Raw genomic sequence first — 72089 nt, 5'->3', positions numbered from 1 at the left:
GAAAGAGACGCCTACTTCTGCAGCCCCCTTAAGGGAGCACAGAGCAGAACGCGCGTTTGTTCTCCGCCGTGCGTTCACTCCCCGTGAAAGCGCGCGTCCCTCGCGCCCTTTCACTCGCACATATAGCGTTCGGCCCGCGGCGACGATTTCATCTCCATTGACGTTATACGGAACCTCACGGCGACGGCGACGGCGACGCCGACTGGCAGAAATCTGCTTTTGAGTGTCCATATAATTGCTATCGCAATAAAAAGTTCTTTTGTATCCATGGAAAGTCACTTAACTGGTTGTGCTATACTGATGAAGTCGACAACTTCTTCCGAGGTGCGGACTTGGAAGGGGTCATCCAAAGATAACACGGAAAGTTGCTGCTTCAGGAATGTTGCCAAAACACGTTGCCATGTGCTTCTATCTTGAACGATCGCAGTAAAAGGGTATCCTGCCTTGTGGATCTTCACGGAGAAGAATGGATTTAGTGTTAGCTTTGTAGTAGTGTTATTTTTCTTGGGCTAATTTTTCCAACCCTGCTTTCAGATTGCTTCACAGCTTTTTTCTTCGTTGCTACAAGTCTTTTTTGGTCAGGGTGGAATACACCTTGAAAATTTTTATTCATTGCTTCTTCACCTTTGCTTATGTATTCTGCATCATCAAATATGACAAATGTGCCAGTTTTGTCAGACATCATCAGTCTTGTTCGTTTAGAAATTGAACAGCTGGTGCGATGTGGTTTCTTGCCCATACCGTTCTACGTAATGCCTTCCGAGATGGAAGCTTCCTTCTCCTCATCTGGCACCCTGTTTGCAATATGAGTTTCACGGCGAGATACCGGTTCACGGCGGTAGTCGTAGACGTTAACTCTCGGCTTACTCACGCGTGCAGTGTAAGCACGGAATACCCAGATACAGCGGAAGAGGTTGCGATTGCGCTTACCGACCCCCTCTGCGAGGTAGTTCTTAGCGACTCACAATCTGCAGTTCGTAACTACGCGCGGGGGCGCATTTCCTCCGAAGCTCTTTAGATCCTAAGGAAAGCTCGTCGACAGCACTTCGATCATGTGGTTCCCAGCGCACGTCGCCACCCCCACCGACGAGCCCCCCCCCCCCCCCCCCTTTATTTGAATGAGGTGGCACACCGCTCTGCGCTGAGAATTGACCCGCCGCGCAGAGTTCGGACCTCCTGGTGCGAAACACGCGAGAACGCTTAGTCAAATCTAATGATATCACCAAGCACCACCCCACCTCACCCCAAACTGAAACGTTGCCAGGCAGTCGTCTGGCGACAACTGCAGACACACACCTTCCCCAGTCTGGTGCGATTGCAGCACATTTTCCCCACGCAATACCCGAGTGCTCTTTGCAAGTTATGTCAGGCAACTAGAGCGACACTCTCACACATGTTGCGGGAGTGTCCTGTTATAGCAGCGCAAATGGCAGTAGCTCCGGAGGCTCTTGCGTCGAAGTGGGCCGCTGCTCTGCGCATCTCCAACCTCAAGACACAAGAGAGGGCAGTCCAGCGGGCTCGGGAGGCGGCGAGGAGGCAAGGCCTCGAAGTCCCCTCATGGGAGACCTGAGCCCGGGTCGTTAAACTTCGCCGGATTTTATTAAAGTTGCTTCCGTCCATTCATACGTGTTTCACCAGTTCTGCTACATGAGTTGTGGCTGGACTGCAAACTTAGGTCCCTTGTCTAATACCGTGCGCCCAAATTCTAGAACATTCACATTGGCGAAGTTCGCCGATTTTATTGCGATAGAAATTATATGGACACTCCAAAGGAGATTTCTGCCGTCGGCGTCGCCGTCGTCGTTGCCGTCGTCCGTCGCCGTGAGGTTCCGTATGACGTGATAGAGATGAAATTGTCGCCGCGCGCCGCCGAACGCTGTATGTGCGAGTGAAAGGGCGCGAGGGACGCGCGCTTTCACGCCAACCTTTCCCTTTCCCTCAAGAATCACTTATCATCATCATCACGGGGAGTGAACCCACGGCGGAGAACAAACGCGCGTTCTGCGCCGTGCTCCCTTAAGGGCTGCAGAAGTAGGCGTCTCTTTCCTACCTATATGTAGAGCAAACGCGCCTTCTTCCGACGCGCGAAAGGCCGTGGAGGGGGGGGGGGGGGTGGAGGGGGAGCGAAGGGAGGCGACGTTTAGCTGCGGCACCAAGTATATTTTATATCAGAGGCACCGGCAACAGTCACCAACGCCACATGCATTTTGGGCGAACGCGGGCAAAACTGCGACGGCGTCGACAACAGTTCTGCGTGTTGCCGGTGCTGCTGCATGTCAAAGTTTATACAGCTGATAAAGCTACTATCATTACTCCGTATAGCTCTCTACAAATGTGCTATCGCAATTGATGCTTCGCCTTTCAGGTGAAACTGCGACAACTTTTTTGATTGGTCACTTCTTTCCTTTCTCTCCTTGGTAAAGTTTTAAATATCACGTTGCACGTGCCCTCGCTTCTGGCTTCCGCTAAAGTCGCGAAGTGCCTGCACATGCACTGTGCGGCCTTTTCTGGCAGCGTCGATGCACATACTGTCCAGATATAAAGCCGGAAGATTCGTACTTGCCTCCAAGCTTCCGCACGCAGGGGCGTACAACACGAGGAGTGAAAAATGTCTGCTCCCTTACGATTCAGGGCATTCTAAGCTAATAAAAAGAGCAATTGCCATCTCGAGCATGAACCAAGCCATCATATAACCATGTGATCATAGGATCAATGATAGTATCAGTGGCAGGTTACGAAGCTTAGGGATAGTGGTTATCATATTACACTTATAACGTCAATCGCCGAAAAAGTTTTGAGAGGCTTCAGTAACAAAAAAATGTCACAGTTTCGCCCTAAGGGCGAAGCAATGAATGCGATAGCAACACAGCAATGTCATACGAAGTAAGGTGAGCGGCTTTGGTAGCAATATTAATTGTAGTAAACATGAGCTGATTGAGTAAGCAGGTGTGCTGCGGCGTAAGTAGACCGACATGAAGAGAGACTCGATGACCACGAGAAGGCGCGTGTGAAACGGTGGTGTTGATGAGAAGCGCTTCCCGTGGGCAGCGCGTGCGAAGGGACACACCTGTAGCGCTGCACTGCCGATCCGGGCAGCATTGCGTGTGTAGCGTGCGTTGGAAAATGTGGCCCGACTATTACGAACTGAATGAACAAGCGTGGTGTGAGCGCGCACAAACACGAAGAGATCACACTGAATGACAGCAGACAACGACTGTCAAAACGCTGGCAGCAAGCATACGCCGCAGCGGGCGAAGGTACGTGCGGTCTATCGCTTCAACGGAAACTGAGCGGCGAATGCACTTAAAGGTCAGAGCCGTGTGGAGATAAGAGACGGTGCGAGCGAGCGACGAGCACGGTTGTTGGCAGAGAAGTGCGCCCCCCCCCCCCCCCCCCCCCTTGCTCCCTCCGGCGCTGGCTTCCTGCTTCCTTGCTTGCGCGTGGGAGATTGAGTGCGTTCGCTCTCCGTGATAGCGCGCGTCTCCGCACGCTTTCTCTCGGGCATACGGCGCGCGGCGAAGATTTTATCTATAGGGAACCTCACGTCGACGGCGACGGCGACGGCGACGACGACGGCGACGACGACGCCGACGGCAGAAATCCGGTTCAAGTGTCCATATAATTGCTATCGCAATAAAAGAAAGCCGCTACAAAGGACGGTGAGCATAAGAAGGTAACTGTGATACTTTATATGCACAACATGCCCCAAAAAGACTGGCGAAAGGCACGGTGCGAGAATGCTTTTTTTTTTTCGGATCCTTTAAAAATGAGAGGCCTGTGTAAAAAAGTAAATAACGACACAAACAAATCAGGCAAAAACAAATGCGAAATAAACCACGTAGACAAATGTTTGTATTGGGTAGACAACCCGGTCTACAAGAAACCTTTATCGTGCGGGAAAACATACATAGGGCAAACAGGCCGCTGTATTAATATTAGGTTAGGAGAGCACAGGTATGCGACAGAAATGCTCCAGTCACCAGGACATTTATAGCGGCACACTGCGCACGACATGGCTGTAAGCCTGTCTTCAGGAAAACCAAGGCTTTGGCTTGCTACAGCTCTAAAAAAACACGTGAAATCTTAGAGGCGTATTTTATGCACAAAAAAAAGTGTTCCAGGAAACCCCGCGCGCACGCCTTCTGTCGCGCTGGAAGAAAAAGCTTTTAAATTCATAGATTAATGATAGATTAAGCCATGCTAGTCATTGTGAAATCAATTGGGCGTAAATTAGCTTCATTTTTCGTGTTTCATTTCATTTTTTTTTCTCTTCACTTGCAGACACCCTTCGTGTATATGTATTTGGCGTGCGCTAGCAAATAATAAACAGTTGAAAGTTTGCGCGCATGTGTGGCAGTCCTTCTTTTCGTCCTTTGTAAAACAGTATAGCGCAGCCAACATAAGGATGCCATACCAACTAGCCCCAGTAGAACCCTCATTTAAGAGTGACCTCTAGGGAACGCTATGGGTCACTAAATAAGTACAACTGATGGCACAAATTTTTATGGGACAATGAATGGATTCACGTTAATATTTCATATGTCTAGTGTCACCGACTGGTTTGTATGCGACTAATACACAAGTTAATAAACAATACATAACATAAAAAACATTGTCTCGGACGTAAGAGGCTGTTAGTGAGCTGTTAATTTCACTTCATTCGGGCAATTGCGTTGACTAACGTAGGGATTGCGTCGACTAACGTAGCGAGTTGGGCAGTATGTTGCAGCCGTGAACGTACACGATGACGTAGACAAGGTTCGAAAAAATTAACAATCTAACATTGTCACATTGTCCGAACAGTGTTATCAAGCGCTGGCTAAAGTCAATCTCCTTTGGTTCGGCTGACGGAGATAACAACGGCGTTCCTTTTTCTTTTCTTTTTGTCGGAAGCCTGCACCACTTTAAAGACTGACCGACCATATCAGAATCAGTCGTTCTTTCATGCTTGCTAGCGGTGACGGTCAGCAAAACTACTCGAGTGGCGTCCATATTACATGAAGTGTTCTGTATCCCGTACATCGTTGCGCTCAGTGCCGTATGAAGAAACACTATACGGCGTATCTTAAGCACACATCTTACTAGTAGGCCGATCTTATTCTTACTCTGTATAGAAGTGCAGACGCAATGCAAAAATACTAGTGGTCATCAAAAACGATCACTGTAGGTGCACGTTAAAGAACCCCATCAAATTTGATCCTAAGCTCTCCGCTACTGCGCATTTCATTGCCTCATCGTTGTTTCAGCATGTTAGACGCAGGCTGTCAATCAATCAATCGATCAATCATGCGATCAATCAGTCAATCAATCTGCATTGTAGCGCACTGAGCAACATCGTGTTGCACGACGTCGCACACTGATTAGCGCTTGTTTTGATTTGATCGGATTAATGATCGGATTCGTAGCTCTCTCTGCAACTGTCGAGGCTCCCTACTATGATTACCCTATGCAAGTCCACGTGCTAAAGCACATAATCGAGGCAGCCCCCCAAATGTCCGTACAATTTTAACACACATGGCGACACACTTGGTTGCAGTTGTCATGCGTGAAAGTCATGCACTATACTTCTCACTGACAACACTGCGAACAGCCGCCCGCGCATTGCCCGCAGCTCGTTGCGTAACGCATGCGATAGCGTGTGACAACCGTCCAACCGCAGCTAACGAAGCAAGGTCGGAAGTTTCTAGCAAGACGAACGAGAGGTATCCCACTGAGCTCGCGCCCTGAGATTGCTGCAAGCTTTCGTTTCAAAACTAACCTACCTTCTTACGAGGCAGGCGTTTTCCTCATGGTCGTCTAGCCCAGAGGTCTACACCGTCTACCGTGTCTGCCCTTCCGGCTACTGCTCCAGCACTCCTTTTGACACTACGTAACAAGAAGACGGCGGATCCAGTGGCTCTAACTGGAACCCAGAACGACCAGGTAAAGCTCCTCTCTTAAAGAGCTATATCTATGTACACTTCTCCGAGACTTTGTCCTCTCTGTTTCTCTCTGTCTATCTCTATATCCATCAAACGCTGACTATATCACTACACCATGTGATCGCCTAGACACCTTAGAGATCCTCGTCAAAGGTTGAGCCCCTAACTTTCAACGTTATAGCTGAAGCAAGGGCACCATATATCCAGACTGTTCGCATGCAAGAGACGTGTCACCTTTTTTTTTTTTTTTTTCGTTTGTCATCGCGACACGAAGATTATCAGCAGAGAAAGCTTGTGCAGCGTAGAGATGTGGCAGTATCTGTGATGTAGTGCGAGCACTACATAGCTCATTTCTCGAAAAATACCACATATGGCCGAACATAAATCACCCTCCTATGTGGCCAATGACGCCTTTAGGGATCCAGGCAAAGTTCCAGGCAAAGAAGTCTTCAACTCATCTATTGGAGACAAAATTTATGATATTATCATATGAGCCGACTACAGGAGAACAATTGGTTTGTCGTCTCAGATTCATCAATGATGGATGTAAATTGTGCTATTTGGTTGATGCAATTTTTGCCTTACAATAACGTCATGAAGACTTTGTTGTCTCGTCGACATTTTGTGTGATTTGTCGTGTTGTTTCTTTTTCTTTTCAATTTACTATCCTGGAATATTTTCCGCCCTAGTGACTGCTATGCGCTTTGCTTCAAGCGGGCCTAATTCAACATGAGCAGAGCTTACAGGTCATACGCTAACTCACGTGTATTACTCACGGTTTCGTAGATTTTCAACTTTAAATGTTATGTCTAGTCTTTATATATATATATATATATATATATATATATATATATATATATTATAGAGAGAGAGAGAGAGAGAGAGAGAGAGAGAGAGAGAAAGAGTATGCAAGTCTATGTTGTAGAATGTACGGATCTAGAATGTACGTAGTGTAAGCTTTTTTTTTTTTTTCGCTCTAGCTAAGCTATTGTAAAAGCTCTTCCCTATTTTTTTTTCTTTCTTATATATTTCTTTGTATATTTTTCATCTCGTACAGCGTTTTTTATGTCTGTGTGTGTTTAGCTACAATTTTGGGGTAGCGGGTTCTTCAGTAGACAAACTTCCCATGCTCTTGCAGTTAATAAACAAGAACAACGACAACGTGATCACCCTCCCAATCAGCTTTTTTTCTGTCGCTTTGATGGCACACCGCCTAATGACACATCCGCTGTTTGGGCTAATGCATCGTCTTTTCCAGCGGTAAGAAAATTATTTTTATATGTATATTGGCCATCTCAACACATCTTTTTTTTTTTTTTCAGGTAATTTTCATTCCTCATTGGGCCTTAGCTCACACAGAAGATTAAAAAAAAAAAGAAAATGGAGCAGCAGGAAGTATATGCTTCCGATCTTTTCCCCTGATCTCCCAGCTAAATCTAATTTAATCTAAAAAAAAAAGTTCGGGAAAAACAAAAGTTGGCAGGAACGACGCTAGTTACACGCTTTCTTGCGCTAACTTTCTAATCGCTAAAAAACACGGTTCATTGCACTGCGAAAACATTAGTACCTTTCTTCTTAAGTACTGCTTAGTCACTCCGCCGAGTAGTGGTTTCTTGGCATGAAACAAACAGGAAAAAAATACACGCGTGGTGATTTAAGAATCTGGGCTTGGAGGGTGGAAGGATACTCTAACGCAATTAATTTTTTTTTTTTTACCCTAGCATCATTCGTACATTTGAATGTGAGCACGTTCATATAAGCGCGGATGTGCCAGCTGCCTCGTGATATCCTGCGAGCGTTCGCTACTTGCTCTTCAAAATTGAGTCGCAGACATTTCGTAACGACAAAGACGCTGGTGGATTCCGCGTCACAACTGACGCTTAAAAACGTACACATCCAGTACAGCTGCAATGATGACTGCACAGTCGCCGTACGCCCGTGCCAACACCGCAGGTGTTACCTCACTCATACGTGCCACCCACCGGAACTTAAACCGACCGTTTCACAGGCATTACAAAGTCGAAAAGGAAGTAAACAGTCTTAAACAATTGCTACACAGAATTTGAATAACATCAGCTCTGGATGGCTGCTTCTGGACCACCCTATTTCTACCGAGCTTATGACAGTATCTGGACCAGAACCTTGCGTTGTACTACTTTCAGTACATGTTCACGTGACCCAAATACTGGGTGTTATTTCTTTGTTGGCCTCATTTCTTTACATTTTAGTTCAACTCTCATTAAACACGTCCTCTGAGCTAATTTCTACGAATGCTTTATTAGGCTCGACTCTCGGTGACCCGCCACTGTAGATTGGCGACTATGCGTTCTCAGTGCAGGACACGAAGTCATGGGTTCGATTTCTGGCCACCGATACCGAATTCCAATAGGCATTGATTTAACGGTCAGCACTAGAAACGTAATGGTACTTGTAGGCTCGTACATGATGTACTAGAGTTAGGATTGGGCTATTGCACCTTGAAAGTTCGCATGCTCGAAGTCTGCCTTATAGTGAGCCAACTTTATGTGTACTTATGTGACCTGAATTTGCGTTTGACTGTCTTATGTGGCCTCTTTTTTTCCTAATTATTATTATTTTGGTGTGGCATTTAATTTGTTATGTGCCACCTTGTGCCCGCATTTGTTTACTGTGAAATAATTCCACGTGGATAGTAGCAACCACCATTTATAGGAGCCAACATCTCAACCTTATGTATTAAAATATACATGGCCATATGACAGTACAAAACTGTCATAACTTTAGCGCTGTCACTTTGTTTCTTTTTTTTTTCGACAGAGTTTGTGGTGTGTCTTTTTTTGTGTTCACGTTTCCTTTATATTGTCCTTCTTTCCCGCGTGGACCGCCATATGTAACCAAGTAATTATCCCATCACTCAGCACAATTGAGGCTTAAGGCCCAATAAAAAAAAAGAAAAATTGGTAGATTTTAGAGTGAAAAACTGTATTAAAAAATCACTCGCCATCCCGGCCCTGCGAAAATGGATGGCGCGCGAAGCTGTTGAAAACCACCACTACAACTGCTGAGGGGGGTGTGCAATGCTTTATTGCTTTACAGTAATGGTAGTAATGGTAATTTAGAGTAATGGTAGTAATGGTACTTGTGGCAGCATGCCGCCGCTGCTCGTATTGCCCTTTACCGCTCCCTTTGCGGCTCCTCGTATTCACGCGCTGCTCCTCGGGAGTCCTAACTATGCGTTGCGTACCCATTGCGGTGCTACAACAACAATGAAATCAGTTGCTAGGCTGGTGCTTTTATACATCTACGAAAGGCTAGAGACGTTACTCAACACGTCGCCAGCTGCCTTAATTCGCCGCGGCAGCTTCCGCCTTTACAGGGAAACGTATGTGCGGAGGGCTACGTGCTTTGCGTTGTTATCAGGAGCGCCTTATTCATCAATTATGCGGTTCGGATGCTTGTTTCGTTCTTGTTCGTTATTGAAACGAATGTTGTTCTGCATGTTGTATGCGTGATTCCAAAGAATGTATACACTTTTCGCTTCACTTTGCTGAGTGCTTGAAGCATCTGCCTTATGGGGATACGAGCCACTGCTCCTGCCATGCCGCCGGGTTCGGCCTACATTTTGTTAGCGGACACGGACACGAAAAATGCCGACCATTGAGAGGCTAGCAGCTTCGCTGTAAAACCGCGACTTCATGCTAAGATAGAGGACACCAATTGCTATACCAAAGTTCCACATTATAAAGTGCATCCCACCGATGCATGTGCACCTATAAGGCATTCCCAAAACGTCCATTCTCATGCTTGGCTCGACCGCAGATGTAAGAACTATTGGAAAATGGCGAGTTTTTTTACTAAATCAGCCTGACTACGCACATGTTAGACATAGCGCCGACAAGCTGTGAAAACCGGATGCTCTCGGATGATGAATTGACAAAACGGGTAAATGACAGGTATGCTGCGCAACTCAGTTTAAGCAGTAAACAAACCAAGGTCTGGCTTTATCTACGTGTATTTCTTGCCTATATACCGAGGCGCCACCTACAATTCTGGTTTTCGCCATTGTAGTCACCCTGCTTGTATCCGATTTCTTCGCCAGCCTGCAGGAAGACGTCGCTGGCTACCGTGTGATAGGTGGGAAAGGACACGGGAACCTCGCCGCTGAAACCGTGGTACCCTGAAAGGAAAGGAACCAGATTTAGCAAATTGGAACACGCAATGCAGAATACATCTGCAGAATACAGGAGTGCTATAACGTAAAGCTATTTCAAACTTTTTAATTGTACTTCTGCAATCAGCCCTCCACGATTGGTCAAAAAATTTTCGGGCCACCCCCACTTCGTCTGTCTGTCACGCGACGTCACGAAAACCGCGATAGCTCTAAATTTGATATGACGTGTACCCACTAGCTATGCACGACTAAACCGAACAAAAGAAAAATATTTATTCCTGACGACGCCTTTTCGTCATTAGCCTTCTGCTATTGGTCAAAAGATTTCGGGCTACGCCCACTTTGCCTGTCTGTCACGCAACGTCACAAAACCGTGAAAACTCCCTCGAAGTGAAGCTTCTGTAGTTATCTCTTTGCTTCGCTTTTGTGTATGTGTTCCTATATTTATGCTTCCGTGGTATGTGCGGCATGTTTGCCTTCCAAGAACTTTTAGGGGCGAAGCTCCTTAGGGTAGAGCCTTGTGCCTCATCATGCCGTCGTAGCCACGCTAGTACTCGCTGCTCCCGCTAGAGGCGCAGCTGTGCTCTCTTTCTCTCTCGTTCCCGACGCGCGCTCTCTCTCTCTCGTCCGTAGCTAGGGGCGCTGCGGTGCACAAGGCTGTATATACGGTACACATGTACAGTATATATATATATATATATATATATATATATATATATATATATATATGTGTGTGTGTGTGTGTGTGTGTGTGTGTGTGTGTGTGTACGCCACGCCCCGGCTTCCGGTTTTACTTCCGGTTCCGGAAGCCGGAACCGGAAGCCAGCTTCTGGCTCCCGGAGAACGCTTACGGCGTTTTGCCCGAATGATCCTCCGGCCGGTGCTTCGCCCACTCATCATCATTCACTTCGTTGATATGCGGTGTTTTTTCCTTTCAGTTTCCCCTCGATTAGCGCTCCTTTACGAACGGTGTCTTGGGGTAGACCCTTTAGATGTAGCCTATTCGGACGTATCTTCGCTGGTAAACAGCCAGGGAACAGATATGAGAATAGATGCTACTGCACAATAGCTTTTGTCAATGCTGTTGACGCAGACATGTATTCTTTTCTCCTGGAACAAAAAAATCACCTCCGCAAAAATGCGTGATATTTTCTTTCCACCACAAATATGTTTTAAACACGTATAACATACCATCGTCGTAGCCTAAATCTGAAGACTCAATATTTTTGAAAAATGGCAGAACGTCATCGTAGGACCACCCCACAGCACCATATTCTGACTTCCAGGCGTCATAATCTCGCTTGTTTCCTCGGGCGCTAATCAGATGGTTGATAGAGCTTGAGCCTCCCAGAACTTTTCCTCGCGGATATCGGTTTACCTGCATGGAAGTGCTTCACTCATAAGTTGGCACACATGTGTATTTAAAACAACGACAATATAGAACGCTTTCAAAATTAAACCTTTAAGACTAGCTGAAATGCGATAGCGGTCACAGTCGTGGGTGGCACTTTTGTGTGAATGCTGCCGTCCAGGTCAATACTGTTTGGCGCTTACGCTAACTGGTGCGATACCAACTCAGTCTAGAACCTGCGCTGTGAAAGTCACAGTATTTAGTTCTAACTGCTGCGGACGCATTCTGCTAAGTGGCGAACACAAAAATATCTGCGTGCTGTTAGGTTTCTCGACATCAAAAAATTTTAAATTACAAACAATAATTTGAAGCCTAACGCTCTGGCTTCCTCCATAGCATTCATGCAATGGAACAGGATATTCTCTGATTATATCCCCTGCAAGTTAGCGCAGCTAAACCACCTGTAACGAGACCCTCACAACGCCCGATGTAACAAAAATTTTGGAGGAATCAGAACCAGCGTATGAAAAAGAACAAAATGCCATAATTAAATACACCAACTCGCTCGACTCGCAATTTTACTGAAGCGTTCGCGACCTGGTACTTGTTGCTCAACCTGTTAAGAGGCCAGCAGCAACCAAAATCAACAAACACAAAAGTAGAAAAGAAAATTGCGGCAGCATCCATCTCACGATGACAGCGACGGTAATGCGCCAGCAGTGAATCAATGTAGCGATACAACGTACGGCCACCGTCGAAACGAGGTATGTATGAGGCGCGTATACTGCCGCGGGACTCCCCCTTCGCGCTTCAACACTAGGCGCCATCTAGCGCCGCCGCCGGGAATCCTGCGCGTGTTCTCCGAAATGCATGGCGCGCTGGTGCGTGGGAACGCTGAGATACGCGCCATGCGGAAACCGGGCTCCTCTCTCGTGCTTCATGATGCTGATGATTTAATGACACCCCCTTTTAAACGGGGGGGGGGGGGGGGGGGTGACTGATAGCCACCTAGCCTGGTTGATTTGATCAGGTATGCTATACATGTTTTATTTGTACTAGCCTTTTTGTTTACATCTTTTTTTTTCTTCAAAAACTACCTTGTATCGGTATACCTATGACTGTAAGAGATCCGGTCGTATCAATTTCTTCTCTGCTTTTTCCCGCCAATACTTTAAACGCCTCTTGCTTATCTCGACAGCTGATCGGTTGACGCTTCCGTCCACTATAAACCCAAGCGCTTCTGGAAGGTGTACGTTACCAACGGTTCTCACATGGTGAATCCCTTCACATTCCATCAGGATGTGCTGAGTGGTCTCCGGATTTTTGTTGCAGCACACACGTGCCTCATCTAGTTCCGAATATTTGCTCCGATATGTTTTTGTCCTTAGGCAACCGGCTCGAGCCTCAAATAGCAAGGCACTGCCCTTTGTGTAGCACTTTCCATAATATGCAATTTCCTTGCTTTAGCCAGAGGAATCCAACACCAAATAAAATGCCTAATAATTATAATAATATAATGACACCAAGGATGATGACGATGTCTATTTCTTCAGCGTTTTACTCAAAGTAATTTAAGAGTGAATAAATACAAGACAGTGATAGAGTGTTTTTGTTAATGGGTCTCCAAGTTGGATTCCAATTTGGAATTCATCTTGGAGATATGGCCGGTTCGCCGATATCTCCACGTGGATTCGACTCTCACCAAAGGCTGAGGGTGGTTCAACTACCACCAAAGATTGTGAGTACGAGTGCCTAAATAACTCTATCTTAATTACCTGTGCCTACATTACCACCACAGGTAGTGCCGACGCTTCTTCGCCTTGGCTTCACGCTTTCTTTTAAAGAAATTGATGGCCTAATTCGCCATAATTAACACTACAGGTGGTGGGTTCGACTCCCACCAAAGGTCGGTGGTTCGACTCCCTATGAATGCTGGAGCCATGACGCCGAACGGCGTAACGCTGGACGTCGGACATGTCGCCGCATGAGCCGTTAAGGCTTTCGCCTTAATAAACTATGTGTGAAGGGCTGCATAGGATGCAATGGGATTGCCAGACCAGTTCCTTTTGTTTACTGTACCTGTGCAATGTTAATAAATGTACGGAGCAAGTAACGTAGAACTAATTGATTACCTCTAAGTAATTCCTCGTTACTTTCGTGGGGCAGTAATCCGGCAACTGTAATCAATTGCACTTTTGAATGGAGTGATTGCAATTGTAATCGGCTACTTTCCTTCTGTAACATGTGCATACAAGTCTGCCACTGATCCACTACGATAACTCGGTATGGTGACCCGAGAGCACTTCTGCGCGCTGAACCGCACCGACTCACGTTGTCGTCGTAGCCATAACTGGCGTCGATCTGTGGTTCGCTCGGGTAGTCCCAGTCGACGACGGTGCGCTGCAGCAGGGGCGAGAAGAAGGGCACCTGGCTAGCCTCCTCCTCGAGACCACCGGCCTCGAGCAGGAGCACGCGCGACGAGCCGTCCGCCGTGAGCCGGTTGGCGAGCACGCAGCCAGCCGAGCCGGCGCCTACTATATGGGACAACAGTGGTAGGAGGGAATAGATCCGGCTGCCACCTTAATATCGCTCGGATATCTATAGTACGCGTGTTTCTGGCTTCAGACGTTGTTGTGGTTTTACTTAATACCGCTTTACTTTTTACAATTTTCAAGCAATTCTACTTTTTAAAACGCAACAAGGCAACGAGTTTCTTTCTTTTTTATGAACTTCCTTTTTTTATGACAAGGGAAGTAAGATTGAATTTTGCAATATCGCTGTAAATAATGAACACTTAAATTGCGGACAGAAACAAACGTTGTCGTGCCCGCATCACGTGAAAAAAAAAAAAAAAAAAAAAAAAAAAACGCCAGAAGGAAGCACGCTTTTGTACTAAGTGTGTGCAAGGTGAGCTTAAACGACAATATTGTTACGGGGAAAAATAAGTAAGAAATATGTTTACAGTGTATCTACAAGAAAGCATGTACTTGTAGAATTTCTAAGGAACAGGGAATTTTATTGCTTCCAAAGCGGCATTTCTTCGGCTAGGTACGCGCAGTCAAAAGGCGTTCCACAAGGGGCAATACTTTCTCCAGTCTTATTTAATATTCTAATGAGTTCCATTCCATGTCATGATGATGTACATACTTATGTGTACGCTGATGACATAGCGTTTTTCTCATCGGCAAACGACATCCAAAAACTTTATCAAATATTACAGACATACCTGTCTGCAATAGAAAGATGCCTTGATGCGATACATCTCTGTCTCAATGTTAACAAATGCTCAGTGCTAGAGTTTCCATTAAAAGACCCCATATATATTTCTCTCGCCTATCATCTAAATATTATCCCACAAGTAGAGACAGTCAAGTATCTTGGCGTGATATACGACGGTTCACTGTCTTGGAAGGCGCACATTGACTATATTGCAACAAAAGGTGTTCGTGCGGTTGGCTTGCTGCGTAGGCTGAGCAATAGTCGATCAGGAATGCGAAGAGCAACGCTTTTAACAATATACCGCATGTATGTTCGACCGGTATTGGAATTTGGATGCGTACTATACTCTGGAGCTCCTGCATATAAACTTGTCCCCCTTGTTCTTCTGGAGAGGCAGGCCTTGCGACAATGTTTAGGGCTACCTAAATTTAGTAGCAAATGAAATTTTACATCAGGAAGCTAGGATGCCATCTCTTGTTACGAGGTTTCGATTATTAGCTGTACAGTCATAATTAAGACTATATGAATCCCCTATAAGGCGTTCACAAACAGTTTTTATCTCCCAGCCGGACTCGTTTTTCGGCTTGTACTGGCCGCGACTCCACTAACCACAAGTTATTTTTATTCAAACTCTCCTAGGTCAATTAAACATCCAAATTCGTGAGGTGAGTCCTGTTGTTTACAACAATAATTCCATTAAAATTCAGTATGATGATATTTTTCTTAAAATGCAACGGCCATTATCTTACCGCATGCTAAGCTCAATCTTAAATGATTACTTTTTTTGCATGTTCCAATTTACCGAGACGGTTATTGCCACTGACGCTTCCCAAAATGAAGAAAAGTGTGGAATTGAAATATTTTCTCCTATTCTTGATTGGTCGTTCTCTCTTGGCCTCCCAGACTTCGTACCTATTTTTCTAGCGGAATTTTTAGTTGTTGTTCTAGCCCTCCGTAAACTCAATACATCAACACGTTCCACAGTGGTCGTGACGGATTCTTTATCTATGTGCTCCTCCCTCACAGCTTCCGATAATTCCCCGGTTTTGCGAGCTTTCAGATCGTTAGTGCCCCTCACTTAGCTTTGATTAGATTGGTGTGGGTACCAGGGCATAAGGGCCTATTTCTAAACGAAATGGCAGATGATCGTTGGCGAAAGCGTCCCTGAATGGCCCGGTAATTCAAATCCTACCGGTTTCAGCAATGACGCTGCGTGAATTTCACGTCCCTTCTTTAACAAACTCCTCAGATTTTCAGCACTTGTCGCATTATTGGAATAGCAAACGCTGTCAAACGCGATCACTTGAAGTCGCAATCACTAGACAACGCTGAAGAATTCCATTTCTAAATTTTTACCTACACAGAGCTGGTCTGGTTCCTTCACCAAACTGTCCCTATTGTGGACAACATGAAACATTAGATAATTTTCTCGTTGTCTGTCAAAGATATTCTGAATTGCGAAAAAGAACCTTAGAAACTACCGTTCCGCCTTCTTAGATTACAATTAAATGCTCAAAATTTACTATCATTCGGGGGCCTCTACCCTTGGGCACAGCGACAGGAAGGTTGTCGATGCCATCCAGGATTACATTACACGGTCAGAAAGATTTAGATGATAAAATCAGGGCTTAGGGTTCCGAAATACTTTTACAAATTTGATGACTAGCTGTTTATTTCTTTTTTTTTAGTCTTCCTTTCTTTATTCCATTCAAGTCATGTGATATATTCTACCTATTCATTCTCATATGCGTACGTATTCCCAAATTTATGTTTGCAGTATTTTATAAATCTCCTTTCTCATTGTTATATCGAACTACCCGGTTCTTGGCCAATCCCCTAGAGTGGGTATGTGCCACTACCACCAAGGCTCTACATCTACATCTACTGCAGCAGCTGACAAGATCATAGTTAGCTCGCGTAGTTCAGAGCGTCTTCTTCAAAGTCACCTGAAAACATCTTCTTCATCGGTCTGTCACATGAACCTCTGCGGCTGAAGCACCGACCCGGTGCTGTTTAGGAGGCGGTCGAATGATACGGCTTAAGACGCGCAACGTGGGCTACGTCGGAGTGAGGCTGAGCCACGGTGGGGTCAAGAGGGGCGATTTCGTAGGGGACGTCGGTTACTTGACGCAAGACGCGGTAACGGCCAGAGTAGCGTGAAAGCAACTTCTCCGAGAGGCCAACGCGTCGCGATGGGGACCAATGGAGAACCAGGGCACCCGGTGCGTAGTGGGCTACACGATGGCGGGTGTCATATAAGCGCCGCTGATTTTCCTGCGAGTTTACAATATTTCAAACTCTCGCGCCCTCATTTCTGTGTATGGGGAACTGAAATGTACACCGTAGATAACCACGACCTTGAGAAGATCGTCAGAAAAATTTGTATTGCGTGTTGCTAAATCTTTTGTATGTTCATTTTTTTCTTACTTTTTTTTTCCTTTTTTTTTTTCTTTTTAGTCGGCGTGCTGTGAACAGCTACAATGTATTTTGTACACAGAAAATACATGACTTAAGGGAACTTCAGCTTTCGATACTGGTTGTGGTTAGCAATTCGTCATTTATAATAATCATCATCGTTATCGGGGGTATTAAAGTTCATAGCTGAACAAGGACCTGTTCAAATGCCCTCCAGTAACATTTGTCCATTACCTAAGGCAGGGGTCCTATGTTTCCCCAAAATTCAGTCCAACCAATTCTCAGCCAACCGAGAACCTTCTTCGTATGCATCTGCAAGTATTTAAGGTCTCTAGTAGCTATAGACGTCTTGCGAATAAAACTGCAAAAAGCAACGGCGAGGTTATTAAATACAATTGGGCTACTCTGTGCATTCTCGAAGGCTGAGACTGATACTAAGTCACATAGAGATTAGCTATCTGGGAAAAGATTTGGAAGAACCATGGTTCCTTTATTGACAGCATGTCCGTTTAAAGAATCTCTGTTTGCTACGAAGGTACCGCATTGGTGACGTCTGCAGTGTATAGAGTTTGAGCCGTAAGCGCCAACTGAAGTTTGCCCTTTGTTCCTTGTGTTTCTTTTTCCAGCGCTGTATTTTTAAGCGAAGCTTTATAGGCTCACAAGTGTCGGCCGTGATGGGGGTGGTGTCACGCTGAAAAGTGGGCCGATCCTGGTGGTAGTGCAGAAAGGTTAATTCATTATGGGGTTTTACGTGCCAAAACAACGATCTGATTATGAGGCACGCCGTAGTGGGGGACTCCGGAAGAGTCGGCGGTAGAGAGAGTCGGCGGTAGAGGCCGGCAGGGCTGCGCGCATGCGCCGCAGTGGGAGAGCGGGCACGAGAGAAATATTGGGGTTGTGAAGAGGAAGAGGACACGCACACGCACAGTCTAGGGTGCCTCAATGCCCCTTCTCGCCCAACACTCCCCTTCCACTGGGAAGTCGCGTTTGCTTTCCGCCGTGCGGTCGCTCCCCGTGAAGGCGCGCGTCCCTCGCCCTCGCCCGTTTTCACTCGCACATACAGCATACGGCCAATGAGAGTTTTTTTTTTATTGCGATAGCAATTATATGGCCACTTCAACCAGATTTCTGCCGTCGGCGTCGCCGTCGCCGTGAGGTTCCGTATAGATAAAATCTTCACCGTGCGCCGTATGCCCGAGCGGAAGCGTGCGGGGACGCACGCTATCACGGAGAGCGAACGCACTCAATCTCCCACGCGCAAGCAAGGAAGCGGGAAGCCAGCGCCGGAAGGAGCGGGGGGGGGGGGGGGGGGGGGCGCACTTCTACTCTGCCAACAACTGCGCTCGTCGCTCGCCCGCACCGTCTCTTATCTCCACACGGCTCTGACCATTGTATGCGCTGTGCATTCGCCGCGCAGTTTCCGTTGAAGCGATAGACCGCACGTACCTTCGCCCGCTGCGGCGTATGCGCTTGCTGCCAGCGTTTTGGCAGTCGTCTGTAGTCATTCAGTGTGATCTATTCATGTTTGTTTGTGCGCGCTCACACCACGCTTGTTAATTCAGTTAGTAATAGTCGGGCCACATTTTCCAACGCACGCTACACATGCAATGCTGCCCGGATCGGCAGTGCAGCGCTACAGGTGTGTCCCTTCGCACGCGCTGCCCACGGGAAGCGCTTCTCATCAACACCACCGTTTCACACGCGCCTTCTCGTGGTCATCGAGTCTCTCTTCATGTCGGTCTACTTCCGCCGCAGCACACCTGCTTACTTAATCAGCTCATGTTTACTACTGTAGCGCCCACCGACGCTGCTATGCGGGGACGCTAAGGTCGGCGTTCTCGGCCGGCGCTTTGGGGCCGGCCGCGGATGGCGAGGAGAATAAAGTTGGGCAGCGCGTGCTAGAGGCGCCAGCACGGCACGCGCCATTCCGTTCTAAAAAGTCAGCTGAGCTGGTCCTCTTGGTCGTGCGCTCCGCGGCGACCCCTCGGTTTCCTACATTGGTGACTTCGGACGTGATCCTCAGAGTATCAACAAGGACCGATTCAGCATCGCCTGCTACCGAGCCCTGCCCGCGGCCATGGACCAGCTGGAAGAAGAGTGGCGCCCACCAACGCTCGACGACCCTTGGCGTTTGCAACTGTGGCCCTACCGTCCGCACAGCCCTATCGTGTGGTTCGCGCAGGTAGACGCACAGCTATACGTAAATGGCGTATCGTCGCATTTCTGGCGGTACCTACTCCTCAAGCGAGAAATTCCGACCGACGTCTTCTCTTGTCTTGACCTTCCGTCATCAGACCAGAACATGTACGAGGGCCTCAAGACCGCCTTCTTTCAACACTTTGGCTTACCAGTTCCCGATCACTTACGCAGCACGACACAGTTTCCTTCAACGGCTGACGCTTCTGAAGGAATGGCTCAAACTACGTCGTCCTCTTCACCATCGGCGCTGGGTGAACGCTGCGCCATTGCTCGCGAATCTTGCGCCGCACCTACACCACAGGAGCCACTGTGCGGAGACAAGAAGACAACTGCGCCTCCCGCGTCTCGTTCGTTCCCCGACGACGAACAACCTCCCACCACACTGCCCGCACCATCAACTACAGAACTGGTGAGCCCGCTAGTCCTCAGCAACGACCACCTTGCATCCACGCCCGAGCATACTAAAGAGTCGGCATGCACTCCACCCCCACCCGAGTTACATGACGTCCCCAGTCCAAGCCGTGGAGATGACTCAGCAGCGAGCCATGCCTTGACGGTTGTCGAGACGCATATCAGTCCACCTGTTACGAGTGAAATCCTGCGGCAACACTGCGGTGAGACTGGTCCGCCAGTTATCACGTGCACTGCACTTCCCAACTACGCCAGCGTCTTTCCCGTGGAGCCCTTGTCGCCTGCCCCCTCTCGCAGCACACGTTCAATATCTCGGCTTCAACGCCCGAACGACACCGCTTTGACGTTAGGCCACAAGGACGCCTCCCCGGCTTGCGGTGCTCGGCGTCGGAAAACTCGTGCCCAGCGCGGCCGGCAGCCCCTCTGCTTCGCTGGTTTTCGTCGCTGCGTCCACCCGATTTTACACAGGTGCCAGGCCGGACGCTGCTACCGCGCACTTCGAAAGCGCCCGCCCTCAACACCGAACCTATGTTCACGGGTCCGACTGACATTCACACGTTGGCACCACGCTAACTTCGATAGAGAGAACCGGGTCCCGTCGTCGCGGGCTTGTCACCACGGTCGCAGCATCAGCGGGGGTCGGATTCGATGTTGCTGTCGGCGCCGACGCACCCCACCACCGGCTTCACCACTTGACCAGCCCAAACTTGGACGATGTCATCGTGGCTGCCGCGTTCCCCGCACCGTTCTGCGATCGACCGTCCATGCTCACCGACCATACAACATCTGCATCTGCAGCTTAGAGCGCCAATGGCGTCGCCCCTGCGCCCTCCTAGATGCAGGGATCATCGGGGCCACGTTCCTCAAGCTGCCGCCACCAAATCCTCGTCCGCTGCTGCACTCGCAGGCCAGACCACCCCAGTGAATCGCGCACATTTCGCCGTTCCGTCTGGGCGGGGGGCCCTGTAGCGCCCACCGACGCTGCTATGCGGAGACGCTAAGGTCGGCGTTCTCGGCCGGCGCTTTGGGGCCGGCCGCGGATGGCGAGGAGAATAAAGTTGGGCAGCGCGTGCTAGAGGCGCCAGCACGGCACGCGCCATTCCGTTCTAAAAAGTCTGCTGAGCTGGTCCTCTTGGTCGCGCGCTCCGCGGCGACCCCTCGGTTTCTTACACTACAATTCATATTGCTACTAAAGCCGCTCACCTTACTTCGTATGACATTGCTGTGTTGCTATCGCATTCATTGCTTCGCCCTTAGGGCGAAACTGACATTTTTTTTTTTCTATTGCTGGACGCGACGATCGAAAGGTGAGAGAGAGAAAGAGAGAGAAAGAAAGTCACCACGAAGGTCAGAGAAAGAAAGAAAGAGAGAGAGAATGTAAGAAAATTAGAAATAAAAAGAGAAAGAGAAATAAAGAGAAAATCATCACGAAGGTCAGATACACACGCAAGCTTCGCTTATCCCCATTTTCTCGACAGGGGAAGGGCTGGTGATTTTTCGCTTTCTTATTTTTATTTTTCTATGGTGTCTCAGCCTTTGTATCCTCTTCAGTTGGATTGTATTTGGTTGTCATCGAACTGTATATCAGCGCTGTATTGACTGTTGATGACTGATTATTATTTCCAAGTTTTGTGTGTTAAGTTTGTGCAAACATTGAAATATATATATTGTGCGTCGTCGGTTTTTGTTTTTCTTCCTCTCTACTCTTCATTGGTTACTGCCAGGTAATTTTCCGACATAAAACAAATACTGCCTGTACTCTCCTAATATCATGCTAGAAGGTGAACTAGCAGGAAAGCTTGCCGCGCTTCCTCGCCTTAGAGAAAATAAGTTTCTACGTCCGCACCTTTTCGTACATGTGTGGACAAATATATGGTAAATTCGCTTGATACTTACCGATGACGTAGTCGTATTCATCGTCGATGATTAGCGTATTGTAAACTGTTAGTGTAGGCAAGTCGAAGAACACTACAACAGTAACTATGTTCAGCAACAGTAACAGAAAGTTAGAAATTACGGGCATACTCAGGCTTATCGTAGATTATTTTCATTCGACGCAGAACAGCCGTTTATCGCTCACCTACTGAGCGCACTTTGCTTGCTATGCGGCGGAAAAGGGAAAAGGATGTCGAACCAGAAAGAGACCGATGTTGTTAGCGAAGCGTGTGAAGTGAGGGAAGGCCCCACAGCTGCTGCTCAGTAATGATGATGGTCATTCTATGCCGACAGTTGAGGCCACAGGCACTTCCCGGTTATCGCTTATTATGCAAAGTATCGCCCAACGACAAGTGGAAAGAAAAGCCATTTGTTTGGCGTGAATTTTGCAGGAGAGCAGTATATGTTAAGGTATAACGGCGAGCACAGCATCTTATAATGGAGAAGAACTGGGGTCGGGAACTTTACGTAACGTTTACAATAGATAGCCAACACAATGGGTGCAGAAAGAAAGGAAACGCATTCGAAAGAGACAGAATTCCAACAAGACAAGTTATTATGAGGTCTTCTCGACTAAGCCTTGTCCTAATTGCCATCCATCCGAGTGTAGCACGAAGCAACAAAGGAAACCCGTACGAGTTTCTCAGACAGAAAACTTCGCAGTTGATGAAATATTCGTGCTGGTCTGACCTTCAAACCCGGGACCGACGCCTTCCCGGGGTGGTCGCTGTACCATCTGCGCTAACCAGGCGGCTAGCAGATCTCAGCGCGAGGCCGAATTAATCGACAATTCGAAGCACAGGGTCACTGAATATTTAAAATCAGTTCTGCGGAATCCCGCAAGGTGGATGAAGTGTAATGAGAGAGAAAATCGTGAGAAAGCAATCTTCGCAATATCTAATAAATAGAGGGTATTGTTTTCACTTTGGAAGTGCAGAATCCACGACAGTCAGCTTTGAACGCATAAAAAATAAAATAGATTACTGCCCCGTTCCGAAAATAGTTCATCCCGCCGTGGTGGCTTAGCGGCTAAAGTGCTGCGCTGCTGAGCATGAGGTCGCGGGATCCAATACCGGCCACGACGGCCGCATTTGGATTGGGTCGAAATGCAAAAAAAGACCATGAACCCCAGGTGGTCAACATTAATCTAGAACTGCCCACTACAGCGTGCTTCATTATGAGATCGGGTTTTGGGAACGTATAAGTCCCTAGAATTTATTTTTGTACAACAGTTCAGTGTCTCAGCGTACTCATTGGTTTTGTTTCTAGTTTTTGTTTTCTCGTTGCTAAATATTTCCGTATTAGAATGACCGATAGACTCGCGTACTACTCTTTTAAATGCCAGTAAATCATCACATGTTCTTCGCGCCTGCCCTTGATATGACGTCCAGCCCATCTGCTCCCAAACCTCGTTAAGGTTTAGGAACTGTACTCTGGAAAATTTTCAGCGACGAATATTCTGGAACCGTAGCCACGTCCGTCACTGGCGCAAGAAGCAATCCGCGTGCTACTGTAGTTTTGAAATTGTACTGGTTAGTCTGGCTGGGACGCCCCTCTCGCTTCCTCTCTATTCTTCGCCGCGTCTTCTCGCGGGTAGGAAAGCTGGGCCCGAATTCACAAAAATTTCCTACACTATAATTTTTTGTAAGAAATAATTTTAGCCAATCCGGATGCCAGACATATCATTAGCGAAGGCGACCAGCCAATGGCAAAGCGAACTGACCAATGAAAAGCTTTGTGAATCTGGCCCCCCGGACACTAAGCTGGACACGAACAACCAGCGCCTCTAATGGCCGCGATCTAGGAGCAGGCTCGTAAACGCTGTCTCTTACGAATATTGCCACGTGCCATTCGTGCTCTGCAGCTGTAACTGTCGAGTTATCGCGCTACGTTTGTGCGAGAGGTTAAACGCGATAACAATCGTTACGCGAGGGTAATAGGTGCAAATCTCGAAGGGCACCTGTAGCAATATATGTAATGAAACCGGCGGCAAATTGATAGTCAGGCACAGAAGGAGAATCGATAACACTCGCCTAACCTCATATCATGTTTGTAAAGATACTGCCTTCTGTGACAGGATTGTTGCGCACATTTTTTAGAAGTTCGAGCTACGCTGCTCCATAGAAATTGTAAATTTTGCACAAATCCAATTATTTTGACAAAATAATGTATTATGCAATATCTGCAAGTGACTAGCATATAGTCTACATGATTCGGTTTCATTTATTCAAGACAGCGCTTCGATAATCAAAACAGCGCTTTCCAGAATCAAAGTTTTCAGAATCACAAAATCTAATGAAATTGCAGACCTAAATCTATTCTATCCAAAAAAAGACGAAGCAAGGGGTGGCCGAGAGGTTTGCAAGTCCAGCTTCGCTATAAGACGAACGCAGGCATTGCGTGAGGCTGCTGACTCGGTGTCACAACCACAGGGGCAGTTTTTGTCGAGGTGTCCCGCAGACTTTCTTGTCGCGGAAACTGCGTCATCGCTCAGCGTAGCTCCACACATTGCAGCACACATACAATCAGTATAGGCACATACATACAGCCACTTGTATATTACCGCTAGAGATGGTTCTGTTCTCGACGGGAATTAGGCAACGAATCATCATCATGTTATTTTAATGTCAGGATGCCTTATAGAACACGCACTTATAAAGCGAGATACAACACGGAAGAATGAGCACGTGCTTGCTGCGGTAAAGCTAGGGAAACGATGGAGCATGTCTTATTGGAATGCGAAGAAATCTATCCAGCTGCCAGTTTAGGATCCTCTGGCCTCCTTGAAGCCCTTGGGTTCAGGGATAGCAGGGGGAAAGTAAACGTGTCCGCAATAGAGCTAAGTAAGAGGCGACTGGAGGTTCGATGGAACAAAAGTAGGGAAATGACAAACAACGGAGGCGTACAAAAACAAAGGTCCCAAAAGGGGTTCAAAAAGTTCGGTGATGGAAATTGTTCATGTTGTTCTCAGTATTTTTTTTTTCTTTTTTTTTAGGATAGGTAGGACATTAGGCAATATAATAACAACAGCTTGGTGGCGCAACCCACCGCCCCGTTCCAAAGGGGACGCTCATAGCATCCATCCACCCAACCATGGTTTCACGACCCCCATTTTAATGTGTTAGCATTAGGAGTGTCAAAGTAGAAAAAAAGGGAATGAACTGTGGAAAGCCTGTCACCTGGTCGAGGTATATTGTGTATATATATACAGGGTGTTTCACGTAACTTGAACAAAGGGTTTATAAAAAAAAACGGTTAACCGCAACTCAATGAAACCAACGACGTATGATTTGCCATCATGTGGCGCTCCTGAGGGTACTTTCAATTACTCAGAACTTTTAATATTCACTTTAGGGCCAAGTGCGTTTCGTTACGTTGTAGAGGGCATTCCAAAATGGCCGGTTCAATTTTGTGGCAAAGTACATGCTGCGTGGTGATTTTTTCCGGCGTTTAAAGAGAACCCGCAAAATATGAAATAAAACCACGCGGTTGCGCTCATGCGCTATCGTATTGCAGCGCTCTCTGCCATGCTTCGAGGGAAAGCAAATCAACTTCTCAAATATTATATTCGGAGCAAAAGCATCAATAATAAAATTCTAGACCATCCTGAAAAATTCCAGATTCAGCTTTCTGTTGCTCAATACGTGCCGCATAAGTTCTTTCCCAGCCTTAAAGAGAGCCCGCGAAATACGAAAACGTGACGTGTGACTAGCCGCGCGACACTTTTTTGTTGCAATATAACGTTTCCGAGCCCTTTCGGCACGTATGCGATAACACTCTGCCAAATCTTCATTACCGAGAATCAGTTGCACACCACCGCAGTCGTCGACTAGCCACCGCAAGGTAAGCAAGGGGAAACGGGCCAATCGGAGACGCCGGCACCACTCTCCTCGCCGGGTTATCCATATTTGCACTGTGCTAGCTCGGCCCCACCAAAGCACTCCCCTCTTCTGCGCGCTCCTCGTCTTTCGCCAACCAATTAGATAAGGAAAAACTTTGTCGGGATTGGCGGTGACATGCGCTTTGAATCAAAGCAAGAGTCAACTCCTATAAACGAGGAGAACGTTTGAATGGGCTGTTGAAACAACCTTGCAGGTCAGCGCACCTGCTAGCGTCGGCGGTTACATAAATTTGACATCAGGAAATTGGAATAAAGTCAGAATGAAACTTTACGTTATAGCGCCCCAGGAAACATTGAACAGCATTCACGAAGAAATTTTCGAATGTGTGGGCCAAATAAAAGAGACACAAGATATTGGCAAGGTATTGCGCAGCCCTTCAAGGCAGCCTATACAGAATTGAAATTGGTTAAAACACTGCCAGTATTAGTGGGAAATTATTGATTTCCAGTTAAAACATAGCACATACGTAGCCGAATGCCTATAGGATCCGATTTCTGCGGTAATTTAATTTTTTATGTGTGTTAAGCAAAGCAGCAAGATCTTGGCTGCAACGGCAGCGAAATGTTTCCTTCCAAATATACTGGTAAAGCAACACAATTTACTAGAATTTGCAAAATATTTTAGAAATTTTACTCAAGGTGCGCCAACAAGAATTCCAGTGCGAACTAAAATCATCTGTAGCAAATGACGTTTTTAGTAGCATAAGTATAAATTAAATTGTGATATTAAGAACGTATCAGCTGTCATACGGGGGCTTCTACATACAATTACACCACTTCTAAATACAATTAGCCACAGGCGCCGTCAGCCGGCGCTCACCGAAATACAGGTGCGTTTCTTGCCGGGCGGCCACTGTGCCCACAAGTATCAACAGATGGCGCCTGCTCTACCGCCAGTTCGAGCTCTTGCGTTCGGATCCGGAGTTAGAGCGCCGACCAGATCGATGGGCTGTGCCCCGCTTACAGTCAGACGCGCTGGGCTGTCCCATAGGAGAATCCGTTGACAGACTCGCGCTTGACAAGAGCAGCACGTCCATCGTCAGCGAGCCGTACGGGCCCCTCATCGGCTGTTCTCACTCCACCCTCAAGTAGCCGGTCTCCTCTTCCCTCAACCGTCTCAGAAAGGAACGCGAACTCCGCGAGAAAAAAAGGACTGCATAGGACGGGAACGAGCGGGCGGTGTCAACGAGAAATCGCGTCAAGGTAAGCAGACGTATCCAGGTGTTTTCCTCGAACAACTGAAAACAAATTATAGTAATTGCGCTATTTGTGAGCGAATCAGCACGCTCCATGGAATTATTGAATAACTATAAGATAAAACCAGGCCAGAGAAAGTTTTTAACTTCATTTAAGCGTGAATTTGACAAATGCAGTACAGATATAAATTTCCCCGAAGACACTTTTGTTTAAACTGCCAAGAAAACCTTAACCGGACAACAACAAAAAAGAAAAAAAGACAAGAAGCTTTTTTTATTTTCTAATTCCTTTCTTGAGTTTCGTTTCATCTGTAATATGACCCAGTTTAATGGGTTGTGAAACGAGTATGGCGGGACGGGGCAGAATCATGGCGAACGAATTCGCTGAGGATTCCTGCGACTCTTGGGCTCTATATTTATAGGAGCATCGTACGACGATCGCGGTGTCTGCGTTTGCTGTCTGTGCGGCCGTGTCAGTTTACAAGAGTAAATACGTCCGCAACTTTTCTCACGCACCTTTCGCTCTCTTTGCTTCTTTGGGCAGACCACTCACGTGCAACCTGCTGAAATGCTATACATTGCATATCAGTGCTTCATCCTCGTTGTTACTGCACTATACTGGTTGCGTCTCGTTGAATTGTCGCTTCTACAGGTTACGTATGTTCACAGATTAATTATGCCAAAGGTACCCGGACTCCACCCGGACATGCCAGCTCCTCCATACGTCAATGTTAGACCACCTCTGAACCAGACATCAGACAGCAACGTCAAAGCCAGCCGTAGCTCCCCTGTTTACACTCGAGTCGTTTCAGGTGGTTCTGGCACACGTGGTACGCGGACAGCCCGTCTTTGTGCAGCACCACAGGAGAAAGTCTGCTGCAACGTTAATAATGCGAAAGCAAACGCCGTTTTGGCCTAGCTTTGTTCGATAATGCTGTAACGGAAACGCACGTTGACGCCCTTTACCCTTTCCGGCATATTCGTCTCTTGTTTGCTTGCTTTTTTTGGTGGTGGTGGCGGCAAAAAACACGCATCAAATTGCAGAGTTAAGCCAGTATTATTCGTCCTAAAAAGAATGTTACTTTATTGCTTTCGCTATTAGAAACTGTCATATGTTTTCAAAGCCGATGTTACATCAGACTGGTGTAGCTTGAAATGGTCTTATCTTGTGCAGTTCCTCTCTGGAGCAGACTCTGTTTTGCAAGTGTTCTGTTCCGAATGGAATAATTCCTGTTTAAAAGCAAAAAAAAAAAAAGATAGGGTTATTGCTGTCTGTTTAGTCATTCATTAAAATGCACTAGACGCCAAAGAAAACCTTTCATCTCAGTTTGTTGTTTATGGCAGGTAATTGTCTCCAATGGCATCATTTGCCCTAAAAGAGCAGCGCACTGACAACGCTGCAAAGTGTTACAAAGGGCTGCATTTGTCTTCTTTTGAGTGTCCCTGGTTGAGTGAGTGCGTGTGTGTGACAGAGAGAGGGAAGAGGTACAAGAAGGCGAAAAGGCCCGCCTGACTTGGATCGCTCAGGCCGGTAATTCGGGTATACAGTGAGTTACCGGAATACGACTTTTAGGCTCCATGTGTAAGTTGGCATTGCGTCGCTGGTCAATGATAACGCCATTTACACGTTGAATGGTGTAAAGCACGAACTCTGCAAATGATTGGACCCATTAAATTTTACTCTAATTGATTATCACGTTGGCTATTCCTTTTCTGAAACGACCTTGAATGCTCTGCTCTTTTGCTTAAGATGCTATTTCAAACTGAGGCCTTGGTACTAAAGCAAAAATTAAGAAAAAATAATAATTAACATTTGCTTTCCGAACACCTCGACTGAAATAGAGGTTACAAGGTAACTAGCCGTGCTCTATGGGACTTGTTTAGACTGCGCCTAAATCAAAGTGCATGGAATTAATTGTCCGGAGGACGTACGCAAGCTTCCAATGTGAAACAGTTTGTCTATTACTTGTACCGGTTTAGTCCCTCATAACAATGCAAAATATGCAACTTTACCCTATTTAACCCCTGCTTAATTTGGCGAAGGTGCGAATCACGCCCTATGCGAATCGTACAAGATGAGAACGATATAAATAAAGTACGCGGCAGCGTGGTGAGATGGGTCTCGGTACAGATATGCATCGAACAATGCAAGGCAGGAACGCAACCATGTAGTGAGCGTGCCCGGGCCATATCCGCCGGCGCGGACCGCGTAGCGGGGAAAGTTTGTTCGCGTCGTCGGTGCATTTACGACCCGTGTTGCAACGAGGAACAGCGCGGCAGCCAGGCGAGCTACTTATCTTTCGTCGCTGCGCGAGCTCGCTCTTTCTTTTTCTGCCTTAGCGACTCCCCTCTGCCCCACCCACGCTACTGTGTGTGGGACGTACGATCACGTGTGTTTTACAGTAGCGCGGGTGGGCCTACGTGATGCTATTCACGTTCGCCGACGCTCGACCCGAGTCCGAAGCGTCGACCAGCGTCAAGGGCGCGCGCACAGGGTTGGCTTCGCTATTGCGGCGCCCGAGCAGCAACCGGTGTCATTGCGCCATCCCGCTTCGCGTGGAATCGCCGTTGCCATGGCGACGGCCGAGGCGAGACGTCGTCGCCGCGCCGCCGGTCCCGTTTTTCCTTTCATCGGCGCCTTATATTCCAGCGGGAGACACTGAGGGTTCAGAAACTGCGCTGCCCAGCGTAGGGTTCCTAGTGAGAGCAACAATTGAGGACCGATTCGTAGAAGCCACAGGGGTCGGCAGTTTCTTTCGAAATGAGCAAAACGTGGTAGTACCTCGCGTGTAAAGAGACGCCTATCAGTGCCTTAAAGATACTGCCAGCGTAAATTGAAGCGTGACCAGGAAAACATAATACGTCTTTATTTATATCGTTCTCATCTTGTACGATTCGCATAGGGCGTGATTCGCGCCCTCGCCAAATTAAGCAGGGGTTAAATAGGGTAAAGTTGCATATTTTGCATTGTTATGAGGGACTAAACCAGTACAAGTAATAGACAAACTGTTTCACATTGGAAGCTTGCGTACGTCCTCCGGACAATTAATTCCGTGCACTTTGATTTAGGCGCAGTCTAAACAAGTCCCATAGAGCACGGCTAGTTACCTTGTAACCTCCATTTCAGTCGAGGTATTCGGAAAGCAAATGTGGTGTTGCGGCAGTTCGGTCCATGCGATCGCTAAACATGCGGCAGGCCAGAAGTTCTGCCTCAGAGAATGAATCACGATAATATTATGCTTAGCGACGATGATATCAAGCTCAGCGATTCATTTGAGGCGGTTGGGCTGAGGGGGTCGGGTATACGGATCGTATATATTATGTTTCTCTGTGCGCCGTCGTCTTGTTCACCTGCTGCGCACTATGCCTCTAAATGGTGGATTGTTAAGCTATGCTGAATGGCGCTGCTAGATCTGCCTGCAGCCAAAAACGTCCTCATCCTCCTTAAAAACGAACACAGAAACAATAAGCAGTGCCCCATTCTATTTTAACTAAATGTCAAGACTTAACTATGTTATAATTTAGTGAGCTGTTTTACACCACCACAGATATGGCTAGTGCCTGCGTGCACACCTATACATTGTATAGAAGTCTACATGCGCGAATGTCAATTCAGGAAAGCATGCCGAAGAAGACAGTTATTAAAAACAACAATAGTATACACAGGGAAAAAATGCTATGCGGTGAGTTGGCGACTTGTAGGGTTTCCAACCGTCTTTGGCTGACCTCTGTTTCATTGCAGCGCGAAGAAGTTCCTAAACGCTTGAATTTACTTAAATTTTCGTATGACGCGTTTCTAATTTAATGTGAGTGAGGGCGGAGAAATCCTTAACAGACTATGCAGCAGCGAGCGTGTTTAACGCACGCCGCCTATACGAAGTAGAATTATTATTTGACGACGTGCTCGTGATCGAACATCTCCAAGTACCGAACAATTGTTTGATTTACTGAGTTTTACGTCTAGAACCGCACAGTCGTGACAGCGTAGTTGAGGATTCCATATTAGTATCGCTTCATGTACCTTTTTAACCTGCATCTAATGTAAGTTAATTCGGTATTTTCCATTCTGCCTCCGCGGAACGTGGCCGCTGCAGCCTGGTATCGAAAGCGCGACCTTGGTGCGTGACAGCAGAATTGGCATAACCACAGAGGCCTTCACTGCGGGGGAGTTAAACCCCTTCGCCTTGTTTACATGTTACGATACCGCTTTGAGCATCTGGAGTCACGTGCGTCGGTTATTTTGTTACTCGGCTATGTTTGACAGCCCACTATTTGAGTATTTCCGCTTATCAAATATTGATCAACATGCATGCGTTGATATATCGTTGGCTGCGCCTGGTCGGCAAGATATTGAATGCTTCATTGATTTCGGGCGTCGCGGCAACCCACGGCATCGTCATTTCTGTTGCGTCGCCTTTGCCGTGCTCGCGCCTATACCGGTCGTAAAGAGGCCGCCAGGGGCGGAGCCACACTTCGACCAGCCAGCCCTCCCCACCTCCCTTGTCGGGAGGAGGTCGGGACTAACGAGGATTTGCGCGCTTCCCCTTACGTCGTCCCTGCCCGAGACACCGGATGCGGACGCTTTTATTAAAGTGAAAGAGGTCAGCCTTCTGCGCCACTGACAAATGTCGATGCTGGGCATAGTTGTTTTACTTCTTTCTAATTTCGAAATTTTATTCTTGCAGCTGTTGTCAGCGCTGGCTAAATTAACGTTCCCACACAGCAGCAAATCCCTCCGTATGACCATCTTTCTGCTTTTCCCTTCGCAAATCGGCAAAAAAATGCACCTCGCGGTGGATGATAGTGATGTAGATGTTTATTACCAATGTACGAGTTGACGATAGTGGGCTCCAATTAAAACTATCAGCATTCATTCTTGCCATAATTTATATCAACGAACCTGTTCGTTGATATAAATTGTAATATGTGCCAGCTTTCTTACAAGTGTAATTATTAGTTTTTAAAACTATTCAATTGTTTAGTAGACTCGACCAGATTTCGCCAGAATGTAACAAAGATACGAGGTTTGAATATGTAACATTTTGATCGATCGCGTGCATGCATATTTTCCTTAGCGCGGGCACAGGACACCTTGTAAGCGGACCGATTTGAAGAAACTCGCAGCTAGACACTCAGACATAACGGACAAATAAGTCATCTGGAGGCCAAACATGGAGAATTCTGACGCCCGTCTGAAAAGATGACACATAGAAAGGTGGAATATATGTCCTAGCGGCAGTTGCGAGCATCTCGCTATATTGTTTGCAACATGAGTGAGACAGTACTTGCAGCCATCGCTTTTGTTTGCCGAATGAGATTTTTGGCATATTTACTACACTTCGAAGTTCCGTAGCGTCACGTTTCACTCTCTTCAAATATCACAGTAAGTTATGTCCTGTAGCAATAGCGTAGTCAGCAGCAGACAAAGAATGTCCCACACTGAGGAAAAAAACTACATGTTCTGAAAGAGAAAGCTAAGAAGAAGACATCAGGAGAGAAGCCGCGTAGCCCCAGTGCCCGTCCAGCGGCTGCAAATGGCAAAACTGAAGATATACCCGCACGTTCGAAGAATGGCAAACACACCTCGCATCGGCAACAAGGGGGGAGGCGGAATTTCTGTCTCTCTGCGACATCGTGGCTGGCGCTTCCATCGAAAGCGTCCGAACCAGTATCTGCCAGGATCACGCCTCCGAAAGCGTCGGAACCAGCTTCATCCAAGGCGTCGTCTACAGTAGAAAACTCTGTAAATAGGGTGCGTCTTGGTCAACGATGACGAACGCTTATCAACCTGCTTAAGATGCTTGTCAACGCCGTTAGATCTCTGATTGCCGGTCGTCAGACACCAGCAGCATTAGCCGCAGAGCAACTTCTGGAGGCTCTTGTTCAGTTCTCAACGGCCTTCAGTAGAAACAACATGAACGCTTGTGGAAAGCCCCGTCCCTCTGTGCTGCAATGGAATGTCAGGTCCTTACGACTGCGGCATGCCGATCTAATCCTTCGGCTCCTAGCAATTAACACCCCGCCAGATGTTATAGCGCTTCAAGAAACCAATGTAAGAACAGAAGAATTCAGACTTCCAGGTTTCGTAGGCATCCACAGTAACGCTTGATGCACAGCGCCGGCATGCGGGTCCTTGAAGTGCACAGACGCCACGCATCCGCGAAATACTTCAAAAGCATAGCTATACGTCCGAGCTGCCCTACATTTCGCTGTTATTGACACAAGCGATATCTGTGACGTCGATTTTGAATGTACAGCCGTTACTGTGAGTCGCAGAGATACGATGGCGACTGTGGCAAGCATATATTATCGACCGACATGATCTTCAGACACCGCCTTATTGGAGGGCTTAGTCTCTCGGTGTGGCCCATCATTTGTGCTGTGCGGAGACTTTAATGCTCACCATCCTCGCTGGTGTTCTCGTTCACAAGAGCAGCGTGGGGTGGAGATCAACGAGCTTATTGTTAGACATTACATACAAACACTCAATGACGGCTCACCTACATTGATCGGCAGAGGAAAAGAACAATCCACCATCGACCTTGCGATATCTACAAGAGAAGCGTGTCTGGCCTGGTCATGTGAATCTGACCAATGGGGCTTAGATCACCTACCAATTTGGTTGATTCCAGAACATACTCCTAGCCGCCAGACTGCCGCCTACACAGTGACAAACGGTAACAAGTTACGTCAGCTGATTTCAGAGGCCCCATCACACGACAAGCTGCTCAAACTGGTGAGCGAGTGTCTTCAACGAACTACCATAAGACGACGGCGGGGCATAGATTAACCGAACCCTGATCTTTAGCTCTTGAGGCTACGCGCCTGTCGACGCCACGCTTACAGGAGAGCGCAGCGCTCTAAAAGAAGCTCCGATTGGACGGTGTATAACCGCCTAGACGCAGCCATACGGCGGCACACAAAACAACTTCGTCGAAAGAGCTGGGCAGCATGCACTGTGTAGTTCTCTGCATACGGCGAATGGTTTTAGAAGTGTTTGGCGCATACTGTAGGCTCTCCGAACTCCTGAGATCTGCAAGAATCCAACTGCTGCTTTGTGCATAACGACTGGCCGGACTCCGAAAATTCTTGCGGAAGCATTTGCCGACCTTTCCGTACCTCCTATGTCAAGCGAAAACGCAGACAATAACCTTAACCCCCTGACAAGTCAGAACACCACAACGTTTTGATATATGGTCCTGCCTGCCAGATGGATGAAGCAGACTTTACTCTCGAGGAGCTGCGCCACGCGCTCAGCCTCTCTATACATACACCCTGTTGAAGACGGTGTTATGTACCAGGCGTTACGAAACATCAATGAGGCCTTTCATCAAAATGTCTTGGACGCATATAACGGAGTGTGTCGAATCTCGCTGATCCCCAATAATTGGAAATCATCTGTGGTGATAACAGTCTTAATGCCCGGCCGCCCTGCAAAACACCCAAAGTCATACCAGCGAATATCGCAAACTTCTAATGTTATGAAGCTGATGGAATGAATGGTACTGTTTCGTCTAGATGGCAGGCTACAAGACTTGAATTTCTGTCCTGATGTCATGAGCGGCTTTCGTTGTCACCCGTTCAGCCCTCGATATATCATACCAGATCTCGTATCATATCTAGAGTCTACTCGAGAAAACAAGCACTCTGCATACATGTTCTTCCTGGAAATACACCAAGCTTTTAATTCGGTTCCCCATAAGGCGATTATTTTTGCCCTTATGAATGCGGCAATTTCGGGTGGCTGCTTCATTTCGTGCATAACTTTCTATCGGAACGCAACATGAAAGTGCGTGTTGGAGGAGCAACAAATGAATCTCGCCCTGTTAAGTGCGGTGTACTTAACATTACCTCTGTGCGGTGCAAATCCCGGTCGCTGCTCAAGTATGTGGCCGCCTTGACTGCTAGGGGCACTGGCTGCGACCAGACGACAGCACTTCAGGTATATCAATCATCTGTCAGCTCTGGCGGGATGTATGCCTTGCCAGTCTTTAACGTGCCGCCAAATGTGATGTCTCAATTGGAACGGGACCAGCGTGTTGCCCTCCGAGTCATGCTTGGCTTACCTCGTGAGGCGAAATCTGTTCCACTACTCACAGAAGCGCACCAGTTGTTCCTCAGCTTGGAAGCAAACCAGAGAGCGCCACACCATATCGAGCGTTTGCACCGAGCATCAGACGGCCAAGCACTCATCAATCGGCTGATTCAACGCCCGTTCTCTCGCATGGGGAAAATGGCGGCATTGTTTGTTGACATTACTCGCAATTCAGAAGACACTACTTCATTCACAACTCCGAAAAAGCGCAACAAATAATCCTTCTCCATTTATCGGTCAGTTCCCGAAATACACAAAAAGTCTAGCCAGCCTGTTTCCGCACTATTCCAATTGGCTCAGTCTCACCTATTTGAAAAACTTGGAGGTTATATTAAAGTATTCACGGACGCATCTGTACGCAACGACGCCCAAGGCGCTTCTGCAGCTTTCTTCTGCCCTTCGACTGACATCAGACGGGTGTTTAGAATACTTCATCCAACCTCATCAACAACTGCAGAACTGGCAGCGATTGATGTTGCTCTGAAGTACGTGCACGAAGAATTAAACGCATTGAAGGTCCTCATTCTTACAGACCCCCGTGCTGCGCTCAGCAGACTGAGACAAAATTCCGATAGCCCAATTTTATGCAGTATCCTAGAATCTGCCGGCAAAATTACTTCGCGTGGAGTGTCCCTCATGGATCAGTGGATACCCTCGCACGTGGGCATCGCTGGAAATGAAGAGGCTAATCGCCTCGCTTCAAGTTGTGCCCACCACGAATGTGACTGCCCTGACATTTCCTGTATGTTTGAAAACGCTTGTCTTCTGATACGCCGGCCGATACCTCATAAAGAGCGGCCAGACCAGCTTGTTGCAAACGGATCGTTCCCTCCCCGTGTTTGTGATCGAGGTTTGCCCCGTCATTCTAGAGCACTGTTATACAAGTTAAGGGTTGGATCTGTGTTGGTGCGCGAACGCCGATACCGACAAGGACGTGTGGACAGCCCGTCGTGTACGTTTTGTGGCTCCTGTGCGACACTTGAACTTCTCAGTTAAGAGTGTCCCGCATTAGTTGCGCAGCGCGCGTTGCTAATCAAAAAATATAGACTTATTGGACTGTAATGTGCGACCCTTGACGACTTCCTGTTTCCAAGGGGGTGCGCTGCTCAACGTGACCAGGCCCATTGAGCCCTGCAGATATTGCTGAAGGATACTGACTTGGCCTCCCATCTATAGACAATATTTGTGTTTTTGTTTTGCACTGCCTGTGTCTCCGTCATTTCTTTATTTCCTCTTTTCTTTTCTCCTATTTTCATTTACTCTATTCCCTCCTCCTGAAAGAGTAGGCAGGCGTTGTGCCCCTTTCGGTGGCAGTTGTCAACGTGCTCCCTGCCTATTTCCTTCGTGTCCTTGTGTGTATATGTGTGCATATTAAATAATAATATTAATAAGAACAAGAATATAAAGAATAATCAGGCGGGGGGGGGGGGGGGGGGGATGCGAGGAAGCATGAACTAGGACGTGATACTGACGTCTATGTACCTAATGAGTCAAGTTCTGTAAAGCAGACGTTGCCTGGAGATGCTGACTGGCTCAGCCCACAACAATCAAGCTTTTTTCAAGCACGCATACTGCATCTAATCAAACTTACACATTTCTCTTGAATATTTCGATATCTACGCCTTCAGCCAACAACTGCGCTGATGGCGCAAGCACATGATTGTTTCTTTACCAGCACAGTAACATTTTTGCGCCACTATCTCGATTGACGCTTTTTTTTGATTATTTACAAAAAATGTAATGCCTTCTAAGCTGGCCTACTTATCAGCAATTTCAAACCCTTACTTATAGTTTTATCACTTGTTCCTTCACTTAACCAAGTGCAAACAGGTCAGTACACGTTAAAGAACCCCATGCGGTCAAAATTAATCCGGAGCCCTCCACTACGGCGTGCCTCATAATAAGAACTGGTTTTGGCATGTAAAATCCCAGAAATAATAACAAGAAAGTGCTCTTTATTAGGCAATTCTAACTCATCGAAGTCTTTTTTCTTGTCTTGCCCTAACAACCCTTATCCCTTCATTTAAGCCGAAGCAAAATCCTCTTGAAAATAAAATTATTCATTCATTGTTTTAGGCTAAACCATGAGCGTGATTTACGTAAGACAAAATGTCCCCATTACTTCTTTTTACAAAAACGTAGTTTGTGCCTATTTCAACATCAATTCCAGCACTCTATATACTTCGCGATATCTTCATCACATGTCGCTCCATATATCAGCATAATGTTGCGATGGAGTGATGGAACAACTAACTCATAGACACTAGCCATTAGCGATAGCAATTTCTTATGCAGAATATACCAGAATATATTTGACATCATTATCGAAACTCGCTGTAGTTTGTGTTGCGCTAGTATTTCTGGTTGAACCTTGAAACTAAGCAAAAATCAACAAAACTAGTCAATGCGCCCCAGCCAGCGATGGCGACCCCTTAGTTTGTGTGGGAGGTTTTCTGGCAAAATTGTCCTTTGAACAAAATTAATTTTGACCACTTGGGCTTCCCTAACGTCTACCTAAATGTAAGTGCATGTACTCTTTTGCATTAGAACCCATCGAAATACTGGCTGTCAAGGCAGGAAATCAAACCCGCTACCACGTGATCAGCTGCGGAACTCCGTAGCCATGTATTGGCATTAATCACGCCATCTGCTCAAATGGACAAATCGAGGCTTTTATTAGTTGTTCGCGTTTTATTTTGCTTAGATGGGAAATAATTATTTACCGTAGAAATCACGACACTTCATTTCACAAGTATAGCAGGACGCATTTCTTCATTCTCATTTTAATTACAGTGTTTCAGACCTTGGGATTTTAACCGACGTTGCGGCTGTCATTATATTCCAGCATATACGGTATGCTAGCCCATGCCGTAGAGCATTCACGACACCAAGACGTAGAACTTTACCCTCACTGCTTGCCGATCAACAAATGGGAAAGCGGCGCTCAGCGCATGAGCGCGTTTCTGCCGAAATCAATTCAAATCCCGGGCATTACGCGAATCGGGGAGCGCTACGGCAAAGCTAGGTGGCGTCGTTTCCACACCCCGGCGTTTTTCGAGCTGCGCCCTAGTGTTCACTGAAGCCGGTTAAGAAAAATAATGTTATATAAGTCGGCCTTCATTGTCTTGCATGAAAATCAACTTATTATTTCTAAAGACGTCATGGGCACATGGCAAGATTCCTTCTGATCAACTGCTGCACTTTTCCTAACGTTCCTATAAGCAATATGGAAAGATCGTGAAACACACGTGTAACTTGATACTGTCTTATTTGTGCTTTCTTGTGTCTTCAAATACCATGCTGATTCCGATAGAAGATACGCCCAAGTAAGCGCCTTTCTGCGATTACTTTTGTTTCGTTCTTTAGCACCATTTTTTGTCAATCAATATCAACTCGCATACATCCTGCTGTGTTTTAAACTCAGTCTCAGAATGTAGAGACAGGCCTTTTTTCAACATTAATGCGCAACATAGGCCTCTCGCATTACTTCAACCCTCAAAGTCCGAGCCAGCCATATGCAGGGTAACGTGACTTCGTAAGCTCTTCTCCTATCACCCGTCTAAGCGTAAATATTGTCGCCAAAATACTATCGGGTCTGAGATATACATTGTTTTAATTCATTCGTGACTCAATACAAATGAAGATTTGAGTCAGCCATACATTGAAAGAGGCAATTTACGAAGATGTATTTTGACTCACAGCTGCAGAAAAGAGCACTTGCGTCACGCGTCATCTTTTTTTTTTTTTTTTTTTTTTTTTTTTGCGAAAGCAATAGGTTCTTGCTAAACGTATTGGGGTTGACCCCGCTGTTATTTCTTTAGTACCAAAGGTTGTTTAGTATGTTTCATGTATGTAGCTCACGCCTTGCGCTGTTATATGTTATACGTCTTGTTCTGCAGATATGAACTGAGCTTATGTGCCTGTTTTCAGACTCTGTCGAACACTTTCACTCGTTTACGGAACTGTGTATGTCTCTTAGTGTCCTTTACTCTCTCTCTCTCTCTCTCTCTCTCTCTCTCTCGTTTCTTTTTTTCTCGTTTTTTTTTTTTTTTTTTTTGCGTAGAACTTTGCATGGTGTCCTACTTTCGTCATTGTACATCACTTTTTTGTGCTTTTGTTTTGCTTGCCCGGTGAAAAGGAGTTCCCAGCGCCAATAATCGTGCCAACCTCTATTGTTTTTCCATAATAATAAAAGAAAAAAACAAGTCACAGATTTAAAAAGTCAAAGTTTATACTATAGCACATCCACTTTGTACAAAGGAAACAGCAAGATGTAGGCGACAAAAAAAGTAACTACTTGTACATTTTAACGTCTAAGAGTAAAAAAAAAAATGACAGTTATAACTGAGACCTTGCACTAATATTGTGTTCGCATTGAGCATTGTTGGCAGCCCAAATCTAACGATGTGTTTTCGGTCACGTTTGTGAAAAGCATGTTCTTTGCATCACTCAGGTTTTAGCTTTCCTCCAACTTGACTGACTCATTTGTTTGGCTGAGACATGGCGTCCGAAATACCAATAGTGGAACGTCCAGTCTTCATTCCGTGTCCTTGCTACTCGAAAGTTCTAAGTCAAACAACCTTTGACGGTTTGCAGCTGGAATAACTGTGCAGCCGCTCTTCGGTGCACCATAAAGACGCTACAAAGAACGACGGAAAGACCAACATTTGCTAACCAGCAAGAGTCTGCTATCACTGCACTGTTACCACGCGCAGCCATCATGGACAGTCCCGGACTTAATCAAAGACCTGTCTAACGTCGATTCCATTTTATTTAATTCGGTAACGTTTTCACAACTTAAGCAATTGTCTCAAGTCCCTTGTTTTATAAAGCCAAGTGCGAAAACTTTCTCTGGTTACTCGCTTCTTCGTTGACGGTCTCCTTGAAGATAGCAACCCGCTCCATCTTCGTCGTGGACTAATTCGCAGAGTTTGGAGCTCAAGTAAGAGATGTCTTCTCGCTTGCTGTGTGGAGCACCTTTTCAATCTTCCAATGTGGTTTGTTGGATTTACTGTATAGCATTACTTGAAGAATGCGCTTGCAGAGTGTCTCTAGTCTCGGACGCTTCCACAACATTTGTTATTTAGTCTTGTTTTATTGGTTGACTATTGTACGTACCCTTTAGCTAGTTGGTCAAAGTAAAAAAGTGGATCTTTGCACGATGACAGGCTCACGCCTGTGACTAGCGTCAGAAGAGTAGTGTACCCTCGCAGTAACTGCATCACATTTTTTTTAGAATAATTATGTCATTGATACCTCACATGACCAGTGCAAGCAACTTTAGCAACTACAGTCCCTATTGACCTGAACCAAGGCACATGTTATCTATTTATTTATTATTATTTATTTATTATTATTTATCTATTATTTATCTATTTATTTATCTATTTATTCTTTTTTCACTTCCAGCCGACCAGATTATCGGCTTTTATTATCCGGCATGCATTGAGCCATGGCAAGGAAGCTGCGCCTGGAGTTTTAGTGGCCCGGGCGCTCCATCATAGCGTGCAGGAATCTCACACAGCCCTCGTCTTCCGCAGTATAAACAGCAGCGATCTCCCGACAGCGATAATGGGCGGAGCATAGCGCCAATGACAGAAGATCACCGTCACCAACGCAGCAAGCCTATTTATGAGGCAAGCTCCAGCAAAGCAATATTCTGTGGGCCCAGCGTTGTCAGGTTAAGCGCTCCCTTGCCTCTCAGAGAATGGTCATATCCGGGCCCGCAAGCAGCGAGGCAGGACAAAGTGTCTCCTCTTTGTTGAACCCACTCGGATCGATTCAATGTGTGACTCGCTGACCCACTTCCAGGCTGTCACGCAGTGCTCGCACAGCTAGGACTTTGTAAGCAGATTGTTGCGCTCGCTGACAAATGCTGATGTTTACGCCATTAGTGACTCGGGCGGAAATAGGGATTCCGCGCTACTATGGCAACAGTTCGACAGATGAAACGCCGGGATACAGAGCGAAATGAAAACGGCGACAAGGGTGGTCTGGTAAGCCATTGAGCCCATTCGCACTCTCTGTGAAAATCGCGTTCTCATCAAGCAAGTTATATTGGCTTGCAGGCACAAATGCGAATTGCTATATATACATATAAGAGCATCGCATGCGTAATGCGAATACGTGGGTTCGTATCCCATGTGCGGCCAGTTGTTTTCGAATTAACTCTCATTTTAGTTTATTTATAATTTGTACATTTCAATTACTACAACAAGTAATTTCCCCTATGTTTCCTATGTTGTCAGTATATATATAAACGTGGATAGTCGATTTTCTAGCTGACATTAAGCGGCAAAAATTGATCTGGGCAAGCCATGTAATGCGTAGGATGGATAACCGGTGGACCATTAGAGTTACAGAATGGATACCAAGAGAAGGGAAGCGCTGTCGAGGACGGCAGAAAACTAGGTGAGGTGATGAAGTTAGTAAATTTGCAGGCGCAAGTTATAATCAGCTAGCGCAAGACAGGGGTAATTGGAGATCAGAGGGGGAGGCCACAGGGAGGGATAATGATGATGATTATTATGATGATGTATCATGTTCGCTGTATTGGCTCCCTTATTGAATGCTCCCTTGTTAACTCAGTGAATTCATAAAATTGAGACATAAAAGTTGGTTCCGCCAATACAACTTGATTGAAAGTCAACTATTACAAATAAATAAATGTGATGATGTGATAGGACACGACACGATATTACGTAAGAACAGGACATGGAAGAGCGTCTGTCCTAACGTTCTTTCTTTTCCTTTCCTGAACCAACTATAGGCCAGCAACAACTAGTGATAAGTAAATGTAAATTTAATTAGAAGCAAAGTCAATGACGCAACTAGAACATGTCATTCTGGCGGGAAACATTTCAATACTAAATCTTTATCAACATGTTCACGCCACTAACTTGACTATTATTTTCCCCCTCGGGGTCAAAGTACTTGTACATTTTCATTGCTCAGCGCCTCATAGGCAATCGATGCAGATAAAACATAATGTCAGCAGTTGTGGTTATCGCTTGTACATGACATTGCGACTGCGGCGCGATGGAGCCGGAAGTTTTAGTGAGCCTACATGCAAGCGCTGTTTTAGGGTGGTGACAGCCTTTGTAAGGATACTTTCCACCGCCAGCTAAATTGGCAGGTTAAACTTTCCGACAAATTATAAGGTCTGGGGCACTAAATGACGAAAGACCAGCCGACAGACAACCGTTTCCCGCAACCTTTGGTGACTTGAAACTAACATTTTGTAATAAACTTTGGCCTCAGCAGCCAGAGACATATAGCGTGTCTGAACATAGTACACGGTGCGTCTGCGTTTTAGTTAAACAGGCTAGTAAGCACAGCCTTCATTACAGCACACTACTAAAAACACCCTTTATATATTACGTACAAGTGGAAGGCAACGACAATGCTTAATGCAGTTCACATTCTTGGCGTGAGATAATGCTACCACGGGCACGCCACCGTGCCTTATAACTTGTTGCTTTATACGTGTCGCACGACATGCAATAAAAAAGAATAAGTTTGATGTGTTAAAATAAAAATAAAAGGCAACTAGTATATTAAAGATGCATGCAGGTTTCATGTGCGCATTGGTATAAAACTAAATTAAGGAAATTTAATCAATCGGGTGCCAACATGGGTACATCAGGGCAAAGAAAAAAAATTAAAAATTAAAAATGCAGGAATGCGCCACGACTTCTAGCGAGATTGAGGACCAAAATGGCTACCCACCAAACTTCACGGTAAATAGCGGTCACAATTGTGGCGCTTTCACCACCCTAAAACAGCGTTTGCAGGTAGGCTCCCTAGAAAGTTTGAATAAAGGACGGAAAGAGACTGAGAAAGTTACGTCACTCTACGCTGTCTCTATACACGTAGGCTAAAACATACCATTCTTTCTAATTCCGCCGCCGTCAAAGTGTGTTTTTTCACCATCTATTCAGATATTACAGAGCAAGCCTAGGCAGAAGAGCTAATTCCTATTCAAGAGATAGCGTATTTGATAACACATTTTTCCTCTCACCTTTGAGAAAAGTTACTATTACGGCGCACTCGGCAAAAATATGCTTAAAAGGGGTCCAGTCAACCATCCTGCGTATCAAACCTAAGGTGTAATCAGAGCAGAAACACAAATCCGCCCTCCCCTGATAATTTGGCCAGTAAAATGCATGATTACTACCACCTTCTTAACCCGCCCATGTTGGGCGATGGGGTATAATTTGTACTGAACAAGAGTGGTATCAGAGTGGACTTAATCAGAGCACTAACGTGTAGAGGCTAGGCGTTTCGCGTCATTCCTCTATTGCCTCAAGCTACCAGTGTATTTCGATGCTACATCAAGAACAAAATGGACCATAATGTTGCCTACCTTTTCCGCGCAAAGAAAGGTCACCGTGGCAGCAGGGATGTCACACGCATCCCTGCTGTGTGACACACGCAGGGATGTCACACAGCAGGGATGATATTCAGCTCCGCTGTGTGCGTGTGCGTGTGCGTGTGTGTGTGTGTGTGTGTGTGTGTGTGTGTGTGTGTGTGTGTGTGTGTGTGTGTGTGTGTGTGGGTCATTCAAATCAAATACTACCAAGCAAGTACCTGCCCGAATTGGCCCGCCGGCAAGGCACACCCCAGCAGACCAATTCGAGCCTCGATCGATGCGTCCTTGCTCGAAAGAGCCGATCTTGAGCAGAATGAAAAACGAGAGTCCCGTGGTATGACGTGCTCGCGTGTAGCCCGCACAGGCCATTGCTAATGCACGCCAAGTATACGACACCCAAGCGGAAGGCTGTCCGAGGCATACGGCGAGTAAAGATCGTTAACTATAGCTATCGTGCAAACAGTGGAAAACCAACGAGCTAGCACGCGACGCCGTTTAATTTTGAAGATGCAGGCAAGCGGCAGTTTGTTTAAACATTCAAAGCAAGCGCCTCGCAGGTGTAAAGTTATCCTGCATGCGCCTTATAGGAATGGCATCTGTTTAACGGAGTGACTCAAGACAGGATATCGCGGTTTACTTTAAGAGGGCAGTGCTCTTCTGAAAGCTAAGACGTGGACCTGATAACGCCTCTGGGTAACGACGGCTTCGTAACGTGTTAAATTACTCATGAGATTAATATATAGCACACTGCTTTATCGGGGGCTAATATAATCCTGCTCTCATACAAGCAGCTTTAGTTTGTGAGGTGAGCGACTAAGCGGACCCGCAGCCTTTGATACAGGCGTCCGAGGGCCGGTCAGAGAAAACTGGCACATGTATAGTAATGCTACAGTGGCCGCAACTTTGTTCAATGCTACGCCCAGCTCCGTAATGGTAAAATATAGGCTTGCATGCCGTAATATGCATGCTGTAAGGGCGCGTGCGGCAGGCGCTATACTTTTTATACACACCGGAACGATGAATGAGGACTATGAAGTGACGTGAGGGAAATTCACTGCGTTTAAACGATCAAGGTCGAACCTCCAAACATGTGATTTCGTGTAACTACTTAATTTCCTGTAATAAAGAAAATGTAAGGCAGTGCAAAGATTCAAAATGTTTAAGAAGCCAATTTTACAGCTCCATAGCTTTCTTAATGAGTACAGATATCGCATTTCTTTAATCTTGTGCTCCCAGTGATTAAAAGTTCCCATAACTATAGCATTGTTAATCTGACTCTGTATACATTACGGCTGTCCCAGAAACTTTTGCCAAATCGAAGTAACAATTTAGACCAACTCTGTATCCGGTCGGCTTGGTCTTCTTCTAAAGCAGCAATAGAAGTAGTCTGTAATTCGCCTTCTTACTTCTCGTTATAAAGCCGAACTGCTGTTGTCACGTTCTAAACATGAAAACTTTCGTGAATTTTTGTAAAATACAGAGTCTAGGCGGAAATTCTGCTTCATCAGTCACAACATTCAGCCTTCCCCTATAATCATAACGAATTTCATCGAAATTGATTCAACCGCTTTCAATCAGAACCATTTCTCCTGAAGAGGAATTTGTTTATATAATCACACCCTTTTTTTGTTCTCGTTTTCATCCCTCATTCCCTTCATTTTCTCCATGTCCCCATGTATACTTATCCGCAGGCTGTAGTTTTATCTCTCGGTGATCTCACTGCCTTTTTTTTTTTTCAAATAAATTTTCGCCTACTCTCAATCTGTTTCCATTTATTTAGATGAAATAGACCGATATAAATGTTATACACTTAGGAGGCTAAAGATAAGGTTGGGTGTCGCAACTTTCGTCATACTCCGCTTGAAAATAGTATTGGACGCGCCGCTGGAGCTACAGCTGCAGACAAACTAAGCAAGATTCCAGCTGTCTGTTGCCCTAGCATTTGTTTCCGGTTCCTGTACGGAAATACCCGAGCTTCATAAAAGCTGCAGGCCGCTTGGCTTACGTCTATTCTTGTCCCAGCCCGTCGCTTAGCAAACAAACCGTACATCCTGACCACATAAGAGGATGCAAAAAAAAAAAAAAAAAAAAAAAAAAAAAGCCGTGGCGTTCCTATCGTGCCTATTGCAGCTTTGCTCGCCAGCACATTTGTCCTGGCGGGTTTTCATTTCATTCTTTTTATTATTTCCAGCACAATGTCGCCTTATGAGGGGGCTGTAATGGCGACAAATAGTGGGTCACAGCTTGATAATGAGGCAGTGTGTGCACCTTCACTCATACTTCTTGACATTGCCGCCCCTGCCGACCACTGGAATTCCATAACCGGGATTATCGGCTCACCTATGTTGAAGGGGTTTTTATTTTTATCCAATACCTGTTCGCGAGAAGTGTATTATAGCTGTTTAGTCAGTTTCTTTGGAATTTGTATTAGGTATGCCATTTTTCTCTTGTTTGTGCGGTTATGAATGCACCGTGACTTGATCGGCTATTTCTATAGCATACGCCTGTTTACCAATATTTCCTTTCTATTGGCCAATTCGTGCAACATCCCTATATGCGAGGCTGCAATATGTACAACTAAACATAGCAAAATGCCGAAGGTTAAATGTTTCGATCACCTCTACCCCCGCACTTGTCTTTTGTACTTCTCATAACATTATTTTATATAGAATTTGTACGTAACCACAGTTTTGTCGACAACGTAGCAGATGAAGATCCACTTTGTTGTTAACGAGTGAACACCTGTGCTTTGAAAGCACGTTACATGCAACTTATCATATAGACAAAGTCTTCGCCTATACAGCTTACTAATAGTAAACTCGTGGACTCGGTGTGGCACGCCCACTGCCTTTCTTGAGCAGCAAAACAGGCATTGCCACTCTGCTATTCGTTCTCCATAAAGCACTGTTCCACAGCACTCGTCGCAAACACATATGCATAAAATGGTGTGTGTTTGCGCTACAGTATGTTTTTTTTTTTTTTATCAGGTTTTCCCAGCCATCACAACACCGACACGTTTGGGTAGGTCGATTTGGTGTTATCGCTAGAAAATTGCCAATCGGTAGCGATATTGCTCTTTCCGACGCACTTGCAATGCTAGCGGCAACCCACCCCCTGCAGCCTCACTTTGATAACAGAACGTGTCGTGCGTCTATTTTTTCGACCATTTAAACGCTTACAGTGCACTGGAGCTAGCCATTGCAGCGGAACGCGATCTCATTGAGAGCGGGTTGCAGCAGGTTATCAGCACTTCCTCTTTCATTCTCCATGCGCGCTGTATATAGGCGAGGCCCTCGGAAGCCGTTTCTCGTTCTCGCTGCAACTCGCGCTTCCATAGAGGCAATCGACGCGCGTTTTCTCGCCTCTGTTTGCCTCGGCCGGAAATACCCTAGAAACATTCTTTCGCGCTCATCCTTGCCTCGGTGGCATCGCGTACGTACCAACTCGGGCGCCTCCAGCAACTCTCCCAGGTAGGTTGATTGATTCGCTGGTGAACACTTACAAGCACATAGTTGTAGGTACTTAATATTCAGGGCGTCTCAGCTAACGTTAGTCAAGCTGTTCTAAGAAAGAAGAGATTTAAATTAACGCAGTGCGAGATACGATATAAAGATCTATGGTGTTTCGTCGTCAGAGGTGTGACGACCGAACATCGTAGATCTTAAAATCTTGCACCGTGTTTCTTAAATCTTTGTTTTTTTTTTATTTTATTTGTTTTTTTTTTATTTGAACCACTTGGCGAACCTTAGCTGAGACACACGTTATAAAGGTTAGTTACACATGTTTCAGGATTCAGTTCACAGCTGCCATTTAGCAGCATCTTCTGTCACTGATGCCGTGATCTTCTAAACAATTCCTGACACTCAACTGAGTAATTCGATCATATTATTTACGCATTCAATATTTACGCTTAGTAAACATTTGGGGCCGAATTCACAAAGTTTTTCTTTCGTAAATGCTATTTGCCACTGGCTAGTCGCATTTGCTAATGACATGTCCACCGCCAGGATTGGCGGGAATTTCTTCTTACGAAAAATTATAGCGTAAGAGCTTTTTGTGAATACGGGTCCTGTTTTTCTTTTGTTTCTTGTATTTTTTTTTATTTGTGTGTGTGTGGTACGCAGTTAGTAAAGAGGAATGAGTTCCTCTTTTACTTAGTTTACTTGACTTATGCACGTTTTTTCGTAGTTTACTTGACTTATGCACGTTTTTTTGTCTTTTATTTAGTTAAAGTTACTAACTGATGTTGTTGAGAACCTAAAGAACCATTTCTTAGTAAATGCAACAACTTTTTTTTTTTCAGGGTGCAACGTTTTGCGTTCTACAGAGTACAGAGACTACGCTCTACAGAGTCAGTCAGTGACGACGTAGTATTGTGGCCAAACTGTTTCAATTTTCTTTCCCTTTTCTTTCTTTCCTTCTTTCTTTCTTTCTTTCTTTCCTTTATTTATTTTATTTTATGAAATACGAATATTTGTACATTCTTACCGCAATCTTACCACTGCCAACGGAGAGCGAATTTACGACCTCGCGTGCAGCGCTAGAAGGCCAAACCGTTCTTTCTGTCTTTGTGGCAAGTTCCCAGATCGTGAGCTAGCATATTAATTGTTACTTGACCGTAAATTGATGTTATTTCCGTGGTAGCAGCCTAACAAACTGCGAATGTATAGAGTAGTATGTGTGCAAATGCTCGACATAGTTTGCGAACAAATATTTTTCTTTATAAGGGGTGTCAATGTTCCCTTTAATTTCTTATCCGAGATTTCCCATTTCGGAGGTGTAGAGCGGTGCATAAGAGCACTGGGAGCGCTTTGTCTCCCTTAATTTTAACGGTGATTTCAAAAGCGAGTGCGGCGCGCCAATCATGTCAAACAGCAAAGATAATGCGGTGTTGCCCAAAACGTGAATAGGTGAGACCGATCAAAAGCGAAATATTATATTTGATTATTATATTTAAATGTTAAATTTAAAGCTACATATAAACAAGATCAGCACCTGGAAAATGTTAGTCGTGTAAATGTGGGCGCTAACGCTCCATTGCGCGCAGAAACTGGGTGGATGCTTTATGACGAAAAGGCGTTTGAGGTGGCTGATGACAATCCACAGTTAGCACCTTAATGATAGACTAGAATGTTTGCTTGGCCGACAGCTGTCGCGACGATGAAACGGCTTGCTCGTTCTTGCTCTTATGCGTTCATTCTTCGTGGCTTTGCCACGAAGCGAGTTTGTGTGTGAGAAATAAATGGGGCCCTGGTGGCGGGATAAAGCAATAACACTATCTCAGTGCTCTGGGTCAGTGATAAATACGACGCTATATACTCCGACAACGGAAAATTACCAGCGATCGCATGATAGGCTTACTGAAAAGGGCAGCGCACGCTTATGGACGACTTCAGCATTACGAGCTCTGTCTCAGTTAAGCTATAAAAGGCTACTGAAAGCACGAAATATCATCATTAGGCTGTTGAAACATTAGAGTGAACAACATACGAACAAATAAGGAAACGCATACATAGTACATACACCGGGTGTTCAAAATTAACCTTTACAGAATTTTTAAACATCGCCTGTGGCAGGTAGCATAATTCTTATCGTTGAGCTGGGTTATTCGAGGAGGCGGACATTAGTAGCACGAGAAATCGAAACACATATTCAGATAATTAACAAAAATTGACTAATGAACTTTTTGGTTGAATACTTTACGACACATATTGCAATTTATGAACTCTAGTCGGTGAGTTTGCAAGGCGCATCCATTTGAGATGATGGATGACAGGATGACACCAGTTTCGAGATATTATTTCCCAAAGTGTGGGACGAAATACATGGGCGTTCCAGTTGCATTTGGACTTCGATGTATAAAACAGTAGAAGAAGAAGTAGTTTAATGATTTGAAAATGTAGAGAGGTCGGCCGGAAAATGGAACATCTGGCCTGCTACTCTACGTAAGGGAAGGGGAAGAGGGGAAGAAAACTGTATTTTGGTAAAAAACTAAGTAGAAGAACAGTGCACTTTTACGGCGAGTTTGAAGGCGCATATCTCCAAACTGGTGTCGTTCTGGAAATTCATTCCAAGTGGATCCGCCTGACAAGCTCACCGGCTACAATTCGTAAATTGCAATATGTGTCGTAAAGTAATTACCTAAGAAGTTAATTAGTGAATATTTGTCAATTAGTTGAATATGTGTTTCGATTTCTCGTGCTACTAAAGTGCGCCTCATCGAATAACCTAGCTCAATGATAAGAATTACGCTACCTGCCACAGGCGATTTCTAAAAATTCCGTAAAACTTAAAAATGAACACCCTGTATATGGTTTCCCCTTTTGCCGGCTTATCTGTATAGTTCGCACTAATGTTTAAAACGACATGGATTATCATGCAGCCCGCCCAGAATGTTGCACTTGTGACATTCATTACGTTGATCGTGGTCATCATCTTCATCCAGCACCAACTCAACCTCACTTTTGTGTTGCTCGCTCATTAGTGTCTCATTTACGAATCCATAGTGTTGTAACGCATGGAGGCGTACAGCCAGGACTTACAAAGTGTCGTCGCACACAACGAAGCATCTCCCTTCGTCAACAAAAACCGAACTTTTCACCATTTCTCCTACGTTGATAATTTTTTGACAGGAAGCATGCTATACTAGCCGACACTTCCAAGAGTCAACGAAAAAAGAAAGCGATTCTCGCGTCCGCGCTCGAGCAACGCGCCCTGACAAAGACGAAGGCGGGTTCCTTTGTCGCAAGGCCGTATTCAAGCTCCAACCTCGGCTTGCGTTTGATAAGGTCTGTATTTACGTCGCTTTTATCCTCCGGTCTGCGCTTTTTTTCTCAGTCAGCGTTGCTCGTATCGCTCGCAGCTTCTCCGTGTAATGAGCTATCCTAACTTCCATACGCACGTCAGCTGTCCATGCTGACGTAAAGCAACCGCAGCTGCTCGAAGGCTCTGCCTTGATGTTTATTGCCCTTCGCCCTTTCACGACCAGAAAAATAATATGACTGAAGGTAAATCAAGATAAATGAGACGAGAGAAATTCCGCATGTGCTCTACACTTCCATTTCATGCCTATCCGAGTTCCGTTATATTGTGGGCGCTGACAGGAAAGAGCTGAATTATGTAGTTGCTCAGAAAAAAGTCGCAGTTTCGCCCCAAAGGTGGATCATCGATTGCGATAGCAGGTTTGTAGACAGCTATACGAAGTGAGGATAGTTCTATCGGCCGGATAAACTTGGGAACATGCGCTTAGTAACTAAATTATCAGGCATGGTGTCAGCGCGCACAGACAAAAATGAACACATTACACTCGATGACCACGGACACTCGCTGTCAAAACGCTGGTGTGAACAAGCGCGGCGGTAGAAGCGAGTGAAGTGACCTTCGTGCTGTCTATCGCTTCAACGCAAACTGAGCGGCAAGAACACAGCACGCAAAAAGGTATGAGCTGTCTGTAGATTGCTTTCAAGAAACTGCGGGCGTGTCCGCGCGTTGCCTCGCAAAGTACGCAGTTTCAGGCGGAGTAGAAAACACCACGCGTGACATTGAGCCGCGATCGTTAGTTACCCTTGCGCCCGGTCGCGAATTACGCAGTTGCTGCCGGAGCACAACACCGCCCCCTTTCTCTCCCTCCCACCTCCCATCAAACCCCCCCCCCCCCCCACGGCCTTTCGCGCGACGGAAGACTCTCCGCTCTCCGCTTTCCTCGCTCGCGCGCCAGATAGAGCCGCGATCGTCGGCTCCCCTCGCGTGCTTTCACTCGCACATACACCATACGGCGCGCGGCGACGGTGTTATCGCTCTTGGACTTTATGCAGAACATCGCGGCGCCGGCGACGCCGACGGCAAAAATGCGCATGGAGTGTCCATATAATTTCTATCGCAGTAAAAATGCCTGTATGTTTACTTGGATTGAGTGAGTCTCGCCACTGCTAGCATTTACACTTGCAACAGAAGTTCTAGCACACTCTTGTGCCCAAACTTCTGTTTCCACAGGCAAGTGTTTCAGCTTCAACCGCAACGCTCGACGCTTAGAGGCTGCACCCGGCACAGCCTGCGCTGTCATGCCCAGCATAACAGCCGCGCGACGTCCGTTTGTCACGCAAGCATTGCGTTGCTCGCGCATTCATTGTCTTTATCAAAACGGGAAGTTCCGCTATTGCGATTCGCTAGTCCCGTCTGGCAATTGTCTAAGGTTGTTCACCTGCTTGACATCAACGCACTTCTGCGCTGTGCACTGATATATCTACAGGAAAGCTTCGTTATTTCTGACTCAAGCGAAGCAGGAGTATTTCTGCGATCCGAAATTGTAAAGCAATAATCGCTCCTTCATGTTATGCGAGCATGTGGCGTAGAACAAGAGCAATAGGCACGTCTGTGCGTTGACAGAATATTATATTTATTAGTGCTAGAATTTTATCCAGACACACGATTCTGCCATGTTGGCGCTAGTGACAGCGTCGGAGAACGTAAGTGCAAAAATGAAAACGCCCGCTATAAGTTATACCAATCTCAGGCGCTAATGTTTGAAGCTGCTTGCGTCAGAAAAATGTCGAGTGGCATAAAGCGTGTCAATAATTCCAACGGGTCAGTTTTTTTTTTTTTTTTTTTTTTTTTTGTCGCACGCCCTTCAGGCGGTTAGGAAATGATGAAAGTGAGAGATCGGAAACGGTAAAAAAAAAATAAGTTCAACGGCCTCTCACCCACGTCATGACTTAAGAGCAAAAACTGTTATTTTCTGTAGTAGTCTCTATTTTCTTTTTTTTTTTTTTGCCTTTCCCCAGATTTTTTGCCCGGAACATTTTTTGGCGGTATCGCGTTCCACGTTATCAAAATTTTCGTTCCCGATCATATACCATGTGCCTCCGCGATTGGTTCAATCTCCTCAAGAGTGCGCCTTAAGGTGTTAATAAAAGCGACGTTTCTGGCTCTGTCGAAGATGTCCTTCTCGTCCCAAAGCCCTCACAACTTCTGTTCCTCATCCCGTAAAGAAATAAAAGCAAAAAAAAAAAAAAACCCAGTTGTTCCGCCGCCGTCACGTAGGCCCACACAACGGCGAGCGTGATGGATGCTTCCTGGCAGGATGCTACGTGCTGACAGCCAGGTCTCTTAAAAGGGCGCGGCTGTGGGAAGCCGAGCACCAGGACAGAAAGGTCGAGACGTTGACGGCATTGAACTTGGAGCGTGTCGACTTTGAAGCGTTGGCAGCGCTGTCGCGAGAAGGGCGATGGGGCTCCTCGATCCACATGCGTTTGTCGCTCTAAGCTCTGCGGGCTATAACGCTTGCGAAAGCAGGTGGTCTCGGCGGCAGCGTTTACACTAGAGCAAAAGTCTATTTCTGTGCCGTGTGCCTCCTCACTCCCTTTGACGGCCTCTTCTTGCACATCGGCGTTTGTATGAGATCTGTCTTTGACGCGTACCACTTTGGCACGGGCTCCTTTCAGAAACGCACCAGCCGCAAAGCCGCCGGAGCTCCGCATTCCGTGGCCGGTCACAAAGATTGCGAGGTATTTATTATTTTTATCAAAATTTGCCAAGAGGTTTATTTGCGATTACGTATCATGTCGTTTTGATATTTATTATTTTGTCTTAAGCTATCTCCCTGTTTCAAAATACAAGTAGTATTTTCACTGCAGTTTGATGTCTAAAATGTGCTTTTCAGTCGTAGCAAAGCTATAGTAGTTTAGTTAACAGTCAATTAGGGTATTTAATGGCCTAAAGCATGGCACGGGCTTTGAGGGCCAACGTACTCGCCGTGGTAGATTCTACTGTGTAGTGGTTATGGCGTTGCGCTGCTGAGCTCGAAGTCATGGTTTCCATCCCTAACGTGGCGGCCGCATTTTGATGGAGGCGAAATGCAAAAAAAAAAAAAAATGTTCGTGTACTTAAATTTAGATCCAGGTTACAGTTCGTCAGGGGGTAAAACTTAATCCAGAGACTCGTACTACGGCGTGGCATAATCAGATCGTGGTTTTGTCACGTAAAACCCCCGCATTCATTCATTCATTCATTCATTCATTCATTCATTCATTCATTCATTCATTCATTCATTCATTCATTCATTCATTCTTTTAGGGGGGGGGGGGGCATTGTATTTTGAAGGGCTCCCGATTAGAGCACTGCACGGGCTCGGGCTTACCCGAAAGCCCGGGCCGGGCCAGGCCGGGTAGAGCAGTTTTTTCACGGGCTCGGGCCGGGCTCGGGCACGGCGTGTGCTTTTTGACCCGGGCTCGGGTTTTTTGACGCGGGCCCGGGCCGGGCTCGGGCTTTCTGGTGGTGTGCATGTAACGTGCAGCGAGTTATTCTCGGGCGTCTCAACTCTGAAAAACATGGACTTTCGGTCTCGGGCCGGTTTCGAGCCGGGCTCGGGCCGGGCTCGGGCCTAAGGTAAAGGGGTGGCGGGCCGGGCCGGGTGGGTAACGTAGATTATTTCCGGGCCCGGGCCGGGCCCGGGTCTCGCCATAAAAGTTTTGATCAGGCTCGGGCGGGCAGCCCAAAGTAAAAACGGGCCCGGGCTGGGCCCGGCTTGAAAAATTCGGCCCGTGCAGTGCTCTACTCTCGATTAAGTTCAGCCGGCTGGGTTCTTTATCGGGCACGTATGTCTAAGCAAAGGAGCTTTTTTTGCATTCTGACACCATATAAATTCGGCCTTTGCGACCCGAATTGAATCGGCGCGACCTCGTGATCCGCTGCTTAACACCATATCCACTAAGCCACTACGGTGGCTTTTTAGCAAAGCTGCCCATTATGTCTACGAGGCTTGAAGAACCAACAATTTGCCTACTTGTACGCTACTCTACTCGTAAGTTGTATATATTTTTATGTATTCTGAAATTGTATTATCGCTCATCTCCTCGCATCGTTTTCCTTTATAGCAAAGCTGTTAATTAGTACGACTAGAACTGCTCGAAAAGGTTATACAAGTGCTCTCGCGGTCTCCTAAAAACTGGGTAATTCACCAAGTTTCATTTCATTTCATTTAGTTTCATTTCATTTATATGAAATGAAACTTTCACCAAGTTTCATTTCATTTAGATGAAATGTGGGGCATATTATGGGTGGTGCATACATGCAATATTGGAAGTGTGAATAACGGGCTGAATGAAAAATTTTAAGCCCCTGTTTTCTGTCTGTTTAGAGGCGTTATGTAAAACGCTTAAAAGCTTTTCCCGCTCACCTGAGAGAATCAACGATGGCAGCAACTTCATGTTTAAAGACCATAAGGGGCTGTGTTATGCATTGCCAGCATACAAAGTTTGAAATGTGCAGGTTTTGCTTACAAGCTTCGCAGCAAATTGCTTCCAGAAACTTTTAGAGCTTAACGAGCATATTTTACGAATCCCGCAGGAAGTTCACCCAATGTCCTGAAATAATTAAACATGTCACAAATACGTGTGGGCAAAGTTACAAAATAGTCAGGTAAATACTGGTTTTATAAAAAACGTTCTTCAGCAAGTGTTTCAGTGCGTTTTACGGCCGTTATTAGTTATGTTTCCTGGTGTCGCGAGATACCTCTACGTTACGCCGAGTTCTCATTTAGTGAAAATGGGTGATGAAGAGCCATGTTAAGTGTAATGAGGGGCCAAACTTTAACGTTTCTGGCTTAAATATGAGCTCTGCAAATAATTACCGAACCAGTTTCTTTTTTCCCTATTTTCGTCCTTTATAACAGGCGCCTGTCATGTCCTCAGTGAACTGAATGAAGTACCTTGTTCATATTTTGTAGAAGTAAAGGGAATGTTATGGGCGAGGCAAAGTTTCTAACAATGTGGGTTAATCACAGATTTTTCACTAAATTGTGTATGCGAGCGCTTCGGAGCGTTATGAATGTGTTTTACTAATGGAGCGGAATTTAGCCCACTGTCCGAGAATTAATTGTAACTACCACCAGGATCAAACTTTAAAACCAACACATTCATGCACTTGAAATGGGACTGTGATTCTGCGCACGGTCGCACAGCTTTGTTGCATTTTTTAACGTCTTCAATCTGATATTGAGGTGGTTATTAGCTGCAAGCGTGCGTGAACATCGTTCGGCTTTTACCGTGTATCCCAGCTAACGTTAGTCAAGGTGTTCAACAAAAAACAAGAAAAAAATACAAGGTGCAAGTTAGAATTATAAAACCTACGGTGTTTGGTTGTCAAAGGTCTGACGACCGAACACCGCAGGTCTTACGATCGTATCTTTCACCATCTATCTTTCTATCTTTTTTTTCTTTTTTCGTTGAACAGCTTGGCTAACGATAGCTGGGACAACATTATATATATATATATATATATATATATATATATATATATATATATATATAATGATAAGCTCGTTGCATAGGCCGAGCAGAGCGTTCTATACTTCGTTTCCTTCAGTGGTCCGTCACTTGACTCTTGATTATTGCATTGATTTACTCAGTTACATAGGGTGCTGAACACAATGGTTCGGGAATAGCGCATATATGCAGTGTAGTATCTACTATACTTAGTTGTGTCATAGTTGACTACGTTCTAGGCAATGTCGGTATGTTTACAAGAAGCATAAAAACCTGAAGCTATATTAAGCCTCAATGAATTTCGGCTACCATGTCAGCAGAAAAAAAAATGTTTTTCCACTTAATATTCGACTCATCTGTGCGGCCGGCGCCTGGTTGGTTCTTGCTGCATTTCTCCTCAATCGTACGAGCTTCCGTCTAGTTTTAGATTTTTTTTTACCCTAAGAATTTTTAGGAACGAGAATTAAACACAAAGCTCCTCATCGCACAGTACACAATATTTTTCTGGAACTCATAGATCTCTGTTTCCTTGTTCTGTGCTGCAGGACAGCCGCAACCATGGAGAAAATTAAGCAAGCCGAAAAGGCTGCAATTTTCGGACTCAAGGCCTTCAGAAAGCACAAGGAGGTACGAAACGAAGCTCACCTATGCTGCGTTTGTGTTTTCAGACTGCATATTTTGAACACACCTGATTGTCGTGCATGATATGTGGTGATTTGAGATGCAACACAGGCCCCGCTGCAGATCATTTTGCAGAGGCAGGTGTAGTGGCGGGAATTGTAGTTCCCTACCGGCCGCGGCGGACGCGCATTTCGATGGGGGCAAAAAAACACCCATGCACTTATATTTAGTTGCACGTTAAAAAACCCCAGGTGGTCGAAATTAACGCTCTAAAAGCCTAACTGTTCATTGCGTCATTACTGTGATCATACGCCCTAGCCCGGTACGCGATGACGGTATGCTAAACCTTTGATCTCTCGGCCTATCAACGATGGTTCTGTGGAGAGGCGACGCATGCGCCAAGGGCCTAATGTATAACGTATCACACAAATCTAAAAATTTATCATGGAAATGTCAGGCGGGGTAATATTGGTGTTTAATATATAACGCTGCGTAAGATAATGAAAACAACAAAACTAAACCAAAACACAAATGCATTCGAGCAGTAACGGAAGCGTCTACAAGAACGCTGTGACAGAGTCATGGTTATGCTGTCAAAGCGGCGACATGCATGCATGTGGGCCGACATTTAGAAGTGCGAACGTGATAATTACCCACCCCCTGTTGTTGCTATATAATTTGATGCTATGGACTGCCAGTACCTTGTGTGAAGTAGCCGCTTAAAACGCGTAGGCATTGCGATATATGTGTACAGTGTTGTATAGATGTACGTATATGTGTGTGATATATGTGTATAGTGATTGAAAGTTACAGGGGCACTTGTAAGTCTGCTTACGTGCATTGAGTGCGAAAGCACTCGGGGCATGTCGACTAGATTGACGACGTCCATACTATTTCGACGTCCATGCCACGTGACATTGTCACATGACGTCATCACTTGGACATGTGACCTTGCAACTTAAGGTTCTTACTTTGTCACGTGGCTTATTTATTTATTTATTTATTTACTTATTTATTTACTTATTTATTTACTTATTTATACATACTGCAGTGCAATGAGCGCTATAGCAGGAGTGGGTTAACAGAGGGAAATATACACCACAAAATACCATACATCGATGATGTGCTAAGAGCTTAAAACCATACATCTTGGATGGCGGATACAGAACTTTGGGATGGGCATGAGCAAATAGACCCAGGGAAGGAATTCAAGTCTTCTACAGAACGAGGGAAAAAGCTGAATTTAAACATGTTAGTGCGTGCAAAGTAGGGCAGCAAGTTTAAGCTGTGATGTCTCGTCGATGACTCTGGCGCAAGGTTGGCATAATTGTCTTTTGTAAGCCTAACCGAAGAGTTGACTATGCTGTGCAAGAAACCTAATGATGCGATGCGGTGACGTGTACAGAGTGAAGGTAAATTCAAGGAACTAAGTGCAGAAGAGGGTGAAAAGTCGCGATCATAACGGTGACATATAAATTTTACAGCTTTTTTCTGAATCGCTTCCAGTCTGTTAATCTCACAGTGCTTATAAGGGTTCCAAACGACAGATGTGTAGTCAACAACAGGACGGATTAGCGATTTATATAACAGTAGCTTTGTATCTTTTGGGGAGTCGGATAGTGTTCGACGTAGGTAACCTAATTTTCTTAGTGCTTTGTTACATATGTAATCAAAGTGTTTTGACCATGACATATGCGTAAAAATGACAGAGATACTTATACTCGATGCCCTGTCCACGGTTCGGTTATTGTAGAAGTAATGAAAAAGAGAAGTAGAATATTTGTTACAGAAGGACATAAGGACGGTTTTATCAAAATTAATGTTCATTTGCCAGGTATTTCACCAACTGCAAAACCTAGCAAATGACTCCTGGAGGCGGTAATGATCATCAGAACAGTTAATCACTTCATATCAAGCACAGTCGTCGGCGTAAAGAGGAATGTTAGAAGAGATGTTTACAGGCAAATCAATTATGTAGATTAAGAAAAGCAGTGGCCCAAGAACGGAGCCTTGGGGCACTCCAGATGTCACATGAATAGCAGAAGAGTCGGTCGAGCTGTAAGAAACAGGGAGCGAGGTGAAAGAAAGCTTGAAATCCAATGAACAAGCCGAGGATTATTTAGAACAGCTTTAAGTTTGGAAAGGAATTTAGAATGTAATACTGTGTAATACTGTGACAGGGGTAATTGGAGATCTCAGGGAGAGGCCTTCGTCCTGCAGTGGACATAAATATAGGCTGATGATGATGATGATGATGATGATGATGATGATGATGACTGTGTCAAATGTTTCCGAGAAATCTATAAAAGTAGCGTCAACCTGGTTGCCAGCATCAATGTTAAGGAAAATGTCATGCGTAAACTCAACTGCGTTGTTGTACTAAAGCCGTGCCCAAACCCATGTTGTATGTTAGATAGCAGATTATGCGATTCCAGAAAAAGCATGATGTGTTTATGAATGATGTGTTCCAAGATTTTGCATGACTGTGATGTCAATGAAATTGGTCTGTAGTTTGACAAAGACGGCTTATCACCAGATTTATAAAGCGGAAGCACTTTAGCTAACTTTCATGAGGAAGGAACAGTGGCAGATGATAAATATTTGTTAAATATGACCGTCATATATTTTGATGACCACAAGGAATAGCGAAGCAAGAATGCATTGTGTATCCCGTCTGGTCCAATGCATTTCTTGGTATCCAAGTTTAATATAAGGTTAAGAATACCTTTATTGATTATGTCAACGTCACTGATTGCTTCAGAACAAACTATATTGGTGAGAGAAGGAATGAAGTTGTTATCGGTAAGAAACACGGACTGAAAATACTTCTTGAAAGCGTCTGATATTACTGACAGATCGCTGATGACGTCATTATCAATTTTGAAAGAAGGGGGTGAAGCATCACGAGCTAAAATAGAAGACCAAAATTTACTAGGGTTATTTCTTAACAGATCGGGCAGTTGAACCCGAAAAAAGAAATATTTAGCCGTTTTCAGCTTAAAGTTAAGTTTATTCTTGGCATTGTGAAACCTGTCCAGGGTTATGGGATCATTGTTTCGTTTAGAATGCCTATATCTACGGACACGACGAGATAAATACAATATGTCGCGAGTTATACAGAGAAGGTTAGCATTACTTTTCTTAGTTTTAATGGGCACCAATCGTTGGGTACATGACTTGACAAGATCCTGAAAGTATTTAACTAGACAATTTACATCCTGACTGTCTGAGAGATAACAAAACGTATCGAAATGATCAGCTAAAAGATCAGTAATGGAATTGTCGTCCGCACGAGTGAAGTCAGGAAAGCTAGTAAACGTATAGGGTGAATTGGAGGCTGGACAAGAGACAACAAAACGCCTTTATGATCTGGGAGTTCCTCAATTACCTCGGAAGAGAAGTCCGTTTTCGCTAGGTCAGCGCTTAAGAAAACTAAGTACAGGATGGAACTTAACCTAGTTGCGCTAGAAACAACTTGAGTGAGCCCAAATGACAAGGAAGTATTTATTAATTCGTGACAAATTGCCACATCGCGACCTGTTGCAGTTAATGACGGCCAGTGGATGCCAGGAGCGTTCGAATCGCCCATGCAGATAAATCGTGATGTAGCAATGTTAGTCTGGCACATGAAATTTGCAATAGCATGAAGGACATCAAGGGAAGAACCGGGCGGACGATATATAACGCTAGTTACAATAAACTGGTTATTCAGGAAAATTTTACACCACACGGATTCTGTATCTGGGGCGAAGGCAAAACTGAGAAACGAAGATCTGAACGGATAAGCCATGCGACGCCGCCGCCAGTGCCGTGAATCCTGTCTAGGTGCACGGCAGTAAAACCGGGTGTAGTAAACACGGAGTCATAAATATTACTATGTAGCCATGACTCAGTGATGACAACAACATGAGGGGAATAAACAGAAATAAGAGACAGTAAATCTGGAAGTGTTTTAACAATACTGCGAGCGATTATGTTCAAAACGATGAGGTTATCGAGATGGCCAGAACAAGGTCGGGTAGAGGATGAGCTGGGAGTCGAAGACACAGGCACATAAGGTAGTGGTTGATTACATACTTTTACTAATGTGTTTGAACTGTCATCCCAGTTATAACGAACGTGGTCAATGAACACATGACCGTATCTTAACTTGACGACAGAACCGTTGTTACGAAAAGGAGCTGATTTTTCCCAGATTTTTTTTTCGAATAGATCTAATCCTTGCAGAGAAATATTCTGTAATGAATAAATTTGAGCCCTTGAGTTTATAAGTGCTCTTTAGAACCACGATTTTGTCGTCAAAGCCTGAAAGCTTCAGAATAATGGGACGGTTGTGATCAGCGCGTGCTCTACCAAGCCTGTGGACGCGTTTAATGTGAGGACAGCTAATCTTCAAGGTCTCGGTAAATAAAGACGTAACGTTGGACAACAGAATGGCAGGGTTTTCATTGGGGTCTTCCAAAACACCGTGTATTATAAGATTATTTCTTCGAGAACGATTTTCTAGATCGTCATTACCAGCTTGGTAATCTTAGAAGGAAAGGAGTTGACTTCTGTACGTATTTCGAAAATTGAACTGAAGTCATTAGGTGAGGATTCCAATGCTCAAACACGCGACTCTAAAGCAGTAAAACGGCAGGCAACTGTCTGTTGGAATGACTTAGTGTCGGCAATGTCTTGAGCCAGCTTACTTTGCCCAATCATTAGTTTCATGGCATACAGGAGGAGAATGCACATCAGCAGCCTCATCGAGATCGGTATTGGAACCAATCGCACTCCTAGTTCCAGGTTTATTACCAGACTGATTGCTTATACTGGCATTCCCCGCCTTTTTCGGGGGACCCGGATTGAGTTCCACATCATCGCTCAAGATAAGACTACTTGTGCAATATAAAACGTGCAAGCACCATGACAAAAGACTATGCGGGCAAGGAATTAAGCAGCAGCAGGAAACGATCATCAGATCGGGTACATACAGCATCTGAATAACGTACCTGCATGAAGATCAAGCAACGATTGAACATCGTACCGGTGCTGCATCAGCCTGGCCCACTGAAGAATCGATCGATGCGCGGGACATTTATATACTCTTGGTGGCTGACGTCACGGACCCGTAGTTGTCGGTGATCGCTTGGTCATACCAGACGCTGTTACTGGAAAATTCTGATGTGCAAACGCGTGTTTATCTTATTTTATCTATTTTTTGAATGGGGATGTATGCGGAAATTAAAACAGGCGTGGAAACGAGTTCACAGCGAGACGAACGACGGAGAATAGCGGCGTTGATGTTTGCACGCCTGCCTTTTCCGCACCGCGAAGTGTGTTTATTTGTTGCAAGGTACCCAGTAACAAAATACTTGTTATTGAAAACAATTGAATTTCCACTGATTGTGTGATTTTTATTTTGATCGTGCAGGTGATCCCTCTTGTCGCGATCATGTCAGTGGCCACCATCGGTTGCATGGGCTTCAGCATGTACACAATGATGAAACCGGATGTACAGTGAGTTCGACGTGAAAACGTTAACAGCTTCCGGAAATGTGTGTTCTGCCTGAGTAGTGTAGAAAATGAGGACCTAACCTAGCAAGCTGATCGAAATTTGCCTGTGTTTCATGGTCACTGTCGCTACTAATGTATCAACTAAAATTGTATGCTGTATAGAGAAATATCGTACAAGATAGAATGAGCAATACAGAACCAGCTATAGCTATCTAACCTATATTCAGTAAGTTCATTAGTTTTTGTTCTAAAAGCATGTGAGAACAAAAGGGCAACAAGCTAGACAAACCATTTTTACTCTCTTCATACCTTAGGCCTTGAAACTAGAGTGTTTCAACGTGAATTGAGAGGAAGGACCACGAAGGCACACATATGCGACATAACAGGGGTCTGCGCGCGTCGTACGTGTGCATTCACTGTCCTGTCTACTTGCGCTGCGACATTCATTTGGATGGCGATGTGCCAATTAGCTCAGGAATTAAGCCTTTCAGAATGCTATAGCGGTCGAGTTGAACAATAACTTTAATAGTGAGGTTAATGCAATAGTTACTGTAGTGATGATGATTATGATGATGATGATACGAACATTCTTCTGTATCTAAACCGTTAGATACACACTTAGCTACACTGTTCCTAATAGAAAGTTCGAGAGGGAAGGCACCCGTGCGCCGCGTGATGGTAAAGCGGGTAGCTGAAAGTTAAGTGTCTGGCAGCTTGCGGTATAGGTTGCACAGAGTGCAATGGCCAGGGGAGAACGGCCCTATAAAAATGTTGATGACATGCGATCCACCGGACTTTCGTAAGTAGACTTGGCCGTTTTCTTAAAATTGTTGCGGCGTATTTAACGTCAACTAGCGAGGCCTACCGAGTCGTCGTCGCCAATGGTCGGACGTGGACGCCAGGAGCAGTCCCATTAAAATTGCGTCGCATAAAGAAACACGTTTCCGGCATCAGCTTCGACAGAATATATGTCTAACATCTTCTGCTGTACCACCTGAGTATGCGATCATTTCGGATGTAATTCCACCACGCCAGTCTTTGTTGTTGTGATTTCATATTTAAATATCTGGAATATCCTTTTTCTATTTGCTAACGAAATTTTTCCACAAAGGATACTGCAATTTTGCGCCAGTACAATAAGATAAGATTTCACCTTTTCGAGCTTATCTTATCCCCAAATAATAGTCGTCACCTGTCTTGCGTGTCTTTATATTAAGGACTCGAACGGCGTGCTCGTATCAGCGGTACATAGCATTCTTGATAGGAACGCAGCGAGCACAAGATATGCACGCATGACAGACGACAATTAGTTTGGGCATAAAATAGGCCCCAAAGGGTGCAAACTGTGTTAGTGATAGGAAGCGTTTTCTTCTTGGTACTTGTTTGTAAAACGGCAGCATTACTTTATCGGCCATGTAATAACTTTTCTATATCATTTCAGGTGCAGCAGAAAAGACGAGATCCCGTCCTGGATGCGGTACAAGGCCGACAAGACACAAAAGGTGAGTTTGCATGTCACAGGGATGCGCGCCAATAGATATTTTCTTTTGCTAACATATTTCAGAGCAGGAGTCATTGAACTCGAAGTGCGCATTATGCGCAGTAGTGATTCAGATTTCCTCAGTATGTATTACCTCATGTTGACACCAGTAAGGATATGTGCTAGTCTTGCTTATAAGAATAGCGCACACAGTGCGAATCTATTGCGAATGATTGCGATTCGCAACAAAATTGCGAATCTATAGCTGAGGCTTTTGTGCGCACTGAGAGTGGTACAGAGCACTATAGGTCCTGTACGAACTTCACGATCATCAGGAGCCGTTCTGGCATACATTAATCTCGCCGAGGTTCTGCAAGAAGCAATGAAATTGGTGCCTTTATAAACGATTCATCATTGAATGTATTCACAGCGCGGGGAGTAGCTAGCTGACTGTGCCTGGGTATTTATTTATTTATTTATTTATTTATTTATTTATTTATTTATTTATTTATTTATTTATTTATTTATTTATTTATTTATTTATTTATTTATTTATTTATTTATTTATTTATTTATTTATTTATTTATTTATTTATTTATTTATTTATTTATTTATTTATTTATTTATTTATTTATTTGTTTGTTTGTTTTTAGCGGGTAGTAGTATATACGGAGTAGTGGACGGCTCTTATAGATTAATACTGCGTCGCCTGAGCCGGCGCAGCTGGCAATCAAACCCGAGACCTCGTGTTCGGCGATAGAACCTACAAAGCCACAGCAGCGGGTAGTTCATTTGTTCCTCGCCATTGCCTCTTGAGATACTGTCCGCAAAGCAGTATTCTTTTTCCTTAATCTGCGAATCGCTTCTTTTGCAGCTCTACGTATCGGAAAAAGACTGGAAGCTTGACGAACGGGCCGTCGAGCTGGAGAAACTGCGCAAAGAGATCGGATCCACGCGCTGAGCCTTTCGCCAGTCCAAGGCACACAACTCGCGAGCCTGGCGTCATTTCAGTGTTCGTGTTACCTCGTGTAGGTTGCGACTTCAAGTACTCTGCCGATCTGTGATCAGGAACAGAAAATTTCAGCTGACTTCTGCCTAGTTCCAGTTCACTAGGAACGCAGTAAACATTGCTTAAAATTTGCTTGCTGGCAGCTCGTTTTGCTTGGATATGCCTGTCTTATTGTCATTACCATAAAGGTGTCGCTGACTGCGAAATTAAGGATTGCGTTTCGTCCATTGGAGGGGTCGAATAATTGTGCTGTATCGCTTTTTAATCTGGTGCTGTCGCCTGGTTTGTGCACTGTAGCGACTATGTTTCTACTGGTTGCAAAAACTCTATTACACTGAACGTTTAGAGGGGAAGAGACTGCACAAAGTCGTAAATATTTTGCAGTGCTCTAATCGGAGCTTCTCTCACAGCCATATGTAAATCCGGTAGAGAAAGAGTTTCACTTATTTTTATATTTATTGTGTTGCGTGAGAAAAAAGAAATAAAAACGGGAGCGTGAAGTTTAGAGTGCCCTTAATCGTTCAGACACCCACTTCTTAACGCCCAAATTTTTTTGATCAGGCGGTCGTTTCTGTATAGACCATTACGATTTGTTGTCATAATGTAAATGGAGCCTATCATATTTTCGTCATCACTTTCTGGTGTTGTGGTTATGCTAGTGCTATTTATTATGTATATTTTGTGGGTGTGAAGTATATTAAAAGGCCTTTCAGGGAGAAAGCTCCCATCTGTCCGCATTGTTTTATTACAACGCCACGCTTGCATTAGAGGAAAAAAAATAAGCACAGGACGTCCGACAAACGCTAACTTCTTGAACAATAATAAAACCATTTCTACCTGTTATCTGTGCTGTTACGGCGGCGTTATTTGCTGCACTTCAGCCAGATAAGAAGGGGTCAAATTATGGTGGTGACAAAGTACACTCGAAAAAAATTGCCGCAGTTTCACCCGAAAGGCGAAGCATCAATTGCGATAGCAAATTAGTAGAGAGCTATACGGAGTAAGGATAGTAGTTTTATCAGCTGTATAAACTTGGACATGGAGTAGTACCAGCAACGCGCAGACGCCGTCGACGCCGTCGGCGTTTTGCCCGCGTTCGCACCGAACGCGCGCGGCGTTGGTGACTGTTGCCGGTGCCTCTGGGGGCGGCTCGGAGGTTTTCGACGAGATCAGAACGGGACACTCATCGAGCAGCGTCGGAAGTCGTGTTTGCTCTATATATATGGTGATTGTAAAGGAGTAAAGAGACGCTTAATTCTGGAGCCCTTCATGGAGCACGGCGCAGAACACGCGTTTGCTCTCCGCCGTGCGTTCGCTCGCCGTGAAAGCGCGCGTCCCTCGCGGCCTTTCACTCGCACATACAGCATACGGCGCGCGGCGACAATTTCATCACCGTTGACGTCATACGGAACCTCACGGTGACGGCGACGGCAGAAATCCGCTTTGGAGTGTCCATATAATTGCTATCGCAATAAAACAAAAGGTCAATACAACAGCCTCTATTTCGGGTTCGAACAGTACTCCTTTTTTTTTTTTTTTTTTTTTTGCATTGGTGTCGCAGTTACGGAGCCCTACACTGAGAGCTTCTGCCAGCTCCCTCAGAAACGACATGGGAGACCCTAATACAGTCCCCAGAAGAAAAGCTACATAAAGAAATTATTGCCTGAGCGGCAGAGGTCGCCGCAAACAAGCGGCCATCTACAGAAACCCTGAAATTTCTCTTAATAAAGTTAGTTCCTCCTCCTCCTGCACTGTTAGATATGTCGTGATACGTCACGAAACCGACGTTACGTCAGGACGTGGTGGAGAACAGTCGCTAATGACGAGGTCAGCCTTCCCATCGAAGTCAAAGGCATACAAAATAATTTTGTCGAATAAGGTATCCCAGCCCCTTGCAGTTTGTAAATGTCGAAAAAAAAATTCGAACAGAAAGTCGCTGTTACACTGCGCCGAGTAAATACATGTATGGAGGAAAAGAAGACTAAATGGGAGCGTCACTTGAGCATTTTTGAAGCCTAGTCATAAAAATGCAAAGGAAAGGTTCGTGGGAAATAAGCGCTCATCAAGCGTGCGTATGAAACACGTGTGGGGAAGAATAGAGATGAGAGCGGGTGGGCGAGGACCGGTCGTGACAAAAGCGCCACTAAGAGCTACCATCCACGAACCAAATCAAACAATGCCTTCTGAAAGGCATGTGTGGCCTATTTCCTAAGAGCAAGCACACAGATGGGGCGTTGTTTTGCCGAGGCTATCCGCCATCCTCTACAAGTAACGGCTGGCAGAGAAGGGGGTCGTGGTTGCCGTCGGCAGTGGCTGCATGGCGCGAACTACTGTTAGTGGTTGAGGAATACGCACCCCATCCCGTTTCACGCACATAGAAGCTAGAATAGAGCGTGAAATACAAATATATATTTACGTGTAGGAAAGAAGAACTGCGTGAAACATTGCAGCAGTTATAGGTAGCTGGTGTGCTATAAAGGGATCGAAAATATTTAATTGCTTACATTAAGGTAAGGTAAGCACTGATTTGCAATCGGGCACGCAGCTGTCCCTGCAATATATGCGACTCCCATCTTACGACTGACCACTACAACAAAAGCAAAGTGTGGTGTGCGACCAGACGTCTGGTATGTTTGAACGCGCCATTGCGCGGTGCGCGACAGCTGGCAACTACCACCACACCTTTGCACGGGTTTCAATTGTGTTTCGGGTCGGCCGGGGCAAAAGACTTGCGAACACGAACAAGGGGATATTCTCTTGAATTTAAATAAGCTATGTGCAGTGATGGGACATGGTGTCGGCTGACGTCAAGTGCCGCACCTTGGAGGTCTGTATACTTCCAGTCGTCCAAAGTAATAGATCTGTAATCCGCTCGCCTCACAATGACTCAATGGCCACTGGTAAGGGAACGACCTCCTCACCTGCCCGAAAAGGAAGGCCCTGTGGCCACCGGCGAGGTAATGACGCCTTACCTAGTGAAGGAGAGTGACGCCTTATCTACTGCTGGTGGACATGTGGCTCAATCGAACCAAGGAATGCACAGTAAGCTCTGTGTACGATAATGGATTGCTCGCCTTAAAAATTATAGACTTTTTTAGAGGCATTTGTGCTTTATAAGCGGCCCCACCGCGCACATTCTCTATTTTCTCTCGCCCTTCGCTGGCTGAACATGTGAATGAGTTTTTTGCAAGAACTGCGTTTCGTCCTGCCAGGCTACCTGCATAGTCTCCTGACGTCCACTGACAGTCACCCTTGTATCACGTATATGGAGCCTTGTCCTGGACTGCTCAGTGTTTTTTTTTTTTTTTCTCAAAATAGGAGCGCAAATCGTCGATGTAAATTCAGGGCCGTATTCACAAGCAAAGTGCTGAATAAGGCAAAACGGGCAAATGAAGTATATCGTTTAAGCCATATACACATCGTTTGCTCGTTTTACCTCATTCGGCGCCTTCGCTCTCGCGCTGGGAAAAAGCCTGCCAAAATCGACAGTCCACAATTCATGACCAACAGATTGACAGATATATCTATCTATGTGTGTGTGTGCGTGCGTGTTGTGTGTGTACACGTGCGCGCGCATGCCAAACTTCTTCCGCATCCTGTGTTTCTGCTCTTTTCTTTTGCCAAAAGTATAATTCCGAAAGAAAAACCTACTTAGAGCAACCCCAATCCCGTATTGGCATTCCTCTCTAGTGGCTTAATATAATTTTCTTTTGTGGGCGAGCACCCTTGGTCAAGCCCGAAAGGAAGTGTGTCAGATTGTGCAAGACTGCGTCATTGCTCCAGGTAAACTACGTTAAACAAATTTTCGTCATTATTAACATTAGACCGCATTTTTATAAGGCCGAGGTTGAACCCTGCCGAGCGTTGATCAGTAGTGAAAGCAGGTCATAGGAAGAGAGGAGGTGCAGAGAGAGAAGAAAGAGAGACAGACAGATAGCGAGAGAAATGAAGAAATAAATAAAACAAAATGAACTTTCTTGACGATGCGGGATTCGAACGCGGGTACCCACGGTCCGAAGGCGAGTGTCATAACCACTGCGCTACGCACCCTTCTTTTTTTTTTTTTTGTTATTTATTGGCACCCTTCTTTTTTCTTTAATTCCAGCTTGAAGACAAGCCTAAATAGATGTTTCTGATCACAGATCACACTTGTTTTATCTGTGTTAAAGCATCCAACAATGACATCACATCTTCATCACAGCCAATCGTCTTCAGTGTGATACACATCACGTACTTTCACAACCATTTCCACAAAGTATTCATGCACAAATCAGCTTTTAACATCACAGTGTCTATGTGCCAACAAACTACGCCATACTGCATGCAGCCAGAGTAAAAAGATGACGTCAATTTGTTGAAAATCACATTCAGGCGGTATAAAACGAATGCCATGTAGGTTGAGGGGTAGGTCTATCTTTAAAGTTATCTGTAATATATCCCAGAAGAATATGGTAGTATTACAATCAATGAATACATGTTCAATAGTTTCAGCTTTGTTGCACAGAAAGAACCTGCTTCCTCATGGCACATAAATCCCTCTTTCTTCTAACCTCGTTTTAACAGGCAAGGTTCTTGTGTGAATATTGAAGAAAAATGTTTTAACGTTCGCCAGTATCCACATATTTTTAACCCTTTTGAGTATACGTCTTGCCCACGCCCTTCTTGAAACATTAACCGATACAATGGCACAGGGAACACACTCTCAATAAGATCATTCATAAGACGCTTTCTTTTTACATTTGAAAGGTACTCCATTGAAAATCTTGCCCTGAGGAACCGATAGGACGTCACAACTTCGCGCAAGAACCGTGACAATGTGTAACGAGGGCCAATGGCTGACGAAACAAAAAAATCGGGCATAGCAGCTGTTAGCATGGTTTGGAAAAAAACAACACAAAAGGGAGTCTCTTTTGTCTCTTATCAATATGAAACGTGATACAAATTGCTGAAGAAACAAGTGACACAACGACAGACCACCTTTCTTTACTCGACGAAACAAATTGGTCCGTGAGGTTAGCTCCCACGCACAGCACCAGATAAACGCGGCAAAGATGCGGTGAAATTTTTGAATGTGCCTACGTGTGCAGTACAGTGCCTGCAGAAGATACATAATTTTCGCAGCGAGGAAAACAGTACAAATAGTGGCACGTGCAAAAATCGACAATTCACGGCCACCCGCATTTCATCCGTTTTTTCGAGCCAGAGTGACTCGTTCTCGCGATGCCTATCCAAAGGTACCCCTAGATAAGTGCTAGGTGCCGTGAGCCGCTGTATATTTTCAAGAACACCGGCGTAGCATTCCGATGGCCATACCACAGACCAATACTCTTTTGCTTATTAATTTGACTGCTGCTTTTCTTTTAAAGCCTTTCAGTAATTCTTAATAATGAGCTAACACTCTCCCTATCTACACCAAATAGGGTAACGTCATCGGCATAAGCGAGAACACGCACTTCACACGATTGTATCTTAATTATACAGAGCGGCTCCAAAAATAAAGCAAAAAGTAAAGGACTTAATGGACAACCCTGTCGAACGGAAGAAAGTACTTGCATGCGTTGTGAAAGTTCACCATTTACAATAAAATTGGTACATGAGCTTTGATATGTCATTTTGATGCTTTTACATATGACGGAACCAAGTCCTACATAATTAAGTAACGAAAACAGAACACTATGCGGTACTATGTCAAAAGCCTTAGCTAGATCCAAATAGATCTAAAGAAAAAAGGAAAGAAAAATGCGCTATACAATCACGCTTGCAGAACATGCATTTATGGGAACCATATTTTGCATTGTACCGACGAATGCAACACAACTTGCTATGGGCGAGAGAAAGAGAAAATGATAGCGAGAGAGAGAAATATAAACTTTCTTGTCGAGGCGGGATTTCAACCCGGGTACTCACGGTCCGAAGGTGAGCGTCATACCCACTGCTCTATATACACCCACCTTTGCAGAGCTCCACTGTTTCATCAGATTTCACAAGCGTGGAACTGGCTTAATTATTTTGTATATAATCTAGCGGCTTCGGCAAAAATTTGCGTGCACACTTCCAAAATATTTTCTTATAATTTATAATCATTATTATCTAAACATAGGTTCTACAGACCACTAAATTACCGGGTAACAAGGACTTATATATTATGTTTTCATTGGGAATGGCCGGGCTCCAGCTCCGCCTGAAGCGATAGTATGTGATCCACCTCAATCTCACGGGCATAATATGAAGCACCACCGCTGTACTGCACATTACTGCACGTCAGATGAATTCCGGGTGACAAGCGCGTGAGCCCGTTCATTTCTGGTTATCCCACTGTTGGCGGTAATTCGTTCAATCTGGATATAGGTGCCATTGTTTCTGATTTCTCTACCCATTTTGCATATGAGCCTTTATATAAATATGGTATGCCGCTTCTTCAGTTCACTCATCGCTTTTTACGAGTCTGTGCAGATGCGTAATTGTCCCCGATCTCCATCATGTGCTCCTCTTATCGTTTCAAGTGCATAAACAATTGCATACAGCTCTGCTGCCATCTGTGTATCATTTGACCATTGTGGGCGTGTACTGATCTCATGTGCTCCTCCAATTGAGTCACTCCAAGCTGTGGCTATAGCATCAGTCGTACACGTATAGCGTCTGTGAAGATGACCTGGCTAGAACTCTTGTAGGCTCCGTCTGAAACCTTCAAACGGTAGCTCGTTGGTGTGACTCATATTGAGCCTTTCTGCGCCGTGTATAGCCTCATTGCTGACCGAGTTCTTGTATGCCATGGTAGAGGTTGCTGCCATGAGGCAGTCTTATCCGGCATTGATTGCGGCACATCTTACAGCGAAGCTGTTAGCCTATAGTTGATCGGGAGTTTTCGAGGCGTCGTCCTCACGCAAAAAAAAAGGGGGGGGGGGGGGGGGGGGAGAGAAAGAGGAAAAAAGAAATAAATTCGGCAGAGACACTTAAAGACTGCTTACGTGTGGGAATGCGAAAGTATTATAGTTCCTTTGGTGAAATGACTTTTTTTTCCCGCGCGTTCCTCGTCCGCGCAAGCTCTCGCCTGAGTTCGAACTGCACCCCGGTAAAGCCAAATCAAAACTCGCCAAGCGTCTCAACGCGCTCGCTTGCCCGCGAAGAGTTCATAACTCGAAGGACCACACAGCGGCGTTCAATTTGACATTAATGTTTTTTATGTTATAAACTCACTTTAAGCACGCATGACGTGGCGCCATCTCTTCCCCATTGGCTGTGCCGTCACGTGCCCAATGACCCACGCACTATGCCACACCTTTAGTGGGACGTGACGTGTGCAATGACGCACGCACTAGGCACACCTCTAACCAACCAGAACTGTGGAGCCGCCGTGGCGTCGGGAAAGCGTGCTCGTCTCGCAACTCGGAGACCTGGGCTCTATTCCCACCCAGACCGAAATTTACCAAATTTTCTTTTCAAAGCCATTGATTCACTTTGATGGAATATGACAGCGCACTTCGAAACAAGGACGTAACACAGAGTGTACAAGCACGTGCGCTGTAATGCAACTGTCGGTTTATTCCTGGATAGGTATACATAACTACGCATTCCAACGCACGCGTGGAGAACTTCAGCGAAGAGTACGGCACAGATTTTAGAGCACTCATACGAGCAAAACAGCCATTGCTGCACGAGGCCTCATACTTCACAAGCCATCATACTGCACAAAAAAGAAGTCGCAGTTTCGCCTGAAAGGCGAAACATCGATTGCGACAGCAAATTAGTAGATAACTACACGAAGTAAGGATAGTAGTTTTATCGGCCGTGTGAACTTTTCAACATAGGCTTACTAACTAAATTAACAGGCATAGTGTCACGAGCGCGCGAGCAAACATGAACACATCTCACTTAATGAACGCGGAAACTCGCTGTCAAAACGATGGAGTGAGGTAGCGCGGCTGCGGCAGCGAGCGAATGGACCTTCGTGCTGGTTGCATCAACGCGAACAAAGCCGCGAGAACACCGAGCACGGCGGACTTCCCCGTCGCAGACGGCTTTCAAGATAGGGCGGCCCGCGCGGCCGCGCAGCAG

General features: G+C 45.4%; 1 protein-coding gene and 1 long non-coding RNA gene across 4 annotated transcripts; one reads left to right on the top strand and one right to left on the bottom strand.

Annotated features, from left to right (window-relative positions):
• Positions 1-9904: 9904 nt before the first annotated feature.
• Positions 9905-13957, bottom strand: LOC119457081 (uncharacterized). Its single transcript, XR_007467428.1, has 3 exons — positions 13754-13957; positions 11263-11449; positions 9905-10077 (listed from the first exon to the last, which is right to left on the bottom strand). It is a non-coding gene; the product is annotated as an uncharacterized LOC119457081 (long non-coding RNA).
• A 12498-nt stretch (positions 13958-26455) lies between these two features.
• Positions 26456-64485, top strand: LOC119456483 (normal mucosa of esophagus-specific gene 1 protein). Of its 3 annotated transcripts, none has more exons than XM_049669897.1 (6): positions 26459-26705; positions 52605-52667; positions 55970-56051; positions 61462-61547; positions 62986-63046; positions 63900-64485. In XM_049669897.1, exons 3-6 carry the CDS (start codon positions 55983-55985, stop codon positions 63984-63986), a joined length of 303 nt encoding a protein of 100 aa, XP_049525854.1. In that variant the 5' UTR covers positions 26459-26705; positions 52605-52667; positions 55970-55982; the 3' UTR covers positions 63987-64485. The 3 variants fall into 3 exon arrangements, with proteins under 3 accessions (XP_049525855.1, XP_049525854.1, XP_037574222.1); XM_037718294.2 differs by lacking the exon at positions 26459-26705 and adding an exon at positions 46340-46634; XM_049669898.1 differs by lacking the exon at positions 52605-52667 and having other exon boundaries at positions 26456-26705.
• The last annotated feature ends 7604 nt before the right edge of the window (positions 64486-72089 follow it).

Source organism: Dermacentor silvarum, chromosome 6 (assembly GCF_013339745.2).
Source record: "Dermacentor silvarum isolate Dsil-2018 chromosome 6, BIME_Dsil_1.4, whole genome shotgun sequence".
Classification (NCBI taxonomy): Eukaryota; Metazoa; Arthropoda; class Arachnida; order Ixodida; family Ixodidae; genus Dermacentor; species Dermacentor silvarum.
Note: the sequence above shows the minus strand (reverse complement) of the source record. Positions and strands in the feature narration are given on the sequence as shown.

What these genes read in the sequence shown, in the direction of transcription:
- LOC119456483 (XM_037718294.2), top strand. Translation starts at nt 46,432, where the DNA reads ATGCGCGCTGTATATAGGCGAGGCCCTCGGAAGCCGTTTCTCGTTCTC. An exon ending in GCCTCCAGCAACTCTCCCAG is followed by an intron (nt 46,635 to 52,604) that starts GTAGGTTGATTG and finishes GGCTCCTTTCAG; the next exon opens with AAACGCACCAGCCGCAAAGC. An exon ending in CCTTCAGAAAGCACAAGGAG is followed by an intron (nt 56,052 to 61,461) that starts GTACGAAACGAA and finishes TTGATCGTGCAG; the next exon opens with GTGATCCCTCTTGTCGCGAT.